The 71877-nt window shown below is 48.5% G+C and overlaps 1 protein-coding gene across 2 annotated transcripts; it reads left to right on the top strand.

Moving 5' to 3' along the window:
* Positions 1 to 28076: 28076 nt before the first annotated feature.
* Positions 28077 to 33736, top strand: LOC120679203 (elongation factor Ts, mitochondrial). 2 transcript variants are annotated; one of them, XM_039960738.1, is made up of 9 exons: positions 28077 to 28239; positions 28572 to 28848; positions 28941 to 29113; positions 29903 to 29983; positions 31071 to 31245; positions 31874 to 32058; positions 32695 to 32820; positions 32910 to 32998; positions 33357 to 33736. In XM_039960738.1, the coding sequence occupies exons 2-9, from the start codon at positions 28584 to 28586 to the stop codon at positions 33400 to 33402; spliced, it is 1140 nt and encodes a 379-aa protein (XP_039816672.1). In that variant the 5' UTR covers positions 28077 to 28239; positions 28572 to 28583; the 3' UTR covers positions 33403 to 33736. The 2 variants fall into 2 exon arrangements, with proteins under 2 accessions (XP_039816672.1, XP_039816673.1); XM_039960739.1 differs by lacking the exon at positions 28077 to 28239 and adding an exon at positions 28278 to 28437.
* The last annotated feature ends 38141 nt before the right edge of the window (positions 33737 to 71877 follow it).

Here is a 71877-nt window from a genome sequence, read left to right on the forward strand (position 1 = left end):
TCTTCCCAACCTTCTTGTTCTTGTTCTTCTTCTCATCCTCTTCATCATTGCTTGAATCATGGCGATGTTTGCCTTTGTTGTCCTTCTTTCTCTTGTCCAGCTTGGGGCAATCGGGAGAGATGTGGCCTTTTTCTCCACAATTGTAGCATGTTTTGTACTTGACATCTTCCCTAGGCCGGAACATCCTTCTTTTGGGGTCAAAGTTGTAACCCTTCTTGTTTATCTTGTCGCTCAAGCGTGTGAACTTTCTCATCATGAGAGCAAGTTCCCCATCTTCTTCATCATCGGATGAGCTGTCATGATGATCTTCTTCCTCATTGCTTGAGCTAGATTCTTGCTTGACCATCTTGAGCTTGCGGTGCTTGTTGGCCTTGGTTTTGAGAGCAATTGACTTGCTTGTTGTTGGCTCTTCGGACATACCAAGGATACCCATTTCATGAGCGCGAATTTCGCCCACAAGCTCTCCCACTTCCATTGCATCAAGATTCTCCTTTTGAAGCATAGCATTGATAATGTTATACTTGGGCTTCGGAAGGAGCATGAGAATTTTGCGGTTGATGGAGCCACTGTCAATTTTAGAAACTTCAAGAGCATTAATGTCCTTGACAATGACATTCAAGCGAGAATACATATCATTGCAATTTTCATGAGCAAGCATCTTAAAAGAATCATACTTTGCTCTAAACAAGTGATATTTTTGTTCACGGGCTTTTGTGGAGCCTTCATGAATTTCAATTAGCTCTTTCCATATATCACTTGCTAAGTCCATGCCATTTACTCTAGCAAAGACTTGCTCACTAATAGCTTCGAAAATTGCATTTCTAGCCTTAGCATTCCACTTTAGTTGTTCGGTGGTGGGAGTTCCGGTGAACCCGGTCTTAGTTGCCAACCACACTTCGGGGGCAATCGCATCAAGGTATGCGGCCATGCGAACTTTCCAATAAGCAAAGTTCTTGCCCTCGAAGTGAGGAGGCGAACCACCCATCTTGGCCATAGCTCTAGGCGGTGAAGCCTAATGATCCAAATGAGCAACGAGGCTCTGATACCAATTGTAAGGATCGATGGACCAAGTGGGGGGGTGAATTGGGCCTTTTTCAAATTTCTAAGATAGATAAAACAACCTTAACCTATGCAATACTAGTAAGGCTCAATTCACCAACCGGCTAAACAAAGCAAGCTACACAAGCTAACAAAGATATGAAACTAAGCAAGGTAGAGCTAAGCTATGATCTCTAAGGTCAAGCACATGAAAGATTGCATGAAAGTAAGTGCTTGAAAAGAGAGAGAGTCCAAGAGACAACCGGATTTTTTCCCGTGGTGTCGATGTGTTGGCACACATCCCTAATCCACGTTGTGACACTCACTAAGAGTCTTGTCACCTCCCATGTCACCGAGACTTGGGCGCTCACTAAGAGTCTCCATTCACCATCCCGGTGTGGTGGAGCTCAAGCCACGTACAATCTTCTTCTCCGGGCTCCCACAATCCTTGGCAAGCTCCGCGAGAAACACCTCGATCACCAAGATCGCCTAGGTGATGCCAATCACCAAGACTAACAAGCTAAGGCCTTCACTTGAGCAAGAACCGATCACCAAGAATGGATGCACACAAGCTTCTCTCTACTCAAGTCCTTAATCTTGCTTCTTGATTGATTGAATGAACAAATATGTGAAGGATGAAGCTCAATATGGCTCTTGACTATAGTATGAGTGTATGGATGTTGCCTGGTGTCAAGAGTAGCAAAATGACCCATTGGAGGGGTATATATAGGCAGCCCACACGAATAGAGCCGTTGGAGAAAAGCTGCCAGAAAACTGCGTAGCGCTGGTTAATCCGACGTACCTCCAATAGTCATCGTCGGTTTAACCGATGAATGTAAACTGCCCCTTCTGAAAACTAGCCGTTACAACTTGGGCAGATTAACCGACGTATCATCGGTTTAACCGATGAGTGTAGTTGTCCACTGATCAACTGAAAAACCAAGTCTCTGGACAACTGCACCGACGTTGACTCAAACCTATCGTCGGTTTAACCGGTGAGTACAACTTCTGAAGTCCTTGGAAAAACCATCTCACTGGTCAATTGCACCGACGTCCCATTTCAAACATCGTCGGTTTAACCGGTGTATAGAACTTGAAATACCCTGGAAAAACCAACTCTGGACTAATGCACCGACGTTAAATTCAAACACGTCGGTTTAACCGGTGTATTGACTTGTCCAGACTCTGCTGACTTCGTTTAACCGACGTATAGAAAATTGAGGTCGTCGGTTAAACCGGTGCTAAAGACTTTTTCTGATTTTGCCTTTTCTGATTTGAGTCTTGAATGAAATCCAAATATTCTTGAGATATAAGTTGAGAACCACTTATTTGAACTTCTAGAAACCTGAGTGACCATAGTGTGCATCCATTTTCAAATGACCATGTCCATGCTCAAGTTACTTAGCCTTAACCCCTCTTAATAGTGCGATCACTATAAAACTAAAAAAACTTATACTAACCTAAGTGTCCTTCTCAACCTTATGACACTTAGGACTAGAAAGATCCTTAGTCTTGACATAATCTTGAGTTGAATACCGAGATCGCCTTTTTGAATAACCGAAATTGAGGGGCCTCTTTTGACATATGACCAAATGAGCGATAATGATCTATTAAGCTGCACAAACTCATTAGTCACAATAATGGTTGTCATTAATCACCGAAACATACCTTGAGGGCCTAGATGCTTACAGCGGTGCCTAAGAAGAAGGTCACATCTCAGATGCTGTTGAACAAGTTCCAACGTGATCAAGAAAGAAGACAGTACTGGGAAGAATCTACACGGCGACGTGAAGGGCATTGGAAGTGTCCTTTCTTTGTGTACTGTTGGGAAGAAAGGTTGACTCTGCCGACGGTGGATAATTGTCCAGAGTGCAACGGTTTCTATCGTGAAGATCGGTCGTAGAAGAAGCCACGTTTCGACCAGAGGCCTCGAGGGCTAATCATTAGAGAGAGAGTCGATAATAGACACATCTCTGTACATGATCGGCTGGAGGGCAGGTTTTCTGTGCATGATCGGCTGGGGCGCAGGACCATACTACGTGATCCTGCAGGAGGAAGGATTTCTGCTGATGAGCGGGTTGAACAAGCTGCTGCTGCTCAAGTTCCAGATGAGTACCCACACCGCAGAGATCTGGAAAGAGTGTCTGTTCATGATAACATTGATCGGCCTCGATGGTGCCCAGGAAATCTGACCAGATCACAGAAGAGGCGAGTTCAAAGGCTACGTCAGACAGAGGCACTGGAGGAAGAGGAAAGAAGAGAGGCTCCTAGGAGGGGAGTCAGATCTGAAGTCTGGCGTGTCAAACCAAAAGCTGATGAAGGACAACAATCAAAATCATCGGCTACATCCGTTAATGTAACTTCCATGCTTCTACCGATCCAAGCAGTCGGTTCTCCCAACCGTTCCTAATGGATGAGTTCCTAGAAGATGAAGGGAAGTTAGGGCATAGGTTCACGTCAGCCGATGCATTAGAGGAGGTAGATATTGGAGATGGAGATAGACTAAGACCGACGTTTATTAGTGCTAAGTTAGATCCCGAGTACAAGCAGGAGCTAGTGAAGCTGTTGAAAGAGTACAAAGATTGTTTTGTTTGGGAATATTATGAGATGCCAGGTTTGGATCGATCTATTGTTGAACATTGTTTACCTATCAAGCCTGGGTATTGGCCACATCAGCAAAGTTCAAGGCGGTGTAATCCTAAATCTTACCAGATATAAAGGCCGAGATCACAAAGTTAATAGAAGCAAAGTTCATCAGGCAATGCAGATATGCTGAATGGATATCTAATGTGGTTCCTGTATATAAGAAGAATGGGAAGCTACGTGTGTGCATTGACTTCAGAAATCTCAATAAAGCTATGCCGATGGATGGTTACCCAATGCCAGTTGCCGATATGTTGGTAGATGCTGTTGCAGGACATAAAGTGATCAGTTTTATGGATGGGAGTGCTGGGTATAATCAAATATTCATGGCTGAGGAAGATATTCATAAAACCGCATTCAGATGTCCAGGGCATGTCGGTTTGTTTGAATGGATTGTCATGACTTTTGGTTTGAAGAACGCTGGAGCAACATACCAGAGGGCCATGAATTACATTTTCCATGAAATCATCGGCAAGATTGTTGAGATTTATATGGATGATGTTGTGGTGAAGTCCAAGGGGTACCAAGAGCATTTAGCCGACTTGCGCAAAGCTTTGGAATGTATCAGAAGACATGGATTGAAAATGAATCCTAACAAGTGTGCATTTGGCGTGTCAGCTGGACAGTTCCTTGGATTCATGGTGCATGAGAGAGGTATTGAGATCAGTCAGAAGACTATTGCAGCCATTAACAAAGTAGTGGCTCCGGAGACAAAAGTTGAACTTCAATCGTTGATCGGCAAAATTAATTTTATTCGGAGATTTATTGCTAATCTATCCTGTAAAATACAGCCGTTCAGTCCTTTATTGAAGTTGAAGGACGATTAGAAGTTTGTATGGGGTGAGGCACAGCAAAAGATGTTGGATGAAATCAAACAGTATTTAACATTGCCTCCTGGGTTGGTTCCACCACAAAAGCACAAGCCGTTTAAGTTATATTTATCGGCTGATGAACGTGCTATAGGATCGGCCCTTATTCATGAGTTTGAGGGAAAAGAGCGCGTGATATATTTCGTCAGTAGAAGACTCTTGGATGCTGAAACCAGGTATTCTCCTATTGAAGGATTATGTCTTTGCCTATACTTTTCTTGCACCAAGCTTTGACATTATCTATTATCGGCTGAGTGTGTTGTGGTGAGCAAAGATGATGTTATTAAATACATGCTCTCATTGCCAATTCTGAGTGGGAGAATTGGAAAGTGGATTCTGGCCTTGTCTGAGTTTGATTTGAGATATGAATCGGCTAAAGCAGTTAAGGGACAAGTTATGGCCGATTTTGTTGTTCAACATTGTGGGCCAGAATTGGGAGTTGTTGATCTAGTTCCATGGACATTATTCTTTGATGGTTCATCATGTGGAGTTGGATCTGGTATTGGTATTGTTTTGGTGTCGCCTCGGGGGGGGGCATTTGAGTTGTCTTTTCCAATAGAAGCTACTGCTACCAACAATCAGGCTGAGTACCAGGCTTTACTTAAAGGGATTCGGCTGTTGCAAGAAATCGGAGCTGATGCAGTTGAAATATTTGGGGATTCCATGCTGGTGGTTAATCAGTTGATCGGCATATATATGAGTGTAAAGACGATGTCTTACGAGTTTATCATGAAGAGTGCTGCCGATTGCTGAAGGAATTCAAAAAAGTGACCATCAAACATGTACCCAAACTTTACAATGGAGATGCTAATCGGTTGGCACAACATGCTTCTGGTTATCGGCCGATAGAAGGTGTAATGACTTTGGAGTTGCCTACTAATGATTGGAGGAAAGATATTGTAGAATACTTAGAAGATCCCTCCAAGAAAGTAAGCCGAAGAATCAGGTTTCAGGTGACTAAATATGTGTTGCTTGAAGGGGAGTTATATTATCGGACGATTGATGGAATCTTACTCAGATGCCTTGACAAAGAGGAAGCTAAGGTCTTGGTGGGAGAGATACATGAGGGTGTCTGCGGTTCACATCAATCGGCATACAAAATGAAGTGGGTGATTAGAAGGAATGGATACTTTTGGCCAACCAGGTTAGAAGATTGCTTCACTTATTACAAAGATTGTCAAGGGTGTCAGAAATTTGGAAATGTGCAGAGAACACCGGCATCAGCTATGAATCCCATCATTAAGCCGTGGCCGTTTAGAGGATGGGGAATTGATTTGATTGGGCAAATTTATCCACCATCCAGCAAGAATCACAAGTTCATATTGGTAGCGACAGATTACTTCACCAAATGGGTTGAAGCAATTCCTCTGAAAACTGTGACGTCCAAACAAATAATTGAATTTGTGAAGGAACATATTGTTTATCGATTTGGTACTCCGCAGACTATTACGACCGATCAAGGCAGTATGTTCATTTTAGAGGAATTTGGAGAGTTTGCTGCAAGTATGGGAATTAAGTTATTGAATTCTTCTCCATATTATGCTCAAACCAATGGTTAGGTAGAAGCTTCCAATAAAGGGATCATCAAGTTGATTAAGAGGAAAATTGAAGACCAGCCAAAGAGGTGGCATATGACTCTTAATGAAGCTTTGTGGGCCTATAGAATGTCTTGCCACGGGGCTACTAAAGTGTCTGCGTATCAACTAGTCTATGGACACGAAGCTGTACTTCCTTGGGAAACTAGACTTGGTTCTAGACGGGTTACATTTCAAGATCAGCTGACGGCTGATGATTATGCTGCGCTGATGAAAGACGAGTTGGAAGATTTGGCTGGACATCGACTGAATGCTCTCATCAGCTTTGAGGCTAATAAAGCTAGAGTGGGCCGATGGTATGACAAGAATGTCAAAGCCAAATCTTTTAACCAATGAGACTTGGTTTGGAAGCTGGTCTTGCCGATAGGAACAAAAGATCCTAAATTCGGCAAGTGGTCTCCAACTTGGGAAGGACCGTACAAAGTTAGCAGAAGTGTTCATACATTCTGGAGACTTTCAAAGGAGAAGAATTTTTCAGCGCACTTAATGGCAAATATTTGAAGAAATATTACCCAAGTGTTTGGGTGGATGCATAGCCCATTACATGAAAAAGATCGGTTGAGTTTAGAGTAGCCGATACAGAAAGTGTGTCATCTTTAGCACAAAAATAAAGAAAGATTTGATCGTATCGTAATGCGTTCAAGTGTTTTCATGGCTAATATGACATATATTGCCCTTAGATCAAAAAATCTAATCCAAAAACATTTGGTTTGGATTTGACTTGGCTTTCTGATCGATTTTTTACCGCGAAAGAGTGTTAGTGTCATATTTGACTTACACAATTGCAAGACAGAAGTCAACACAAGACACAGTAAAGACAAGAGACAAGAGCCAATGAGGGAAGCCAGTTCATTGATTATATTTACAAAAGAGCCAGATAGGCTGTTACATACTACAACCTAGTCTGACTCTCCTCCGAAGAGGTTGCTGATGACCACCTCTAGACTCACGTCGGCGACGATGGTGTCAGCAGGAAGGTTGACGTCATCAACCAACTCATCGAAGGCATTCCGCGCCTCTCCCCACTCAGGGAAGACCGGCTCCCATTGCCGGTAGTCCGCCCCAGACATGTGGGAGACGACGGCAATGGCCTTGGCAGCACCCGTATGGACCCCATGCTCGGCGAGCTCCGTGATGTGCGCCGAGATGTTCCGGAGGTGTGCGGCGACGGTGCTTCCCCTTGCATTCACCGAGACGATGGCGAGTCGGGCGGCGTCCAGAAGATTCTGGACCTACGACTCCAAGTCTGGGAAAGAAAGGATTAGAGCGGAGGATGTGAAGAAATTGCTGAAGAAAGACATGGCCGGAAAATCTTACTGGCAGCCTTGGTGTCGACGTTGGTGAGCTGGTCGCGGATAACGACCTGATTTGTCTGCGCTCGGTCGAGATCGCGGCGGGCCTCGTTGAGCTGGCGGAGGAGGTCGCGGATGTAGTCCTGGGTACCCTCGTCCAAGACTCAGAAGTTGGGGGGAGCTCCATGGCGGCGTACCTACAGATAAGGGCAGATGGTCGAAAGCGGATCTAAGTTGCAACGTTGGTGGAAAGAAGAAGCGATGTTTTACCCTAGACGGGGACGGAGCGGCGGAGGAGCGTCAAAGGAATCCTCGCCGATGCGCTTGTTGTTGGCCATCTGTCTTGAAAGAGGAGAGGAGGCTAGGGTTTTTGGAGTTTGAAGAGGAAGAAGGCAAAGAGAGCTCTAGCCGATGAGGAGACTACAGTGCTGATGGGGCGATTTATAGCCCAAGGTGGGGAAGATGAATCGGTTGCGTGCACCGGCACAGCCTTTACTCTTGGGTTTAATCGAGGGACGCGTGGGTAAAAAGACGGGAGATGAATCGGCAGATTCCCGTTGTGCGGATGGAAAGGTGAAGGGTTTAGGGCAAAGAAGAGATCTTCACTTGCCACCCGCACGGGAAGCGAGATGGCAGTAAGTGAAAGGACCGTTCGGCAGCATAATCATGACAAGGTTTAATTTCAACGTATAAAGGACATTTTTACTCCGAAATTGGGGGGCACGTGTTGACACCAAATTTTGTCATGTAGAGTGTTGCAAAGGAGAAAAGGTTCTGCGCTGTACGATCGGTGGATTCGGATGGACGATCGTGTGCCACGGTCAAAGATCTTGCTGACCGAAGAGGGAGGAGTTGACCAGATATTTTGACTTCGATTTGGCAAGAGTTATCTTATTTTTAGAAGTTGTTTTTATTCTCTAGAATAGAATCGTGCTTTGCCGTAATCGGCTAGGATTGTGTTAGCATGGGGTATAAATATGGACCCCCGGCCATTGTAAAGGATTGATACACACCCAAACAAACAAACTTTGCTACTTGCAATTTACTTCCTCGTCGGCGACTTCGCCATCTTTTTTCTTTCTGCGAGCTCTTTCAAGCCGATCAAGGACGTCTCACATTCGAGCGACTTGGTTTGCTAGTAAGTTTTCGTTTACCAAGTAAATCTGAGCTTTAGCTTCCGGGCGCATCGCTGTCGCTTTGTTTAGATCTATTCAAAATTTACTGAATTTATCTAAGCTTTGATCTCTGGGCGCATCGCAGTTTTCGCATTTAGATTAATTCACAAACTACCCGGCTTAGTGATCTGTTTAATCGGCTGTAAGCTCCTTGTTTATCACGATAAACCTTGTAAAGCCGATTATATTGAATCACAAGCTTAGCTTTGTCCAGATCCATACATTCGTGGGTTTGTACATTGTTACCCGGCACATGTCGGCTATAGATATAGCCGTCTAGTTGCTCATCGCCGTCGGCAGCCTATTGCCGATCCGTAGTAGATCGCTTTCATTATACGTTCATCTTATATGATCTTTTGTCGCCTTCTGTATCGGCAGAGCTTTGCCGATATTCCGCATAAGAGTGGTTCGGAAATCTAGCCGATACACTCTTGAATTTGACGGTTTGCTGTTTCCTTGTCAATTTACAGGTCAAATTTACTGGCACACTTGGTCTGCATTCTGAATCTTGGTGAGCAGTGCCTTCAGATTCCAGTGTGTTGATTTTGCTTCAACACAGTCAGACCGGTTTCTCTGACCGCTTAGACCGGACCTGGCGGCCGGTCGGACCGCCCTGGTGATCAGTCCCGAATGTTTAAGCCTAAAGGTCCGGAAGTGGGTACGTGGAAGACTAATCAGCCAAAGGTGCAGGGCAAGCTCGCAAATCAGAAGCCTACCTTTGGCCAACAGTTGAACAAGTACTCAAAGGCCGTTCGAAATGATCGGCCCCTAAAAAAGAGACTGAGGTCACCTCCGCGTCTAGGCACACCTTCATCTCCTAGGGGAGAATCAAGCAAGTGCAAGGGTGATATAGTTACCTTGTTCCTTCCTCAGCAGATGCAGCCGATGTATGCTACTATGCCATGGGCTCCACCGGCATCGGATTCTCAGTTTCCCGCATGGGAGAACGGGGAATTTTGGATGCAATGTTATCCGATGCCGTATCCACCACACTTCCAAGGGGAGGGAAGCTCTAGAGGACCTGTATTTGACAGGTTGAAGCAGCCGGGTTACGACCGATTGGGACAGCACCAATCTGGTCGGGGCAGAACCCCGGACCGGTCATACCGGTCTCAGCAGAGGCCGGCCCAAGTTCGTCCAGTGCGCCAAGAGTATCGCATTAAAGAGAAGAAGGATGAACCCGTGCCGATGCAAGTTGATTCTAAGAAGGCTCCAGCTGCTAATGTTGTGCAAGCTAAGGGTGGCAAAGACAAGATCCAAGATGCACAAAAGGGACCGATGACCATCGAGAAATCGGTTGATTCTTACTAGAAGCTTGTGTTGGCTAATGATCATGAGGCCAGCAGCAGCAATCTCAAGGACCAAGACAAGGAAAAGTACTTTCAACCTAGGTGGTGCCCACCAGGGTTGATGCATACTCAGAAGAGGAGGTTGCAGCGCCTTCGCCACCAAGAACAGAAGGAAAAAGAGGCGGAGAAGATGAGGGATGAGCAGTTCGACAAGTACAGACTGAGGATCCCTCAAGGCAAGGTGTGGCAGGTCAAGGCAGTTGACCAGCCTGCAGAACCGGTCGGACCGCAAAAGCCAACCGATCTGACCGGTGTCCCGGACTGGTCTGACCGCTCAGAGCAACCGGTCGACCCTAAGCCGGAGCAGAAGGCCGAAGAAGTGGTTCTTACTTCGGCTCCTGGTGTATCAGAGGTTCTAGCAGCTCCTTCTACAACAGAGGACGAGGAGTTGGTGGATTATGAGGCTTCTCCGGAATGCACAAACATGGAGATCAACGTTGTGCGCTTTTCTGATGACTATTGGGCGATTCCGGAGCAGGAGACTGCACATTTGGATTTTGGGCGCCGTGAAGCTATATTTTAGAAGCCTAAGGATTCAGATAATCACTTGAAGGCTCTCTACGTGAGGGTGCGCATCAACGGGAAGCCAGTTTCTCGTATGCTTGTGGATAGTGGGGCAATTGTGAACTTGATGCCCTATTCACTCTACAAGAAGCTCGGTTGGATGGACGAAGAATTGATCAAGATGAACATGACGGTCAGTGGCATTGGAGGAGGTGATCCTATTGGTGCCAAGGGAGTTGCTTCGATGGAGTTGACAATTGGAAGCAAGACAGTTGCAACGGCGCTCTTCATCTCCGAGGTGCAAGGTAACTTCAACCTCATACTTAGACGTGATTGGATTCATGCCAATCAATGTGTACCATCTTCGTTGCACCAGTTTCTTATTCAGTGGATCGGCGATGAAGTTGAGGTTGTGCATCGTGATACCTCTTCCTTCATTGGTGCTGCCGATTCCAAGCTCATTGGTGCGCACGATCACATCAAGTGCTTATCGGGCCTAGACTTGACCGATTATGATTTGATCAGCTGCACCAAAGAGGGTTTTGTATCTGCTGTTTCAAAACCGATGGAGAATCGGCTACATTTACTTCTATGATGCAGCAAGGTGACAATACAGAGCCGACCAGTCAGACCATTACCTCTGACCGGTCAGACCGGTGCGTCAGACCGGTCAGACCGGTCCAACGCAAACTGGCTGCAGCAGCGCATTGAGCACTATCGGGACAAGGCGAACGATATGTGCGAGGCTATTGAGGACTTGGGTGACTTAGATAAGTTAGGCCAAAGTTTTATGTTGGCTGATCCTTTAGAAAAGGTAGATATTGGAGATGGTTCTATTCCTAGGCCGACTTTTGTAAATGCAAACTTATCAGATGATTGTAAACCCGATTTAATAAAGTTGTTGAAAGAATATGTCGATTGTTTTGCATGGGAATACTCTGAGATGCCTGGTTTGAGTCGTGATTTGGTTAAGCATTGGCTGCCGATTATGGCCGGTTTTAGAACTTATAAACATTATGTATGACCGAATAAAAGAAGAAATTAATCGTCTATCAGATGCTGGATTTATTCGGTCTTGTCGTTATGTGGAGTGGATCTCTAATAATGTGCCCATTGAAAAGAAGGATTCGTGCAAGATTAGAGTGTGCATTGATTTTAGAGATCTTAATAAAGCTACTCCTAAAGATGAATATCCTATGCCTATAGCCGATATGTTGATCAATGAGCCTTCTGGACATCGTGTTATCAGTTTTTTTTATGATAGTGCAGGTTACAATCAAATATTCATGGCCGAAGAAGATACGTCTAAAACGGCCTTTAGATGTCCTGGTTTCATTGGTTTATTTGAGTGGGTTGTTATGACTTTTGGATTGAAGAATACTGGGGCTACTTATCAGAGAGCTATGAATTTGATCTTCCATGATTTACTTGGTATTATATTAGAGGTCTATATTGATGATTTTGTAATTAAATCGGCCGGCTTGAGTCATCATTTGGCTGATTTAAGACTTGCTCTTGAGAGGATGTGTCAGTATGGATTGAAGATGAACCCGCTCAAGTGTGCTTTTGGTGTATCGGCTGGGAAGTTCTTAGCCTTTATTATTCATGAGAAAGGCATAGAGATTGATCCAAAAAGAATTGAATCCATGAAAAAAGTGGAGGCTCCTGCTTGCAGGAAAGACTTGCAAAAGTTTCTGGGCAAAGTGAATTTCTTGAGGAGATCTATATCCAATTTTTCCAGAAAGATAGATGCTTTTACTCCTATTCTTCGGTTGAAATATGAAGCTGGATTTACTTGGGGGGCAAATCAGCAAGAGGCTTTTGAGAAGATCAAGAAGTATTTGTCTTCACCACCGGTTCTCAAGGCGCCTAGAAGAGGTATTCCTTTTAGGCTTTATGAGGCTGCAGAAGACAAAGTTATTGGTGCTATTTTGACTCAAGAAATCGAAGGAAAGGAGTATATCATTACATATGTTGGACGATGACTTATTGATGCGGAAACGAGGTATACATTTATTGAGAAATTGTGCTTATCATTATATTATGCTTGTACAAAGTTGAGGCATTATCTTTTATCAAGTACATGCATAGTTACTTGTCAAGCCAATGTTATTAAAGCATATGCTACAAAAGCCGATTTTGAGTGGTAGAATCGGAAAGTGGGCTTATGCACTTGTTGAATATGATTTGGCCTATGAATCTTTGAGAGCTGTTAGAGGCCAAATTGTAGCGGATTTCATTGTTGAACATCGGATTAATGATGAGCATGATTTGGAAGTCGGCTATGTTACTTGCATACCATGGAAGTTGTTCTTTGATGGATCGGCTTGTGATGATGGTCAAGGAATTGGTGTCGTTCTGATCTCTCTGAGTGGTACTATTTTTGAGTTCTCAAATCGGTTGGAGGAAGAGCGTACGAATAACCAAATTGAGTATGAAGAACTTCTATTTGCTTGGAATTCTTGGAATCAATGGGCGTTAAACATGTGGAAGCTTATGGGGATTCACTTCTCATGGTGCAGCAAGTATCCAACTTATGCCAATGCTATAATGGATCTTTAAATGCATATCTTGATAGATGCCTTGATATTATCTCTTGTTTTGATGAGTTTATAATCCGACATATTCCAAGAGATAGTAATAAGAAGGCAAATGCTCTGGCTCAACAAGCATCTGGCTACAATGTTACTAAAAAATATTTTAACATGAGAAAGCCGATGCAAGCAACAGCCGAGTTACTGGTTCTGGACGAACCAGTCAGACCGGATGCTCCGACCGATCCGACCGCCCAGACCGGTCTGACCGGTTCAGAGACCGGTCTGACCGGTCAGAACGCTGAAAATAGCGAGTCGGCCGATTTTTCCAATTTCGAAGGAAAGGCCAAGGTTGCTGATTGGAGGGTGCCTATTGTGATATATTTAAAGGACCATGGTCATGGTGCGCAAAGAAATATTCGGCGTTTGGCATTTAAATATATTTTGATCGACGATGAGCTTTATCGTCGGACCGCCGAAGATGTACTTCTCAAATGCTTAGATTCTGATCAGGCCCGTGTTGCCATGGGAGAAGTTCATGAAGGCATCTGTGGTACACATCAATCGGCTCCTAAAATGGAGTGGTTGCTTATTAGAGCCGGTTTATATTGGCCAACTATGATGGCGGATTGTTTCAAATATTATAAAGGGTGTGAAGAATGTTAGCGATTTGGTAATGTTCAGTTGGTGCCTGCTGCGTTGTTACATCCTATTATCAAGCCATGGCCGTTCAGAGGTTGGGGGTTAGATTTCATTGGTAAAATTAATCCCCCTTCTTCAAAGGGACATTGTTTCATGTTGGTTGCAACGGATTACTCCACTAAGTGGACCGAAGCGGTTCCTTTGAAGAATATGACACACCGAGAGGTAGTTGAGTTTGTTACAGAGCATATTATTCATAGATTCGGTATTCCTCAAACTTTGACAACGGATCAAGGTTCATCTTTTATTTCAAAGGAGGTACATGATTTTGCCGAATCTTATAAGATTAAGATACTCAATTCATCTCCATACTATGCTCAGGCCAATGGTCAAGCCGAGTCTAGTAATAAGATCTTGATAAAACTTATCAAGAAGAAGATAGAGGAAAATCCCAGAAGGTGGCATGAGGTTCTATCTGAAGCATTATGGGCTCATCATATATCTAGACGTAGTGCTACTAAGGTTACTCCTTTTGAGCTTGTATATGGTCAAGAGGCCGTTTTGCCTGTTGAGGTGAATCTGGACGCATATAGATTGGCTAAACAAAATAATCTTACTGCTGTTGATTACTATGACTTGATGATGGACAATATTGATGAAGTAAGCGACAAGCGGTTGCAAGCTTTGAAGAAAATTGAGAAGGACAAGCTTCGGGTGGCTAGAGCTTAGAACAAGAAGGTAAGAGCAAAATCTTTTCAGATTAGTGAGCTGGTTTGGAAGACAGTATTACCTCTTGGGACAAAGAGTAACAAGTTCGGCAAGTGGTCGCCAAGTTGGGAAGGGCCATACAAGATTGTCAAGGTTATCTTCGGGAATTCTTATATGGTGGAGACGATGCAAGGAGAACGTCTTCCAAGGGCTCTTAATGGAAGATACTTGAAGAAATACTGCCCCAGCGTGTGGCAAGATGATGAGTTTTATGGATGGTAATGCCGGCTACAACCAGATCTTCATGGCCCCAGAAGACGTAAACAAGACCGCATTCAGAGTACCAGGCGCGGTCGGCTTGTTCGAGTACTTGGTTATGACCTTTGGACTGAAAAATGCCGGTGCAACGTACCAACGTGCCATGAATTACATTTTTCATGATCTCATCGGCAAACTGGTAGAAATCTATATTGATGATGTTGTGGTCAAGTCCAAATCAGCTAGGGGGCATCTAGAAGATCTACGTCAAGTTTTGGAGCGGACTCGAAAGTTTGGGCTCAAAATGAACCCAAAGAAATGTGCCTTTGGAGTATCGGCCGGTCAATTTTTGGGATTCCTGGTGCACGAATGGGGAATCGAGATCGGCTTGAAGAGTCAAGAAGCTGTGAAGACGATGAAGCCGCCAACCACGAAGAAAGAGTTGCAGAAGCTCATCGGTAAAATTAACTTTGTCAGACGATTTATTCCTAATCTGTCTGGGCGCATGGAACCATTCATGGGTTTAGTGAAGATCAAATCCGATGATGAGTTTCGCTGCGGGGCAGAACAGCAGCAAGCTTTCGATGAAATCAAAGAATATTTGTCAAAGCCTCCAGTGTTGGTTCCTCCTCAGCAAGATAGGTCGTTCTACGTGTACCTATCCGTGGGTGACACTTCCATTACTTCGGTGTTAGTCCAGAAGCACGACGGCCAGGAGAGGGTGGTTTTCTACCTCAGCAGGCACATGTTAGACGCCGAGACCAGGTATCCTGAGATCGAGAAGCTTTGCCTTTGTTTATTCTTTACATGTACAAAGCTTCGTCATATTTTTCTCTCGGCGGAAACAATTGTCATATGCAAATCGGATGTCATAAAGCATATGTTGTCGGCTCCTGTCCTGAAAGGCCGGCTTGGAAAATGGATGTTTGCATTGTCATAGTTCGATATTCGGTATCAGCCTGCAAAAGCAGTCAAAGGACAGGCACTGGCGGATCTTGTTGCAGATAGGATCAGTACTGATATTGCTGCACTTTTTATTCGTGCTTGGGCTATGTTTTTTGACAGATCGGTTTGTGATGATGGGTGCGGTGTGGGAATTCTGTTGGTGTCACCTCGAGGGGCGACTTACTCCTTCTCCATCAGGATGACTGCCTCATGCACCAATAATTTGGTGGAATATGAAGCCGTTCGCAAAGGGATGGAACTGCTCCTCGAAGCTGGTGCAGAAGCGGTGGAAATTTTTGGAGATTCGAAGCTGGTGATTTCTCAGCTCACGGAAGAATATAGATGTGAGAGCGAGGGTCTTTTTCCGATATGGATGCAGTGCCGTGAGTTGATGTCACAATTCAGGTACATCAATTTCCACTAGATACGCAGGACTCTGAACAATGAAGCCAATGATTTGGCACAGATGGCTTCTGGGTACAAGGAAACAGCCGATGGAGTCGATGTAGAAGTTCAGTTTCTAGAACCCGGAGACTGGAGAGCCGATATCTTCAATTACTTGAAGGATTCGGCTCGGGGGGCACCCAGAAGGATAAGACTCAAGGCCATGAAGTATGTTCTGATAGGGGATGACATGTTCTACATGACCTTGGAAGGACTACTGCTTAAATGTTTGGGACCTTCAGAGTCAAATCGGCTCTTGCATGAGGTTCATGAAGGAGCCTGCGGTGCTCATCAATCGGCTCATAAGATGAAGTGGCTGATTAGGTGATCGGGTTATTACTGGCCCACTATGCTTGAAGATTGCTTCAAATATTACAAAGGATGTCAGGCATGTCAGAGGTTTGGCAAAATTCAGATAGTGCCAGCATCGGTAATGAATCCTATCATCAAACTGTGGCCATTCAGAGGTTGGGCCATGGACATGATTGGTCAGATCAACCCATCGTCTAGCAAGGGTCACCAATGGGTCTTAGCTGCTACAGATTATTTCACAAAGTGGGTAGAGGCAGTGCCCATGAGGTCAGTAGCGTCAAAAGATGTTATCAGCTTTGTCAAAGAGCACATCATTCATAGATTTGGGATCCCTCAGACCATTACGACTGATGAAGGATCGGTCTTTATATCAGAGGAATTCAGGAAGTTTGCCGATGACATGGGGATTAAGCTGATCAGATCATCTCCATCTTATGCCCCGGCTAATGGACAAGCTGAAGCATCCAACCAGAGTCTCATCAAGCTCATAAAGAGAAAGATCGATGAATATCCTAGGCGCTGGCATGAGGTGTTGTCAGAAGCTTTGTGGGCGTATCATATTTCATGTCACGGGTCCACCAAGACATCGCCGTACCATTTGGTCTATGGCCAAGACGCTATGTTGCCATGGGAAATCACGGCTGGATCAAGGCGTGTCGAGTTCTAGAACGATCTGACAACTGAACAATATGCAGCCTTGATGAATGACAATGTGGAGGACCTGACGGAGCTAAGACTTTGTTCATTGGAGAGGATAAAGGAAAACAAGGCTAAAGTTGCTCGTGCGTACAACAAGAAAGTCAAGCCAAAGAATTTCTAGGTTGGAGACTTGGTTTGGGAGGCAGTATTGCCATTGGGAACCAAAGATAGAAAGTATGGCAAGTGGTCTCCAACTTGGCACGGGCCGTACAAGGTTGATCAGGCTTTGCCTGGGAATGCATACATGCTTGAGGAGCTGGATGGTGTCAAGTTTCCTGTTGCTGTGAATGGTCAACACCTCAAGAAGTATTTCCCGAGCATGTGGGAAAGCGAGTAACAAGAGCTGATGAGACCCATCTGGCTGTAGCGTAAAAGGCCAACACGTTGAGTTGGCCGGTAAAAAAAAGGAAAGAGATAGGCCAACACATTGAGTTGGCCGGTAAAAAAAAAGAGAAAGGCCAACACGTTGAGTTGGCCGGTAAAAAAAAGAAAGAGAGGCTAACACGTTGAGTTGGCTAGTAAAATACATGTGAGAAGCAAGATAGCCGATGTGTAACCATCGACTTAAGGTGTTTTAAATAAGTACAAGTTTCAGGTTTTACAGGCAACATCGAATGTTTTCTGAATAGTTCTGCTAGTTCAGAAATCCTTCTATGGCATGGATGGCTTCTGCACGTACAGCATCTGCTCGCGCTATGATTGCTTCATCGTCCTTGTCATTGCCTGATACTATCTGCCGACTCAAGGTGCTTATCTCTGCAAACTCTGCCTATATTTGTTCAGTCATTTCTTGGGCTTCCTGCTTGGAGTTTGCGATCGAAGCTTTCTCCTCTTGGATTAGTCTTTGGGTATTGTAGACCTTTTCTTCAAGTTCCATCAGTTCCTTTTCCAAGAGGTTGAGTCGTCTTGTGTTCTCGGAGATATCAGCTTTAGCATCCAGAGTTGCTTTCTTTTGGTTGAGGGCTTTGCACTTTTGAGCTATGTCAGTTTTCAGAGAGACTTGAGAACGACGTGCTTCTATTCTTTGTTGAGCTGCCTTCACCTCTGCCCGAAAGAAAGGAAGATGGCCGGCTGGCCAAAGTTTGACTCGAAGTAATTCTGGAAGTTGGGATTCTATATGCTCAAGAATTTCTTTTATCTTGATGGAATCATCAACCAGAGCAGTGATCGGAGCAGATAGTAGATCATTGATGAGCTGAAGCTGATGTGCCAAATTAGCCGATTGCTGCAAAGATGGTGTTTCTGCTCCAGGGACAGTCAGACTCATTGATGCTAGGTCAAAGGAAAGCAAACCTGAAATATCAAAGCCCTATGGACATATCTGGAGTTAGAGCAAAATGCATTCATGAAGCTATCGGCTGGTTCAGAAACGGTTCTCATAAAAGTTACATGTTCTGAACAAGAAGTGATGATCCGTTCAGGTGTAGCCGATCCGGTTGGATTGGAGGTGACAACAGGGGCTTCGACTGTGTTAGCCTATTCGTCATGCACATCTGTCAGAGTATTTGAAGTTTCAGTTGCTCCAGTGTCAGCTTCATGAACGATGACTTCGTGTTGTGCTGGGCTACTGGTTTCAAGGATGTCTTCAGTTGCGTCCTGAAAATAGAATTACAGTCAACCAGAGTACATGTATGTGCAATAAAAAAGAAGAAGTGTTAGAAAGACGAGTTACCTGGTTGGTGTTGGACTCTGATGGACTCGGGGAAGCTGGTGCTGGTTTCTTGATGACACGCCTCATGATCATCTTCCTTTTCTTGGTCAAGACTTGGGGGGCAACGCCTGCAGAAGCTTGTCTTCGTTTGGAAGCCGACTGAAGTAAGTCTGGCTGAATAGTCATTATCACTTTCTTCATTGATGATGATCCTTTGCAGAAGAGTACATTAGGAGCAGTTGGAAGAAAGTGGAATGGCTCCCCGTTGCTGGTCATAGGTTCTGGACCGTCCTGTTGCTGCTAACAGGGTGAGCAGGATTAGTCAAGTAAAGGAATGGATGATTTGGAAAGGGTAAAGTGCATAAATTCAGTACCTCTTCCTCGGGGATTACATATTCAGGATCAATTTGCTGCAGTCGAGGACCTACAGCTTTTCTGAAAACATGAGTTTTCCACATTTCCCACCATGTGCTAAAATCGATCGATGAAGGATTAAAGGACAGATCGGCTGGTATTGGAATGTGGAGATCATCAAACATGATGTAGCATCTTGAGCTGGTAAGACCATCAGGCAAATCTGCTCTACTCTCCACCAAGTGGTGAATATGGAAGTGGGGAGGGACCTGTCCTAGGCCAAGTTGCCGAGCTGCTATGACTGGTTGGTAAGATTCATAACCTGGCTTAATAATTCTATTAGAGGTATTGATGCCAACAGGAAGGAAGCCAGGTCGGATCATTAAAGAGTATAAATGCCGAGTGCTGTTGTCATTGGCAAAGTTATCTAATCTGAAGGCAGTTGGGTTTTCAAAGGATTCAGATTCAGTAAATGGGAAATAGAGTGGATTATCTAGTCCCTTGTAGAAGATTCTGAACCAGTTTGCTGTATCTGCTAAATTCAGTTTACTGCCGGGTAGACTAAATAAAGCTTGGCCATAGCTAGTACATCTAATTGGTTTGCCACTCTCATCAGGAAAAGAGTTCTTGGTTAGGCCTTGGAAGTTCGGAATCTGGTGCTGAAAGTACAGTTGTGCCCACAACTGAATAAACCACCAAGGGCCTCCAGTTCTCAGTTTCTTTTGGTTGAGCAAGTTAGATGTCATCAAATGGAGATATCTGTAGGTTTCTCCAAGAAAAAGTTTGCCTAGGCCGGTGTGATCGCCATGGGCCAGGTGATAGGCTAAGGGAAGATAGTTCTTAGTTGGAGCTAAAGAAGGGCCACAGAAGATGAAGTGCTCTAGCCAAAGGTTTAAGAACGCTGTGTGTTCCTTCTCAGTCACTAGACCTTTTGTTTTCATGTGCTGATTCATGTAAGTACCCCAGTTTGTGCAGTTAACCTTGGAAGAAAGTTTGAAGGGGACTTTTGCCATTTTGTGGGCAGCTGGATTAGGAGATCCAATGTCTAGGCCAGTGATCATGGTGACATCTAGTAGAGTGGGAGTCATGGGTCCATGACCAAAGAGGAAACAGTTCAGAGCATCGGACCAAAAATAGCCGATGGTTTTTAGAAGGTTTTCATTTTTGTCAAGGGGTGATAATGATAAGCTAAGTGCATCGGCTATGTTCAAATCCTGCCACAAGGGCATATAAGCTTTTGCTACTCTGCTGTACCATGTAATCCAGCTCTCAGGAGGGTTAGGCCAGGCTCTTAAGCAGTCGGCCCAGAGGTTCAAATCGATGTTTTGACTCACGAAAGGGATTCTATTTGCTTCACAAGAGATCAAATCTATAGGATTTTCATAGGTTCGTAGGCCAAGACATAAAGATTTTGGATTGGAGGGATGCGACAGAAGGATGTCTGATACCTGAAGTTCAGAAATTCAGAAGTATGTGTATGGTGTCAGGTTTCAGAGTTTAATGTTTCAGAGGCTTAATAAGCTGAGGAATACTAAAAGAATTAGGCTGAATATTACCTTCAGGCCGCAGTTGCCGCATCATCAACAGTAGGATTTGTTGTCTGAGCTGCAGAGTCTGCCATAGTTCAGATCCGTTGACTTGGGGTTTGGTTGCTGTGGGCTCTGATCCGAATTCTGGATGCTTGAGGAGTTCTTGCTTGAATTTGTAGAGCTGGGTTTTCAAATTACGTTCGGATTTGAGAGCTTGTTTCGAGTTCGGTTCAAGGTGGAAGTGATACTCTACTCTTGTGCGGGTTGCTTCTAGTTTGAATTTCATCGGCTCTTGGATATTTATAGAAGCCTGATGCGTTGCCATCGGCTTTTTGGAAAGTAAACATCAGACACACAGAATTTAAGGAAATCGATTTCATTAATAGAAAGGTCATTACAAGGAAAAGCCGATTTTTACAAAGGAATTGATCCTTCGGCTTTGTGATCCTACCCCTACGATGCTACCTACTTCTACTGCTCGTAGGTACCTAATACCTATGGCGTTTGGGGCTTCAGGCCAGCGCATCCCCGCTGCCGTCGTCGTCGCTGTCGTCGTCGTCGTCGTCACTGCCGAAGGTGCTGCTGCCGCCTTCGGATTCGAAGTCGCTCCAGCCATCGCCGCCGCCGCTGTTATCTTCCTCGCTGTCCTCCTCGGAGGACCCGAGGAACCGAAAGGGCTTTCCGCCCATCGGCTCGTCGTCGTCATCGGAGGAGTCGATCTCCCCTTCCGAGGAGGAGTCGACTCCATCCGAAGATGGGTTTTCCTCGTTGCTGTTCTCCGACTCCTCCTGGAATAGCAGCCGGAGGTCTTCTCCATCGGTCTTGGGCTCGTCTTCCTCGGAGACGGTCCCGAAGTCGAACTCCTCTGCATCCCAGTGCAGAGGAGCCAGCGCTTCATACGCTGCAGTTGGGTCCCACTCCGGCATCGGCTCCCGACTCTCCGGGATGGAGTTGATGGAAGAAGCAAGGAGAGGGGAAGAAGAAGGAGAAGAGGAGGAGGAAGAGTTTCCAAAGGAGTTGGAGTCAGAGGAGGAAGAGATCGCCATAGCTATTGGTGTTGGAGGACTGGGGTTTTCTGCGCTATTTGGCTTTGGGAGGAAGAAGGAGTTTGCCGTGAAGAAAAGCCGATTCGGGGTAAGATTAAATAGTGAAAAGATGGAAGACGGATCGGCAGTTTCACGTTCTACGAGGAGCCAGTTGCAGAGACGTTACGTCTTCCTTGGTGGTTGCAGTGTGTTTAATGAGCATTAACGAGAAGATGAAGCGACGGAGTGGTTTTGGAACTATCATTGCCAAAACTAGGGGGCATGTGTTATCGCCATAAATTAACAGGATTAATTTATGGGCCGAAAGCAAGATGGGCTTAAGGCAGAAAGTTGAAGAAGGCTTGTAAATCGGCTCCTGCGTGAGCATTTGGGCTACATGGGCCATGTATCTTTAGATTTAGTTTAAGATTAGAGATAGAGTCCGATCGGGACAAGATTAGTTTAGATTGTTTCCCAAGTCTCCGGACTATAAATATGTATCCTATGTTATTTATGAAGAGAGAACATCATCACGTCTCGCAAACAACAATCTCGGCGCATCGCCACCCCTAATCCTAGGGTTTCATCCAAGTAAGCGCCATGCTGCCCTGATCGCTTCTTGCGATCAGGGCAGCGTTGTTCTTGCTTTTACCTTGGTATTACTCGTACTGAAGCATTTTTGATGGCGAGTAGTACTAGTTATCTCGATGTTCGTAGCATGGCTTTTAGTAGATCTGTTGTGCTTTGTTGTTTATCATCTACGAATATCATGTTATCTTTACGCAATCATGTCATCATATTATACTAGCTCTTGTTGCGTAGAGTTAGCTACGTAAAGGCAACACACTGCTTCTTTTATGTCTCGTAGATCTAATCGGTTATGGTTTGGTCTTATCTCTAAGAGTTGGCGTAATATCTGTTAGATTAGGCCTTGCAAATGGGTTGGATGATCCGGTGGTGTACTAGATGCTTTATCTTAGCCTTAATAGGGATTGTTCCGGGAATCGGCTCTTGCTAGTTCTTAGGCCTTTGTTCTGGGTTATGGTTTAGTTATCTGTTGCGTTCATTAGGCCCAATCACGTGTAGGATGTTCCGATCAAACAGTGAAGCCTTTACTGTCATGGATTAGATTAGTTAGATTTAATTGAAGCAGCTTTACAGTTATTCGCTTTATTTATCAATATCCGGATGTAAACAGATCCAATCTGACACCAGGACTCGATCGGCTCCTTAAAGCCGATGCAAGAGTCGTCCCGGGGAGCCGACCACGGCTCGGACTTACGTTTCCACGTGTTTTTGTATGCAGGCTAATCGTTGCAAGCACGTTCGCACCTTCCTGATCGAGTATAGGTCAGGTGGCATGCCCTGCGTCTTCACAAGCCGCAGCGTGTGCTGGAATTGCGGGCCGTCGATGAGGGAGCAGTGCCTGCCAGCGCCCCAGCGACCTCCCGGCTTTTCGTGTTGCCTGTCGCTGCTCGCCGGTGGGTTTCGACCGACAACAAGGTCCTGGATTCGACTCCCCATGGGAACAAAGATTTCAGAATTTAATAGCGTTGTGCTTTCAATGGTAGTCGTTGTTCCGTTGACAGCGAGACGTCTGTGGTAACTTCGTCCAACAGATGAGCCACCATCTACTTTCGGCAAGGTGCATCTCGACAAATTTGAAGCACACAGTTCCTACAACTACAACCTCTACCATTGTAGTATGGATACCTTCTAAGCATCTATACACCAGTGCAACATAGTAAACAACAAGCTTAAACCCTAGGTCACAAAACCTACTTAAAAGAGGGATCCAAGACCAAATCAAACTCACCAATTCTATATTCCTTGGACACTTGGAGAACACCATCCATAGTTAACACCTCCATTTTCTACTTGCAGCTCAAACACCCAATCCAGCTTGCACAAGCAAGGCAAGCTAGTCACCTCACCAACAAGGACCGCCCTCCAATAGGGTCGCCACATCCTATGACTACTAGTGAAGGACTCTCTAAATTGAGCAGCTCGGAGGAGGAAGAAGAAGGTAGGGTGAGAGGAGGGGAATGGGGTTAGCTTCGAGCTCGTCTATGTCCTATGGGGGAGGGTAGCATTTTTGTGTGCCACTTCCACGTTGTCTGCCGAGATGGCACAAAATGTTAGCAAGTTTGGATAAAATGAGCGTGAAATTCTATCTTCCTTTGCAATATTGTAGGAGCTGTTGTAAAGCTAGCGTTTCAGAATATGCATTCGAAATGACTGTAAAAGGTTAAATATTTTGAAATAGAGTAAAAGGAACTGGTAATTCTTGAACTTGTGAGGGTGCGTCACTTAGGTCCGTCAACTTCGAAAGTGTATTTTTAGGTCCACAAACTTATTAAATTGTTTAGGTCCATACGTATCCATGTGTGCACGTACATCTCCAATCTCGTTCATTTCTGAAAGGACCTTGGTGATGCCTAAAAGGGGGGTGATTAGGTGAACCTGAAAACTTGAAAAAATTCTTCGCAACAATTAAATACATCGGAACTTCCCACCCTGCGTAGGAAGTTCCTATGTATCGGAACTTCCGACAGTATCGAAACTTTCGACAAAACAAGAAACTATAACAAAATTCAAAAACAAAGATGAAGCTGCATCTATTTGAATCAAAAGTTCACCCCTTGTCCTGGAGTAACCTGCACACGAGAGAGAAGATCAGGACAAAACAAGTTCTAGGTCATCAAGAACTAAATATATAATAACAATAAGAACAAGTGACACAAGATTTGTTCCTGAAGTTCATTCTCACTAAGGAAGCTACGTCTCCGTTGAGGAGCTCACAAAGAGCAGGTTTGTCCACTAACTCTTTACCTCCCTCAATCAACCATTAAGGAGGATTGAGTCACTTACTATTAACGTCCACCAAGGACAAGGCAAATACAAACTTTCCGGTGGAGCGCCCACACGAGAGGATGCTCACCGGGCGACACCTAACCGTTTAGAAGCAAGCTTCAAGAGTAACCAACGTGAATCGACCGAAAGAGATGCTTCTAGTGTCCTTGAGATAAACTTGGTTGCCTTCTCACTCAAAGAGTTAAGCTTCGCACCCCAATCTTGCTCTCACCCAAGTGCTAGCTCAAAACAACTCAAGGTTTAGCTGTTGGAGGAATTGGGGAGAAGTATTGAATGCTCTTGAAGGTGTTTGTCTCAGGTTAGGTCAGCAGCAAATGAAGAAGTGGTTGAGGGGGTATATATACTCGAGCCCCAAAATCTAGCCGTTGGTGTGCTGGTGATGTGCTTGTCGGAACTTCCGACGCCTGGTCAGAACTTCCGGCCTATGTTAAAATAGCTGGCCGAGTACCCCTCATCGAAAGAAGTGGAAAACTTCTGACCCCTGCAGAAAATGTAGGAACAAGTGCTCAAGTGAGTGCTTTGTATCTCTCATGGGTTGTTAGCATCTCAGGTATGTTCTTTGGCATTTCCAAACATTTTTTTGGCATCCCTCTTTATAGTACGGTGTTTGCTGTACTGAAATTCAAAATCAAAATATATAAAAGATCTTCAATGAAGCTCAAACACCGTCTCTTTCGCAAATATGGCATCTTTTCTTGCTCTTCTTCATTTCAATGATTTTTAACATGCTCGATAAACTGATTAGCTTCTTAATATGCGTGCCATCAACACCAAAACCATCTTGGGGGCCAAATGTACTTTCAATTCTCTCTTCACTCAATCTCTCCCATCAAACTCTGCTCGGGTATGAGGCGCCCCAAGCAGTGGGGATCGACAAACAACCTACCAGCTAAGATGAGATTAGAGGAGGGAGATGTTTTTTTAGAAAGTAAGGCCACATGTCCCCAAGCCCATTTCAAGAAATAAAGCAGAATGTAGCATGTTCAGTACAAGTTTTGAGCAACTAAGGTCAAAAGTAATGAGAGGGGAAACTTGCTTGCCACCAGCAAGCTCAGCACCTGAACACGATAACACCCAGAATGATAACCGAACAAAACTAAAGTTCTACATATGAAAAACAAAAGCACTGCCATTCGTTTTGGTAGTTTTAGAAGTCCCAGCTGGAAGTCCCCCTCTTGATCTTCTTTACGAAGGCATTATCGCCAATGGGTGTTGACAGCCAAATTTGGCATCTGCTGAGGTCGACCGGTCTGACCGGTCGGGCCGACTGGTCAGACCGGTCTGGTCTGTACAGTCCGAGTTGAATTAGGGTTTTTGTAAAGAGTCCTCATGTAATCCTACTCGTGAAGGGGTACGTCTTCCCCGGCCTATAAATATAAAGGCTAAGGCCGATTGAGGTTATTCCCAATCGAATCAATACAAAAATCGCATTACTTTTATCTCTCAAACCCTAGCCTTTTCCAACCCTAGATTGCTTTCTTCCTTCGTCCCGGCGGCGTTTGAAGACGTTCTGAGTGGCCTGCCAACCTCAGAGCAACCCTACGATCACAAGCTCCGACGGGTCCCTCCCGAGCTTGCTGTTCTAGGTTTCCAGCGAGTCCCTGCCTGCACCGGTCAGATCGGTCGGCGGTACCGGTCAGACCGGTCCGCCCAGGGTTTCGCAGGTGTTGATCGTTTTGACGATCGCTCGTGCATTCTAGCGCATTCGAGTGTGTTGGCGCGATTCTGCGTCAACAATGGGGTCTTGAGCAGAACCTAGAGGAGGGAGATGTCATGGTGGAGAAGAAAGCTAAGAGCAAACACATCAATTCTCATCATAAAGCACGTTGGCAGCCTCGATGTCTTGTATATATGTGGATCTATATCGTAAAAATGCATTTTCATAGTTGATGGACCTAAGTGACACACTCTCACAAATTTTAAAACTATTGCTATATTTTGCTTTCTAAAATATTTCCTCTCAATTATTCTTTTTAGGCGTAGAGATAAGTCAGCAGATGACTATGGGGCCGTTTGGCACTACTGCACTCAAAGCCAGTGAAGCTAAAAAAAACTAGTTTCACCCGGTTTCTAGGTCATTTTAGCATGAGTTTATAAAATAGTTCACGCTATAATATCTCGATTTGAATGGACAGAACGAGCTGAAGCCAAAATACAAAATAAGACCCCATTTGGCAGGGCCACACTACGTGGTGGTTGCCTGGTGCACACGCACCATGGTAAGAAAAGAAATTACCTACTAGATAGCTAAATTTTTTCATGTAAATTATTTTAGCTTTCTTCCATCCAATGGAGAGTGCACAAGGGTTAGTTCTAACCGAGCTTCGCCCATGCCGTTTGGCATAGCTTATATCAAACAGCTTCATTGGTGCTGGTGAAGTACAAAAAAAAACTGATTTTATTTGACTTTCAGTTTATTTTGGCATGACCTTATAAAACGATTTCACGCCACAGTATTTCGATTTACGTGAAATAAATTAAGTTGAAGCTAAAATAAAGTCTTGTTTGTGAGAGCTCCGGCTTCTTGCAAAAAAGTGGAGCCGGAGCTAGAGCAGGTGGAGCTGGGTTTTGTGGCTTCACCGGCTCCACCTCCTTGCAAGCAAAACCGCTACTCTATCTTCTCACATGTTACAGTATGGAGCCATTCCATTTTTAAGTGTTTGATAGGACTCCAACAGAGCCATTCCATTTTTAAGTGTTTGATAGGACTCCAACAGAAATCGCCGAAAAAGCCAGAGCTGAGCCATGCCAAAAAGGCCATAAGGCTGGCTCGGCGGGGCCTGGGCTCCGGATGCTATCGAATTCCTAACTTGCGGAGCCGCTCGGCAGGTCCGCTCGCTCGAGCTCGGCTCATTCCAGCCCTCCCCTTGGGGCTCAGAGCCTCAGGTAAGGCTGGACCAAAAACTCGTGGCTCGCTAGCTCGCTCGGCTTTGACTCATTAGTGGCTTGGCTCATTGAAAAATATTAACGAGGGAGCTAAAGGTTTAGCTCGGTGTTTTTATCAAGCCAGCTCTTGAGCCGAAACGAGCCAAGCCAAAAGCCCAACACATTAGTTAGCGTAGCCCAAAATACTATATCGGCCCAGCAGCCCAACATGAAACCCTAGCTCCCTCGCTAGCAGCCCACTCTCCCTCCCATCCCGAAGTCACAGTTCCTTGACTCCCCAGAACCCCGTCCTCTGGGACCCATCGCCCATCCCTGGACGCCATAGCACCACCGCCGCCTCCATCCTCCACACATCCGGCATTCCGGCCCCTCTTCCCAGCTGCCTAGGCAGGCAAGCTCACTCCTGCCCGCTTGCCTTGCGCAGGTGCACTTTCATCGGCTGTCGCCTGTCCCTAGCCGCCACAGCCCCCCCACCTCGATCCTCCACGTCCGCACCTCCGGCCCCTCTTCCTGGCTGCCCAGGCAGGCAAGCTCGCTCCTGGATGCCGCCCCCGCGCCGGCACGCCGTGCGCCGTCGCGCCGCAGCCCTCGCCCCGCCGTGCGGTGTTCGCTCCTACGGGCCGCGCGCAAGCACGCATCATAGTCATTGCTGTCAATTTTTTTCGAGCTGGCTCACGAGCTAAACAAGTCAGCTCCAGCTGGCAAACGAGCCGAGCCGAGCCTGATTTCTAGCTCGCTCTAGTATTGAGCCGAGCCGAGCCTCAGGCATCTCTGCTTCTTAAACCCTTTCCCTTCTCTCGGACTCTCTCCTCCCTCCCTTGCTCGTCTTTCCCTGGCGGCGACGACTGGGCAAGCGGCGGCGCCATTCGTCACGTCTTCGCCCAACCCTTTGCCGGCGACCAGCATCGACCAGGTATGCCCGCCTCTTCTTTTTTTACTTCTGCGCGAGGTGGAGCACCCCAAACCCTAACAAAACTATTTGTATTTGGATCTCTGATCCAGTTGCAATATATTACCTACTAACTTCGATTTCATTTGCAATGTCCTTTGCTGAGTCCGCCCCTGGCTGTGGACAATCAAATCCAAACTTTCTGTGCTGCTGTGTTCCAGTGTAAATGCCTCCATTTCTGGAACAGTACCGTTCTGGGAATTATGATACAATATTTTCTGAAAGGAAATTGCACTGTTGCAATACTCACTTATTGTTTAGTTCACTGAAAAAGCATCGTATATGCCATGATGTAGTATATTCTGAGGATGGCTTGGGGTCAAGGTGCTAGAAAGCCCATATTGGGGCTTGTGTTTCGTGCTCAACAGCAAGCTGCGAGGGGATACTCTTCTTCAGCATTCAAAACTCGTCTATTGGGCACTCTTGTTCCCCAAAATGATATGTTTCCTAGGAGATTCAGCTCTCAAGTGTCTTCTTCAGAGCAAATGAACCTTATTAAACAACTCCGAGAAAGAACGAGTGCTCCAATCAAAGATGTGAAGGCTTCCTTGGTTAGCTGCGACTGGGATATTGGTTAGCTCTTCTTTCTAACTGTGTTGGAGTACTTTAATTGATATCTTTAATTATTTTCATTTATTCTGTTTGAATTTGTTTATTTCTTTCAGAGGCTGCACAGAAAGACCTGCGGAAGAGAGGAGTGGTTCTTGCTGCCAAAAAGTCTTCACGGACTGCTGCTGAAGGTTTGCTAGCTATTGCACAAGATGAGAAAAGGGCGGCTGTGATTGAGCTTAACTGTGAAACTGATTTCGTAGCAAGAAATGATGTTTTCCAGTACCTGGTTGGTTTCATTCCCTGTAATATTTTATCTTATTAATGGGAACTAAGCTGCTTTGTTGGTTTATGTTTAATAAGTTTGCACCTGAAAAGTACAATCCACATGAAATTGTGTTAGCAATTAGGAGATAAGGTTATTTTTTATTTATTTAGTTAAGATAAGTATATGGTGGTTGAAAAATAAATTTGCTGTTATTTAGCATAATCAAATCATTTGAAAGTAAATGCTGGCCTCTCTTGGTGGTGGTTAACTGGTTATTGACTACTAGTACGGCATGGTATTTCCCTTCTTTGCTGTCACACTTTATCTCGGAAAGAAGATTCTATTTACCTCATTTTTGTTCGTGTTCGCTCCTTGAATTGTGTATTGTTAACACATATTGTCTGCTACTCCCTGGATCCTTTTGCTTCTATTTTTTCTTCTGTTAGGGTCTTTTGGGTTTTATAATGCCATTCCATTTTTTTTTCTGGATATGCGAAGAACAATATCTATAAACTTTTGTAGGTGTGGATATATCTGTTAAATTTTGTGTTAATATCAAGTAAGAAAGGAAAATTTTCTACCTGTATGTTAAGCAGTTTGCAGTGGTGTCAGTTTTGAATTCTCTAGCAACTGTATGCTTTAGGTTCTTCTGTCGTATCTATGCTATCTCTTAGATTGTTAATACTTTGTCTATTTACATCTTGGGTGCAACACCATATTTTGGTTCATTTGTTGCTTCTAATAACCATCCATCATTGCGCATATTCAACCTTGATTTATTTTTGTTTTCTAATTTCATTCACCATGCAGGCTTCATCAGTGGCAAAGATGGTTTTGTCTGCTCAGGGTCCTGGTCAATTATTTTTGCCTTTTGATCCTGAATATTTGGAGGTATGTCGTATTATGTTAATTTATGACTGTCTTTGTTGGTGGGCTTATGGCATCTTTGTGTGTTGGTCTGTGTTATGGCCTTGGTACAAAAGAACGAAAGGGGCTTGTTATTGCTTGATTTGACGAGTCTGGTGGTCAACTAATTAATGAATTTTGCCTGAAACAGAAGACCACATAGTTTGGATAGCCCCAACCACTAAATAGACCTAACCAACTGTGGATATCACAAGTGGTCTTTTCCTGTGGCAGCCAAGTCACCCACACTCGTGTGCATAGCTTCTTTGGTATCGCAGCGCAGCCCCACCATGACAGTCTCTGTTCTAACCCTTCTAGTGCTTGATCTTCAATATGATAATATTTTGCAGTTGACTAAATGTTCCTGCACTACCAGTTATGGATTTGGATTCATCATCTGAACTCTGACCTATTATATTTAGGTTCGATCAAGAATTCAAGAACCATGTCATGGGCAGTCAGCTGGACCCTTTGGGCCAGCTCAGCATTATAGTAGGCCTGCTACATTAACGCCTGGTAATGTAGCAGGAGTTTCCTCAGGGTTATGGTCAATTAGAGTTAAGATTAGAGGCCTCTTGCCTAGGGTTCAAGAAAGCCTTTCTGTGTAAAGAGAGATGTGTCGATCGAAGCAGGAATTATCAGGAAAAATTCTCATCTACTCCTGAGTCTTAAGTTTGGTCGCCACCGTGACAATCCATATTGAGTTATATTTCCATTTGATCAGGGTTTTCAATGAAACTTTTGTCCTGAAATTTATATCATTAAGGATTGATGTCCTATAGTCCTTAGAATTTTGTTTCCTATGGAGTCAGTTTGATGGGTTATATCGGCACTTGATCATAATTTGTGTTGACTAAATAAAATGAAAAGAAAATGAATGCTTTAACCAGCTGTATGTTTCTTCTAGCACATATTGGATGAGGATATGTTGAGGTTGATATACAATTTTAACATAATTTTAGAATGGTAATCAACAACAGTTGCCATGATGAATTCAACATTGCAATTGATTGCATCTAACTATGCAACAAAGGTGATTAGATCATGACAGGTCATTTCTCCAACCTTGCAGAACATGTCTATCAATCTAGATCATCCTAAGCTCAGTGGGGAAACAACTGTCCAAAGTGCTGTAACAGAAGTTGCTGCCATGGTTGGAGAGAATGTAAAACTCAGAAGAGGTTTCATATTATCAACAACTGCACATGGTGTAGTTTCATCTTATTTGCATACCTGTCCTCAGCCAGGTGTGTGGACAATGAAATCTTAGCTCCTTCAATTTTATGAATAATATGCATTCTTTATTCTTCAGACCTGTTTACTCACCCTCGCCCCCCCCCCCCTCCAGCTATGTTAGATCAAACATAACCAGTACCCAGGATTAGTTTTCTACTGAGAGCATGCTTATATGCCCCTTTATTTTCTAATTGTTTTCACCAATCTAACATTTTGAAGAGTAACTAAATATTATAGTATATTTTTCATAATTGTAGTAATTAATCAATTTTTGGGCTTCTAACTAGCAACCATGAATTCACACTCCCGTCAGACTACAATTTCAACACAACTTCTCTCTTGAATGCTTCACGACACTACACTTTTTTTAACCCAAAATAAAATAAGAAGAGAAAAATGGCATTACATCCAAGAGGGGTAACACTTATTTGTAGACTCATGGTAATATAATAATTTAGCATGTTATATTAGTCCTAGTTGCTGTTTGCTCTGTTGACCCCAATTCTGTTATTAATTGAGTTGCTGTTAGCCGTCCTTTCTGGTTCCCTCATTAACATAAGAATGTTTGTTACTTCTGTTTTTTAACTAGGATGATGTATTCAGTCATACTTAACTGAGCATTTGTTTTTTTCTTTTCAGGTTTGGGTCGTATTGCTGGATTGGTCACACTAGAAGCAGAAGATAGCAGTGCTTCCCTTGATGCTCTCAAGACAGTTGGGTCGTCAATTGCAATGCATATTGTTGCAACAAAACCATTATTCTTGTCAAAAGAATTGGTTTCTCCTGCGGCTATAGAAAATGAACGTGAAATACTGCGAACTCAGGTGCTTTATTTTGATAAATATTACCTTTTCTCCAGCATATTTGGTTAGCCAAATTTGGCTTCTTCTGCAGTATTTAGTTCCCTGCCACAGCTGTTGTGTTCTGCACTTCCCTACCACCATGTCCTGCATGTTATTTGCCCAATTTTGCCATGGTTGTGATGGCTGTTCACCACAACAATGTGATTAGCAACCAAATGACTACTAGGACCATAAATTTATAATTGTATCTTTCTAGCTCAACAAGAATAAGAAAATGGTTAAGAGAGAATGGGGTGACAGTGGTATGAAAAAGATCCAAATTAACCAAATTCATGCATTTCCATAGTTCATTATGATTAAAAGAAAATTGAGGCATTTCTATGTGCCTGATCCTACTCTATGAACAGTTCAATGGTTAAGAAACATCACATGATGAATTATAATTAGAAGAGAACGCATGCATTGGCTTAAGTTTTCTGGATTGTAAGATAATTGGTACCTGGATCTGCTATAGGGCTTGTACTGTTGTACATACTGCATTTTTTTTTCCTGTAACCAAGAGTCAGCACATGGACTGCATATATCCTTCATATGAAGGTCAACTTCAGTTTTGGTTGCACTAGAAATGAAATGACTTGATGTCTTGTAACATGTTAGGCTGAAAGTTCTGGGAAATCCCAAATGGCTATGGATAAAATGGTGGAAGGTCGATTAAGGAAGTACTTTGAAGAGGTTGTTCTCATGGAGCAAAAATATGTTCTCAATGATAGCACAAACATTAAGGTAAATTGATAAAAAAATTCTATTTGATGATGTACTTCTCCAAACTGCTAGTTACTAATAGCTTTTGTTTCTGGTGCCATTCTTTTCAGACCGTGCTGAATAATTTGTCAAAGGAGGTTGGTTCTAAAGTAACAATTGGTAACTTTTTTAGAATGCAAGTTGGTGAAGGAATCGAGAGGTACAATATATTTGTCCCGTGCCATCTCCATCGATATGTTGTCTTTTTTTTTGTTGCATTGATGTGTATAGTTTGGTGGGTAGGATTCTTATTTTGAGTGTTAACCTTTTGGTGTGGTGCGTACCGCATCAATGCCAGCAGCAGCGCATGCACCATATGAAATGATGTTTACCGTTTGCATGCAAATTATGCTCTATTCCAGGCACCAATTGTTTTTACTCAAACAGGGATTTTTAGTTTGTTTTGGATTCTACCACTGTTCCCTTTCGAGTTTTATTAACTCGTTCATGAACCTTCGCACTTCTTTATGATCATTTCTCCATATAATCATCTTTCTACCAATATTTTGTGCCTGCAGACCTGAAGATGCTGCTGGGTCAGAACCCGTCGCTCACTCTGCATAGGTTTAAAGCAGATATGAATCAAATGAGACTGTTAGGGTGTACGTGAAGATCCCTGTTTTTACTTTTTAGATATTTTGCTTTCCCAAGAATTTTTGGGCTATAATATCTGTCCAGGGCTGTATCCTTCTATAGATGCTGACCGATCATTTAGGTGTTTGCAGTGAAATTTTCCCAAAAGCTTAACTGAATTAAGCTGAATAATAATGCTTTTACCATAGCCATGTATCCATACATTTTGAGACCTGCAAAACTGCACAATTCAGTTGCAACCATGTATGATTGAATCACATTCAGATGGTAAGAAATCAGAACAGAATGGTAGTTGGTACTATTACTTGTGCATCACTTGTTTTAGTACTTGGCGGGTGCAAACCGAAAGGGATTTTGAGCCTTGGCGTGCGGGGACAGTCTGTTTGCATAGTTCAATGTGTGGCCATTTGTTTGTCCCATTTTTTTTTTTGAGGAATTTTACAGTGCTTGGAAATTATAATAACTGTTCATTAGCCGAGTTCTAATGGTTAAAAATTTAAAAGAACATATTGTAAGGAACTTAACTAAGTGGGCCAGTGCTTCAAAATTGTGGACTAGGAACTCTAAAATTAAATCTAGGGGTATACTCGTATTTTCCTCTCAAATCACAATACCTCATGGTATTTTCTTTCGTAAATGATCGACATCTCTCGCTGTCAGGTCCCTACGGCCGCTACATAAGATTTGATTGTTGTTTCTTAAATTTTGGTTGGAGTTCCTTAAATTTTGATTAGGAATTAAATTTTTGTGTCAATTGAGGAATATGTCTATTTTTTCTATGTCTAGGATTAGTAATTATTGAAATTGACTAGGCTTGAAATTGCTTCTTGTTCTCGTAGTTACGCAATGGTAAGAAAAAAAATGAGCCTATTTTATACTAAGAGTAATTGATCGTTGTTGTTTCAAGGTTAATCTATTTATTCATTTGAATAATATTTTTCCTTGTTCACTAATAAATTGATTAATTAAACTCATGTTTCTATAATCAACTAGTAAGTATGCATGTGCTAACGCCACGGGTGCAGTAGTGAATGGTAAGAAAACAATACATGATCCATAATTCAAATTGAGAAATATATATTTCACACAAAGTAGATGTAACATAGAGTTATTATGTTTATATTACACAAGGACATCAATAGAGCAAAATCACAACTTTATTAGAGAGCAGTTTCCACTTAGCATTCCCTTCAAACACCATGTTTCAATTGCTGAGGCCATCCTTGCCTGCCTTAGCAAAAAAAAAAAGATGGTAACTGCAACAAAAGTCAGTTGACAAAATCATTCCAACATTATCCCCATCCAAAGGACAATGCAAGTTAGCTGCCTGTGTGTTATCACAGATTTGTAAAAAAAAATACAAACTACGTTCATCTTCATTTAAAAATACAATCAAAATCTAAGACGAAAATATCTATTAAAATTCACATATGCGTTTAATAGGATTTTTATAAAAAAAGAGGCACATGCTGATACATAAAAAAGATTGCCTATCATTGCTGGATGCATGGAACGACAACAGTCAGCTGAGAAATTGCAGGCACTTCAAAGCACTTGTCGATAAATGTTTTAGAAAATGTTATTTACTAAGCTGGAAGCAAAGTAGTTCCTGAAACACATTACTCTGAACAATATGCTACATAAAGGTTTCGAGTCTCTCTTGCATAAAATCCATGGCCGATGAATGCAAGTATGTGTTCACATTGTTTTTTGACAGTGTCAATCTGATGACAAGCGGCCGATGAGAATGAGCTGGTGCTCGAGTGAAGAAAGAAACAGAAGCAAATTAGACCTTTGGGCTAGAGATAAGCGTCGCAGCCAATGGAGCCAAGGAGCCAGCGCAAATCATGTTAACGAGTTATCTTTTAGATTTCGTGTCTTTAAATTAGGAAGTTTGTTTTCTTGTTTATCAAGTTGTAATCTCACAGTATCGGTAATGGGGTCTAGATTTAGACTATAAATAACAGACCTTCAGTATCTGTAAACTTTGATCAACCACATCTAACCAAAACTCCTACATTAAGTACCTCTACTTTTCCGCATGGCGGCTTCGCCCTAGTTGCAGTAGGTTTTTTCTTTTTCCGAGTTCTTCTCAGCAGTTCACTTGTTGAAAAGTTCTGTGTCAAGTTGCGTAATTAGATCCGGTTGATGGCGCATCGTTTCTTCCTCTGTTTATAGCGCTCAAATCTATCGAACATGTTAAATCCGTCTGGCGGGGTTTAGCTGTTCACAATTCACCGAGTAGGTTAGATCCGTTCGGCGGAGCCTACCTTATTCACTAGTTATCGAGCACTCTAGATCCGTCCGACGGGGTTCGGTTTGCTCACCAGTTATCGATAAAAGCTGTCAATCTGTTAGATTAATTGATCCGTTAATCTGACTTTTTGTTGCTTTTATCACCAAGTTACCGGTAGATCTTGCTAGATTAACATGTTTTAATATGATTTATTTTAAGATTTTACCACAAGTTATCGACATCTGCTTAGACCTTTACTAGGTTAGTCTATTTAATCTAGTTTGTTTTAAGGGTTTATCACAAGTTATCCAGCTTAGATCTATTTTATCGGCTACCTCTCGTGATCCGACCACGCATGCTGATTTAGATCCGATCTATGTGTTGCTCGCAGGTCGCGCTGTTTTAGCATGACTTGTCTCCCCATATTCGGCTATGCGATAGCCGATTGCTGGCGTCATCCTCATCGGTTGGCTAGCCGATGGCCCCCTTTTATTTAATGTTTTATCTTTCTTATCAATTACAGATTAAATTGACTGGCAAGCCTAGCGCACCACATGCTCACCTTTGGGTTCGGTACATCGGAGCAAAGCAAATATCCCATCTTAGCGTACGTGAAGCATGGGAGTCTCCCCGTCTTGGTGGCGGGAGGTTCTCGCGTCAACAGTATGCAGGCTCCTGATCTTTTATTTAAAATAAAATAACTCCAAGCTAGCTAAGCTTACCAAGGGCTTCATCTGTTCGGCAACATGGACACTGCTACCTTGTCAGTAAACCAAGTGAATTTCCCGTCTTGAAGTACAGCCATCTTATGAAGCCTGCTCATTGCGCAACAGATAGTGCTTTCTGCAACACACCTGCCTTCCCTGCTCCAGTGGACCACCATAGCAACATATGTAGGTGATTTGATCACGGGAAATGTAAATGCAAATGCAAATGGAATGACTGCACATAAAAACACATCTTTCAAATAGCCTCCAAACACCCAATGGTATCATGAATCCATTTAGGCCTCCACCACATCAAATGGTCGCAAGAATCATAATGAGCTTGAGATTTGAACAAATTTGAGCAGATTGAAAAGCCTATCACCGGAGAAAATTTAAACCAGCAACCTTATTCCTTTGTTGTTGATAACACATCCAAACTGTCCTGATCTCATAAATAAAGATGGGCGTGGACAATCTTTGGAGCGAACCGGAATTCGCTGACCCCTGGTGCTCCAATGGATACCGCGGGTTGACCCATGCGTCTATTACTCGTTTGTGCTTCCTGCTGCTTGTGTAAATGAGAACGGAGTTTGCTTCTTGATGTTTGAGGGGTTAAATACACGCTTTAGTAATCCGTTCAGTTACTGCTTAGGCGCATTCAGACCTCTAGCTCCGGTAACTACTGAATATCCCTACGCCGGCGCTCGAAGAACAGGCGATGTTGCATTACTACGTTGACGCCCATGATGTGCAGCCCGTAGCTGCGTCACGCTTGATCACTTCAACTTCTCAAGCAACACACTGCACGGCGCGCTTCCAGAGTCTATCGCGGCGATGCCGCCATGCCGCACTGCCGTTTCTGCAGGTGTTTGACGTCTCCCTCTCCTGGCGTCAGATGAGGAGTTTGGTGGCAAGGAAAGGCAACAGAAGTTGATCCACTTGACCCTACGGTTATCCATGGGTCGAACTGCTGCTCCTCTTTAGTTCCATTTAGCAAACCGGTGCTCCATTAATCTCGTTTTCTTGGAGCGGGTCGATGACCCAATGGTTCGAACCGAACCATCCCCATCATTACTCATACATGAGATTCTTGATTTAATGTCGATAGGCCTGAAATTTTATTTTTTCTAATAGAATATCAAAGGCTACCTAAAAACTCCAAAGTTCATGAACCAGCAATGTGATTTTTATTCAAGCTGAAAAACAACATTGCCAGAGCACCACACATTTTTATCATGAAAATAACAAGGGAAAATTTGATTCATGCCACCACAACTCCGTGAAATTGGGTTTCATGTTCAAAATCATGCCACTCAATGGCATGGATTTCAACATGAAATCCAATTTCAAGAAGTTGTAGTGGCATGGATCCAACTGACCCAAATAACAAAGTTCAGTGTGTGTTTCAGCACATCTGTGAGAAATCTTTAGGTGATTCCAAAACTGTAGTTTCACACAAAAATTGAGCTCAGCTACGCATGCATATGATTGATTATCACTGTAATTTACATGCTAAGTTACCTAGATGAATTGAAATAATGGTGTGACACCTCTTCTTGACAGCCTCAGCATGAATGTCCTGCAATCACATACTACTACTTAGGTACAGCCTTGCAAATAATAAAAACATCATGATAAAAATAAATGAATAGAATAGAAGCTTCATTCCACTGCATATCAGCCCAATATATATATAATTAATTTTGCAACCAGCACACCCCCCCCCCCCACAAAAAAAACAATGCAAAAGAGTTGTGTCGGTACCCTGTAGCAGGGATACCCACTCCTACTGCAGCAAGACAGGACTCGCGTAGTCATCTATAACTACGCCCTAAGGGGCGGAGCAGCCGGCCCCCAGGGGGTCAGGCTCTTACCTCATGTGTCCCTGAGGAGGGGAAGCTCCGCGCCAACAGCTGTAACATCCCAAAATTCACCAAATCAAATCGTACGCTTAATATTTTCAAAAAACCGTTTTCATCGTTGAGCTCCAATTTTTCCCTAAAGCCCTAACCCTAATATTTCGGGAGCCTTCCCTGTTCCGAACATCCCGATGTCCAATCCCTGTTACGGCCCTCTCTTTTTCCTGTGCCGCGCGTCACCGACCGCCGCGCCACGCCCGACCAACGCGCGTGCGCGTGCAGTCGCGGTCGGCGCCGCGATCGGCGCGAATCCCGCCCCCCTTTCTCTCTCTCTCTCTTTCCCATTATCTTTTCTTTTCTCTTTTCGATTTTCCATTTCCTTTTTCTTTTTCCTCCTCCTCCTCCCTTCCCTCTCTCTTCTTTCTCCCTGCTCTCTGCCGCGCACCTCCCCCCCTCGCCGCCTGCCCGCATAGCGCACAGCCCCTCTCTCCTCCCCGCGAGCGCTGCTGGGCGGCTTGGCACCGCGCACGCCGGCTACGCTCCCGGCCAGCCCCTGCTCCGCACGCCCCCTGTCCGCTCACTCCACCGCGCCAAGCACCCCTCGGCCCCCTCTGTTCACGCCCGTGTCGCGACGCGCGCGCGCACCAGCACCCGCACGCACGCGCGCACGCCCGAGCTCACCGAGCCGCGACACCGGCCGCCCGCCCGCGCGCACGCGCTCGCCGGCAGCACCGCGCCTCGCCGCTTGCGCCCGGCCCGCCACGTGAAGCGAGCTCTGCTGCGCAGACATGCCACCGCCGTTGACGCCCGCACAGCGCCGCCTGCCCGAGGCGTCGCGTCACCTGTGCTCGCCTCGGCACACTCACCGCGTCAACGCTACACCACCCTGGCGACGTAATCACTCCGGCAGCACCCGCCCCATACCATTAACGCTGCCCTCCGAGCTTGCCCCGCCGGCCACCGCCCCGCTCCCATCTCCACCGCCTTGGCCGCCTATAAAAGGGGCCGAAGGGCACCCCCGAGCTCCACAACCACCACCACGAGCCACACCGCCCCTGTGCCCCTTCTCTCCGAGCTCCCAGCACCGCCGCCACCACCATTGTCGTCGAGCTCTGCCCGCCGCCGTGGAGGGCCACTCACAGGCCGCCATCACCCAAGGTGAGCGGAGGAATCAACTCCCCGAGGCTCCCTCGTGCTCCTCCCCCTAACCCCGGCCGTCACCAGGCTCTGCAGCGCCGCCGCCGCGCCGGCCAGAACCGCCCGCCGCCCGCCGCCATGGCTGCCCTCATCGCAGGCCCCTTCCCTGAAATCAAGGGGGGAATCAACCCCACAAGCTCCCCTCTCCCTTTTCCCCCTGATTCCGGTCGCCGCAGTGCCCTAGGCCGCCGGCGAGAGCCGCCGCCGACGCCCCAAGCGCCCCTCCCCTGCTCTGCGTCGAGAGGAAGGGGAAAGAGTGGCCATTTTGCCCTTAAGCCCCTCCCCTTCTCTCTATTTCTTAAAGAGTCCCTCCCCTTTTAGCCATTTTGCAAAAGAAACCCTTTCCCTTTAGTTTTTTTTCAAAATAAACCCTCCCCTCATATAAACTTAATTCTAAATAGACCCCTGACCTTTCCAGAATGATCCAGATGTTTCCAAAAATTATAAACAGGCCCCTGCCTTCTCGAGAATAATTACAACTAGGTCCCTGATTCCTAATCTAGCCCCTGAACCTTTATAAAACCTATCATTTTATGCACCAAATGAACTCTGATCAACCCGAAACTTTACCACGAATTTCATAACTTAGGTTTGACCATGCCATTAGGAAACCGCTCAAAATATTACTCCGTACTCCATATCTTATGTGTTTCCGATTCGAGCTCAACGATAAATTTTTATTTTTCTGTGTCTTGATTGTGTGTTTGTTTGTACGTGTCGTAGACCATGGTGTGAACGAAGGAGAGCCCGTTGACGAGCAGTACTGCGAGCCAGCAAACGAGAACTAGTTCCGCGATCCCGAGCCCGAAGGACAGTGCTTCGACCAGGACCTTCCCGAAGGCTTCGAAGACGGCAAGTTCAATCCCATCCTTTGATGCATGCTTTTGTCCTAGTTTTTATAAACACAACCTATTAGCATGTTTTACAAAATTTGCATATGTTTTTCTTGCATGAAAACACAGTTGGATAGCCACCCCTTTGATTTGTTATGATCATTCTTTGACCACCTTGATTAATGTCTGATTTTTGCTTGGACGTTAATCGATACTAGAACGCTTAGGACCTGCTACTTTATACAACGTGTTTTATAAAGAAAAAGTGCGTGTGTGGGAAGGGATAAAAGTGGATTTTTGAAAGATGAGTCTAGACGGGATGGATGACATTTCATTGTGATTTGCCATTTGGTGTGCTCGTGCCGGTAGGTGTGGTAGGGCAAGGAAGCGAGATATCCATCTTGTCACCCCTAAGGACCGAGTTGGTGTTACATCTCACCTAACTCCACTATCGTGCAAACCACTCGACCGTTGTATGGGCAACGGCTTAGCATAAATCCCACTAGTTAGTCTGATAGCCATCAGGAGAGCTGAGAGCAACGGGTGACTAAGGAGAAGGGATAAGCCCCGAGTGACTTATGCCCCGGTGAAACCTAGGTGAACGGTCAATGACCCCTTGGTGCATCCCGTGATGGCTAGTCAGGTCTAGCTAAGGTGGGTAATGGTGTAACACCCGGTTTATAAAAGAACATAAACCGAGCAATCATATACGTGCCAGGATCAAGTCACACGTATATACAACAGAATGAACAGTATATCATAGCACATATCACATAAAAAGATATAATAAAGCGAATACGAATGTTATTTATTACATTAATGACAAAATGTCTGATACAGCGGAAGCGAAGTACAAAATACGACAAAGACTCTCCGAAGCTGAAGCAGGGCGCCACAGGGACATCGACTGGGAGACGAACACCTAGAAGTCCTCGTAGTCCTGGTAGCGCTGGACGAACTCCCTCGTGTCGGCAGGAACTGAGCAGCAGTAGCGTAGCCAGGAGGAAAAAGTAGAGAAGAGGCAAGAGTGAGTACACAACTTGTACTCAACAAGTATAACACAAACTTATGAGGCTCTAGGTTGGCTGACTGAACTGCATTAGCTTTTAATCTTGGCAAGTTTTATTAAAGCTACTTACTACGAGTTGATGAATTACCATTAACCCAGTTACATAGTATTTAATCAGAATTAATTAAGAAACTACTGAGAACCAAACCAAAACCAAGCCACCAAGGTAACCCCGAGAGGCACCTCCCTCGTCGGAAGGAGACAACCCCACTAATCAAAAGGAGGATCTGGGCCGCTCATAACCGTGAGCACGGCTAGTATACCAGTTTTACACTCTGCAGAGGTTGCACATCTTTACCCACAAGTCGTGAGCTACGCTAGAGGTTCATCACACTTCCTTAGGTGAGATGGCTAGCGACTCACTACGAGGCCTTTACAAAGAATCTCGTTGGTAGGGAGTAACCGCGAGGGTGGATCGGCGACTATGGAGCAGGTCTAGTGGGCGTCAAGACACGAAGCACAGACGAGGCCACTCAGCACGAGGGCCATAGAAGCTTACCGCCCCTGCCCCGCAGGTGAGTTACTCCAAACCAAAAAGATCTAATTATTACGCCAAGTCTATGTTGTCGCTCTATGAACCGGTCCTTATGGAGAGTGGCCAACCAAGTACTAAACACCGTGCTGGCCCCCCTAAACCATGTTTCTACAAAAACCATGTTTTAACGAGACGTGAGCCACTCAAGCACGAAGCACAGAGGGCCACTCTCAGAATTAAGTTCAAGTAAACCATTAATCAAAATTACTTAAAAAGGACCAGAATGTGTTATAGCGCAGCAACCTAGCACAACTAACCAAAATGCAACCCAAGGTAATATATAAAGGATATAAAGTGGCTAGGAAATCCTTATAGGCATAAGGTATTAAAATGCAGTATGAAAATGTAATTAAAAGTGATAGGTTGTTCATGTTACACTTGCCTTCCTCGTACTGCTCCTGCTGCTGCTCAAAGTGCTCGGAAGACGGCTGCTCCGGGTACTGGTACTGGGGCTCCTCAGATGGATCAACGTCTACTCACGAACACATGGCCAAAACTAATGCACAATAATAAGCATACAAGCAAACACTAGCAAAAACTAAGAAATAGTACATCAATACATAAAAACAGCAAGAAAAACTAAGATAAAACTATCCTACGCATTACAACGATTGTGTGGACATAAAGAATGCCTAAAACGGAGCTAAAACGCATTTTCTAGGCTAAAAACAAAGGTTCAGGGGCTTATTTGTAATAAAAACAGGGTTCCAGGGACTTTTCTGCTAAAACCGAGGACTAAAACGCAATTAAACCTTAGTTCCAGGGTCTAACGTGCAAAAAACTACAGATCTGGACGGCGGGTTGGATTTTTAAAAAGGTCAGGGGCCTAAACATAAAAACCAGGACCCACGTGCAATTACTTTTGCACGCGACTGGACGGCGGGTTGATTCGGGAAGAATCTGAGGGCTCTTATGCAAAAATGACAGGCGAAGCGGTACGTGCCGATCTGGATCGTTGGATCCAGATCTGATGGCCTGGGTTTTAAGGGCGCTGGATCTAATCGTGGCCGTTGCAAACAGATCTGGCGGTCCAGGGCAAAGGGGTGCACGGGCGGCGGCGCTGCTCAGCCGGAGCTCTGCTCCGCGGCGGCAAGCTCGTCGGGGAAGGCCAAAACGGCGCTCCAGTGGTCACTTCGAGCGGGGTTTTGGTCGTGGGGCACCACCGTGGCGTGCGTAATTCACTGGAGGCCACAGGGAGGTGGTTCGGGGCTCGGACGGGGTTCCTCGACGGCGAGGGCGGCTCGGCGGCCACGGAGTTTGCCGGAACTCGGTGCCTGGGCGCCTAGAGTGCGCCAGGGCCTACGGGATCTAGCGCAAAGGGATAAGGGGGCCCAGGTGGTGCTCACCGAGCTTTGGATCGAAGAAGATGGCCGGCGTAGGGCGTTCGGCGGCGACGTCCGGCGGTGGCGCACCGGTGGAGCTCGCGGAGGGAGGTCGAACCGGGGTCGGTGTGGATCGCAGCAGGCCCGGGGAAGCTCCAGCGTCGAGGCGGAGCCGATGCGCAGCTCGGCCGGGCTCCGGTGCGGCGGAGCGACGGAAACACGGCGGCGCAGAGGAGCGGCGTGGGGCGGAGCCGGTGGAGGCGGTTGCTAGGGTTTACGGCGGCGCGGGGGATGGATGGAATACGGGGGTCCGCTGGGTGGTTTAAAGGAGCTAGCGCGGGGATCTCGGCATCCGCGCCCGAGTTTGGTAAGCCAATTAAATTTATTAATAAATGCTGGAATTTAAATTAGGGTGTTACAAATGGCTTTGTTGGGATCTGCACCGACACTAAGGTGATCGAGTTGCGGTACCCCGCTTGTGGGTAAAGTTGCACACCTCTGCAGAGTTAAGAATCTATTCGAATAGCCGTGCCCATGGTACTGGGCGAGTTACGATGTGGTCTCACAACTAGTGCTTACTATGGGATGGGTTGGCATGAGTTGTTTTGGAAATGTGTCCGGCAGTTGTGCCGTGTGCTACGGCGGACGAGGAGTCCGGTAGCAGTCTTAAAATTTGGATCATGTGAGGATCAACCCTTGGTGTTACTCGGTATAAGAGAACTGATTTTAAAAATGCTTTCTTTCGAACGAACCCCTGCATAAAATATTGCTTTCCGCAAATCGAACCCTAGCCTTATCCTTGATTTACCCTGTGCATTATACTCTATTTATACCCCCGTCCGTGGGTGTGGTTGGACTTGCTGAGTACGTTTGTACTCACCCCATTCTTTATTATTACAGAAGAAGATCCAGACTTTGTACCTGACGACGTTGAGTAGGGGTACCGTACTGCACCCAGCCTTGCCTGTGGATTAGGGTCACCCGCAGGAGATACCGCATGGCGCAAGACTCTGATGATTTTCTTTTTATATTTAATATCGTTGCGCGTGTATGGATTGTAATCCTCGCGATAGTAGCGCTTCTCTGCTCACTACCGCGTAGAGTTGTACGGTAATGAACCATCTGATGTAATAAATGTGTCATCAGCCTCCTGGGACTGATGTTTGTAACACATTTAAGTCTTCTCTTATGAGGGGACGCTTCAGGTGGTATCAGAGCCGTAGGTTGGCCGTAGGACGTGGCCCTAGGAGCGAAACCCTGTCTTAGGCCCTTTCACACTAGGATTATTCCTTCCTTAACCCTTTCTTCACACAAACACTCACCACTGGTTCTTGCCCTGTTCCAGATGGCTGACAATGGATGGATCGGCGGAATCTGTCACGCAGAGTCCGGCCTTCCTAAGTTGTTGATACTCAGCCTGGAACGCATCGGAGTTGTGGACCCACCAGAGTTTCTCTACCGGGAGTACGACTCCAAGGGCACTCTTCGGTGCGACCTGATGATCTTCGTGGCAAGGAGCACCCGCTACCCAGATGTGGACCCTTGGTTCATCTCCACCACTGGTTTTCGCTTCCCGAACACCTATCGAAAAGCCGCCCGTAAAGCCCTGCGACGTCTACACACGATCTACAGGCATCACCTCCAACTGACTCCTATGGGGTTTTTCCCGCCGACTGAAGGAAGAGGACGCACATGGATTGCCCGGATGAGAGGACTTGGAAGAAAAGAAGAAGACCTAGAAGACACGGTCTCTCACCTATCCATCTATCTCACCGGCCTGGATGAGCTCTACCGCGAACAAGCGGCACAACTGAAGCAACAAGTCCACAAAGTAGAGAAGGCAACCCAAGAGCTGGATGAACAACGGACAAGAGCCGTACACGCCAAGTATTCCCTAGCCTCTCTCCAAGTCCAAATGCAAGAATGTGAAGCAGAACTGGAAGAACAACGGACAAGGACCGCACGTGCCGAGAATTCCCTAGCCGCTCTCCAAGCTTGAATGCAAGAATACGAGGCTCGCAGAGGAATAGGTGGGTGGATAGAGGAAGAAGAAGAAGAACCCGAAGGAGCTCAATGGGATGTAGGCATCCAGACCGAAGAAGAATAACCCGAAGAAACCCATTGGGACATAGGCACTCAGACTGAGGAGGAAGAACCCGAAGAAACCCACTGGGATAAAGGTACTCAGACCGAAGATGACATGATGGATCAGTATCTCCCACTGAAGAAGCGCCCCCTTAGGATCGAGGAAGAATCCCCATGATAGGAGTAGTACCCCAAGCTAGAACCTTTGCCCTAATAATCGTGTATCCATGAAGTCTTTATCCCACCATGTTGCAATAATAAATATCATCTACTTCCTTGTGTACCCCAAATAATTGTGCAAGTTTATTCACCCTATCTTTGTTTTCAGATGGCTGAGGAAGGATGGACCCAGGGCAATTGCCAAGCTGCACCTGGCTTCCCCAGCCTCTTGATCAATGCCCTGGAAAGCCTTGGCATCACGGAACGCCCAAGGTACTACAGCAGAGAGTACGAGCATCATGGCACTCTCCGCTGTAGGGTGATCCTAGTCATTGCCAGAAGTGACCGCTACCATGACATCCAGCCATGGCGAGTGACCGCTACAGGGTTTAGGCACCAGGACACCTATCCCTTAGTCGTCAGGAAAGCACTCTGTTACCTGTGCCGGATTTTTGAAAGACACCTCGCCCCCACACCAATGAGGTTCTTTCCGCCGGCCATCAGAACCCCAGTTTGGGAAGCTCGAATGAGAAGCCTGGAACGGCGCCGCCATGAAGAAGGCCTCTTGTACCAAGTGGCTACCTACCTAGCCTTCTTGGATCAGCTCTTTGACGAGCAAGCCAACTTGTTGAGGGAATAGACCCATCGAGCTGAGCAAGCAGAGCTCGCGGTAAGACTGCAATAGATCCGAGCAGTCCAAGCCGAGGCAAGAGCCGCAGCCGCGGTCAGCAGTGAAGCAGTTGCTCAGGAGAGCCTCAGGCAAGCCCGGGACCGGCGTATGCAGGAATGGGCTAGAAGTGGAACCCCAGTCCCGGCAATAGGAGAAGACCATGTTCTGCTTGGAACGCCCGTCATAGGATGGGGACCACTCTTTGGAAACCCACAAGCCCCACCCGAGAACCCTGGAAGGTCTACGGCCGCCGCCGCAAGAGAAGCCACTACGCAACCCCGGGAAAACGGAGATGTAGAGGACGGTGAGCAAGGACCGCTCATTCCCCTGGAAGACGTGAGTTCTCTTCCAAGGGAAGAACCCACTCAAGCCAATGAGTTTTGCTTAAAGTGCTAGCGACCATCAAGGGATGAAGCCGTGTGGTCTGAAGAATATTTGTGCCCCCCCTTTCTTTTGAAGTTGTGTACCTGGACGTGTAGTACGCGTTTGGCCTTGCCCCGTGTGGTACCCTCCCTTGCAGTAATAAAGTTGTTTGTGCTTGTTGTTTGGTATGTTGTGTGCTTATCGGCAGAAGGTAGATACTGCCTTTTCAAAAATACGAATTAAACAACTTAAACATCACCTAATCTTAATCCCAATCCACTCGATCTACAGATGGTTTCCCGGAGCGTCACGAGGGCCTCCCGCAACCGGATCGCCCTAGCTGCTGATGTAGGAGCACCATCTCTTGAGCAAAACTCTCCGCCCGTAGAACAAGAAGTGAGCCAGGGCAGAGGAGAAAATGATGATGCGCCACTACCGCCACCACCACCACCCTTCACGGACCTGGCATAGATAATCCACAACCAGACTCTCATACTGGAGACACTGGCCAATGCTCTCGTAAACAAACGGCCACGAGAGCAAATCTTTAATGACAAGCTTACGGCTTTTCTGAGGACCAAGCCGCCCACCTTTGCTGGATCCAGCAACCCCCTGGATGCAGACAACTGGCTTCGTGTGATTCAGAGAAAGCTCGAGCCATTCGAGTGCCAGGATCGGGACAAGGTTCTTCTAGCAGTCCACCAACTCACCGGGTCTGCCTTAGCCTGGTGGGAGAATTACTGCGCTGCTGCCAAGGATGCCTCCACCATCACTTGGAATGAATTCGTGGAGTTCTGCCGCTACCATATCCCCTCGGCCACCATGAAGTGCAAGGCGGATGAATTCCGCGCACTTCAGTAAGGGAGTATGTCGGTGGAAGAGTATACTCACCAGTTTATGGAGCTGGCTCGCTATGCACCAGAAGAAGTGAACGACGACGAGAAGAGGCAGGATATGTTCAAGAAGGGACTAAACCCAGAACTCAGGACCCTGCTCACCCCTCAGATCTATCCTGATTTCAACACTCTGATGAACAAAGCAATCCTCATAGAGAAGGCCAAGATTGATGAAAGAAAGGATAACAAGCGCAAGTTCCTGGAGAGCAAGTGAAGCAGGATCGTTTCCAGAAGCCCAGAAGCTTCAGCTACAACGCACCAAGGTCCCAAGCCCCAATGCAGCACAGAACTCAGTCTCAAGTGACAGGACCATAGGCCCCTAACACCCAGCCCAGAAGCCAGAACACCATGAGGGCCCCGCAAAGTAATGCAAGCCAGGTCACCACCAACAACAGCAATGTGAGGGCCTGCTTCAACTGCCGAGAGACGGGACATTTCATCGCCGACTGCCCCTATGCCAAGAACAAGCCCGCTACGTCAGCCTTCTCCAACACGGTGAACGGACCAAAGCCAGTCCTGACCGGTGCCAACCGAGTGCCCATCCACAACAACAGCAACGCCAACAACAATAGTCAGCAGATGAGGCAGCCCCAGCAGTCATTTGGACGAGCCCGAGTCAACCACATCAACGCACAGGAGGCTCAAGGAGTTCAGGGCGTAGTACTCGGTGAGTACCTAGTCAGCTCAGCCCTTGCAACAATATTATTTGATTCTGGAGCATCACACTCATTCATATCCTCGAGTTTCGTGGAAAAGCACAAAATACCTACAGTACTACTAAAAACACCCCTAATAACCCGGACGCCTAGAGGTGACATCAAGTGTCAACTAGGTTGTCAACGGGTAAGGATCAATTTAAGTGGGGTAGAATTTTTAGCAGATTTAGAAGTACTAAAGTCCAAGGGAATAGACATGATCCTTGGAATGGACTGGTTAAGTCGACACAATGGCCTCATAGGATGTACTGACAAGGTGGTACGCCTCACGAACCCGGAAGGAGTCCGAGTGACCTGTCATACCCGGGAGAGTGGATCGAACCCAATGGTGTTTAGCATGGAAGCCAAGTCCTTGGATGAAGTCCCAGTAGTGAATGAATACCCAGATGTCTTCCCTGAAGAACTTCCCGGTATGCCACCGGATAGGGATGTAGAGTTTGTTATTGACCTTGTTCCTGGAACCACCCCTATAGCCAAGAGACCCTATAGGATGGCAGCCTCGGAGTTAGCAGAATTAAAGAAATAGCTGGAAGAACTACAACAAATTGGCTTCATCAGGCCAAGTTCATCTCCTTGGGGAGCCCCGGTTCTATTTGTCAAGAAGAAGGACGAAAGTATGAGGTTGTGTGTAGATTACCGGGCACTAAACGAAGTCACTATCAAGAACAAGTACCCCCTTCCCAGGATCGATGACCTTTTTGATCAGTTAAAAGGGGCCAAGTACTTCTCCAAGATCGATCTGAGGTCTGGATATTTTCAGCTCAAGATTAGGGAGAGCGATATCCCGAAGACAGCCTTTGTCACCCGATACGGGCAATTTGAGTTCACAGTAATGTCTTTTGGACTGACAAATGCACCTGCTTATTTCATGAACCTTATGAACAAGGTGTTTATGGACGAGTTAGATAAGTTTGTCGTAGTCTTCATCGACGACATACTTATTTACTCGAAGAGTATTCATGAGCACGAGCAGCACCTGAGGGTAGTTTTGGAAAAACTGAGAGTGCATAGGCCATACGCCAAATTCAGCAAGTGTGAGTTCTGGCTAGAGAAAGTAGCTTTCCTTGGTCATATTCTGACCGAGGAAGGAGTAGCAGTGGATCCCGAGAAGGTTGAAGCAGTCTCCAACTGGCAACAACCGACCAATGTCAGTGAGATCAGAAGTTTTCTCGGATTAGCTGGGTATTATCGGAGATTCATTGAAGGATTTTCCAAGATAGCTCGGCCCATGACAGAGCTACTTAAGAATGAGAAGAAATTCACCTGGACGGAGTCATGTGAAAGGAGTTTCCAGGAATTGAAGCAAAGACTAACGACCGCTCCAGTACTAACCCTACCGGATATTCATCGGGATTTTGTCATCTATTGTGATGCGTCCCGACAAGGATTGGGTTGTGTGCTGATGCAAGACGGGAAAGTTGTTGCATATGCTTCCCGCCAGCTTAGGTCTCATGAGCAAAACTATCCGACCCATGATTTGGAACTTGCAGCCGTAGTGCATGTTCTTAAAATTTGGAGGCATTATTTGATCGGGAATAAGTGCGAAATCTATACTGACCATAAGAGCCTGAAGTACATCTTCACTCAGCCGGATCTGAACCTAAGGCAGAGAAGATGGCTGGAATTGGTTAAGGATTATAACTTGGAAATCCATTACCACCCGGGGAAAGCAAACGTAGTAGCCGATGCCCTAAGTCGGAAATCCTATGGACCCAAGGATGATCATCTGCGAGAGCAAATGGCACGATTAAATGTGCACGTTATCCCTCGAGGTTCCAGCCAAGTGTTGAACGTTCAATCCACGCTAGAAGACAGAATCCGAAAGGCACAAAGTTCGGATAAGGGGCTAATGGAAATCCGAAGGCAGACTGGAGAAAATAAGGCGCCAGATTTTAGAGTGGACAATGAGGGAACCTTATGGTATAAAGATAGGATTTGTGTGCCCCAGAAAGGAGACTTCAGGCAAATAATCATGGGTGAAGCTCACAACTCGGCATATTCCATTCACCCAGAATCCACCAAAATGTATATGGACTTAAGACAAAAATATTGGTGGAATGGGATGAAGGCAGATATTGCACGATTTGTCGCCCGGTGCAATACTTGTCAAAGGATCAAGGCCGAACATCAGAAACCAGTAGGGTAGTTGCAACCCTTACCCATCCCGGTTTGGAAATGGGGCGAGGTAGGAATGGATTTTGTAGTAGGTTTGCCCAGGACTCAGAAAGGGCACGACTCCATATGGGTAATAGTGGATCGACTTACTAAATCAGCTCATTTCATACCCGTACGAACAAATTACGGCGGAGAGAAGCTAGCCAAGCTTTATGTGGAAAACATAGTGAAGTTGCATGGTGTGCCCAGCCGAATTGTTTCAGATAGAGGGACCCAGTTCACCTCTAGATTTTGGAAAAGTTTGCATAAAGCCATGGGCACCAAGTTAGATTTTAGCTCCGCTTATCACCTGCAGACAGATGGCCAGACAGAAAGGGTAAACCAGATTATGGAAGATATGCTGATAGCGTGTGTCCTCACTTATGGCAAAGATTGGGAGCAGAGTTTACCCTATGCCGAGTTCTCATACAACAACGGGTACCAAGCAAGTTTAGGCATGTCACCGTTCGAAGCCCTCAATGGAAGGAAGTGCAGAACACCGTTGATGTGGTCAGAAGTTGGAGAACGTGCCCTAGTCGGGCCCGCACTCATAAAAGAAGCAGAAGAAAGAGTTGCTGAGATTAGAGAAAAGCTAAAAGCAGCCCAGTCCCGACAGAAGAGCTACGCCGACAAGAAAAGACGGAAAATAAGTTTCAACCCAGTAGATTTCGTGTATCTCAAGGTGTCACCCATTCGAGGAACCCGAAGATTCCAGGTACAAGGGAAATTGGCCCCCCGGTACATTGGACCATACCGAGTTCTAAAGAAAGTTGGAGCAGTAGCATACCGCCTAGAGCTACCAGAAGAAATGTCGGATATACACCCGGTGTTCCACATCTCACAATTAAGAAGGTGTTTGAGGGTACCCGAAGCAGAACACGTGCCAGTTAAAACGATAGATCCGCAGCCAGACCTGCGATACCAGGAGGTATCGGTTAAGATTCTAGACACTGTCACCAGGAGGAACCAGAAACTCCGAAGTACGGACATGCAGAGTTCAGTGGAGCAGACACGGAATAGAAGAAGCGACGTGGGAACGCGAAGACGCTCTGAAGGAGTTTCCCCACTTGTTTAGGAGCCAGCCGAATCTCGAGGACGATATTCATTTTAAGTGGGGTAGGTTTGTAACATCCCAAAATTCACCAAATCAAATCGTACGCTTAATATTTTCAAAAAAACCGTTTTCATCGTTGAGCTCCAGTTTTTCCCTAAAGCCCTAACCCTAATATTTCGGGAGCCTTCCCTGTTCCGAACATCCTGATGTCCAATCCCTGTTACGGCCCTCTCTTTTTCCTGTGCCGCGCATCACCAACCGCCGCGCCACGCCCGACCAACGCACGTGCGCGTGTAGTCGCGGTCGGCGCCGCGATCGGCGCGAATCCTGCCCCCCTTTTCTCTCTCTCTCTCTCTTTCCCATTATCTTTTCTTTTCTCTTTTCGATTTTCCATTTTCTTTTTCTTTTTCCTCCTCCTCCTCCCTTCCCTCTCTCTTCTTTCTCCCTGCACAGCACGCCGGCCACGCTCCTGGCCAGCCCCTGCTCCGCACGCCCCCTGGCCGCGCACTCCACCGCGCCAGACACCCCTCGGCCCCCTCTGTTCACGCCCGTGCCGCGACGCGCGCGCGCACGCCCGACCTCACCGAGCCGCGACACCGGCCACCCGCCCGCGCGCACGCGCTCGCCGGCAGTGCCGCGCCTCGCCGCTTGCGCCCGGTCCGCCACGTGAAGCGAGCTCCGCTGCGCAGACACGCCACCGCCGTTGACGCCCGCACAGCGCCACCTGCCCGAGGCGTCGCGTCACCTGTGCTCGCCTCGGCACACTCACCGCGTCAACGCTACACCACCCCGGTGACGTAACCACTCCGGCAGCACCCGCCCCACACCATTAACGCCGCCCTCAGAGCTTGCCCCGCCGGCCACCGCCCCGCTCCCATCTCCACTGCCTTGGCCGCCAATAAAAGGGGCCGAAGGGCACCCCCGAGCTCCACAGCCACCACCACGAGCCACACCGCCCCTGTGCCCCTTCTCTCCGAGCTCCCAGCACCGCCGCCACCACCATTGTCGTCGAGCTCTGCCCGCCGCCGTGGAGGGCCACTCACAGGCCGCCATCACCCAAGGTGAGCGGAGGAATCAACTCCCCGAGGCTCCCTCGTGCTCCTCCCCCTAACCCCGGCCATCACCAGGCTCTGCAGCGCCGCCGCCGCGCCGGCCAGAACCGCCCGCCGCCATGGCTGCCCTCATCGCGGGCCCCTTCCCTGAAATCAAGGGGGGAATCAACCCCACAAGCTTCCCTCTCCCTTTTCCCCCTGATTCCGGTCGCCGCAGTGCCCTAGGCTGCCGTCGAGAGCCGCCGCCGACGCGCCAAGCGCCCCTCCCCTGCTCTGCGTTGAGAGGAAGGGGAAAGAGTGGCCATTTTGCCCTTAAGCCCCTCCCCTTCTCTCTATTTCTTAAAGAGTCCCCCGCTTTTAGCCATTTTGCAAAAGAAACCTTTTCCCTTTAGTTTTTTCAAAATAAACCCTCCCCTCGTATAAACTTAATTCTAAATAGACCCCTGATCTTTCCAGAATGATCCAGATGTTTCCAAAAATTATAAACAGGCCCCTGCCTTCTCGAGAATAATTACAACTAGGTCCCTGATTCCTAATCTAGCCCCTTAACCTTTATAAAACCTATCATTTTATGCACCAAATGAACTCTGATCAACCCGAAACTTTACCACGACTTTCACAACTTAGGTTTGACCATTCCATTAGGAAACCGCTTGAAAATATTACTCCGTACTCCATATCTTATGTGTTTCCGATTCGAGCTCAACGATAAATTTTTATTTTTCTGTGTCTTGATTGTATGTTTGTTTGTACGTGTCGTAGACCACGGTGTGAACGAAGGAGAGCCCGTTGACGAGCAGTACTGCGAGCTAGCAAATGAGAACCAGTTCCTCGATCCCAAGCCCGAAGGACAGTGCTTCGACCAGGACCTTCTCGAAGGCTTCGAAGACGGCAAGTTCAATCCCATCCTTTGATGCATGCTTTTGTCCTAGTTTTTATAAACACAACCTATTAGCCTGTTTTACAAATTTTGCATATGTTTTTCTTGCATGAAAATATGGTTGGATAGCCACCCCTTGATTTGTTATGATCATTCCTTGACCACCTAGATTAATGTCTTATTTTGCTTGGACGTTAATCGATACTAGAATGCTTAGGACCTGGTACTTTATACAACATGTTTTATAAAGAAAAAGTGCGTGTGTGGGAGGGGATAAAAGTGGATTTTTGAAAGATGAGTCTAGACGGGATGGATGGCATTTCATTGTGATTTGCCATTTGGTGTGCTCGTGCTGGTTTGGCAGGGCAAGGAAGGGAGATATCCATCTTGTCACCCCTAAGGACCGAGTTGGTGTTACATCTCACCTAACTCCACTATCGTGCAAACCACTCCACCGTTGTATGGGCAACGGCTTAGCATAAATCCCACTAGTTAGTCTGATAGCCATCAGGAGAGCTGAGAGCAACGGGTGACTAAGGAGAAGGGATAAGCCCCGAGTGACTTATGCCCCGGTTAAACCTAGGTGAACGGTCGATGACCCCTTGGTGCATCCCGTGATGGCTAGTTAGGTCTAGCTAAGGTGGGTAATGGCTTTGTTGGGATCTGCACCGACACTAAGGTGATCGAGTTGCGGTACCCCGCTTGTGGGTAAAGTTGCACACCTCTGCAGAGTTAAGAATCTATTCGAATAGCCGTACCCATGGTACTGGGCGAGTTACAGTGTGGTCTCACAACTAGTGCTTACTATGGGATGGGTTGGCGTGAGTTGTTTTGGAAATGTGTCCGGCAGTTGTGCCGTGTGCTACGGCGGACGAGGATTCCGGTAGCAGTCTTAAAATTTGGATCCTGTGAGGATCAACCCTTGGTGTTACTCGGTATAAGAGAACTGATTTTAAAAATGCTTTCTTTCAAACGAGCCCCTGCATAAAATATTGCTTTCCGCAAATCGAACCCTAGTCTTATCCTTGATTTACCCTATGCATTATACTCTGTTTATACCTCCCTCCGTGGGTGTGGTTGGACTTGCTGAGTACGTTTGTACTCACCCCATTCTTTATTTTTACAGAAGAAGATCCAGACTTTGTACCTGACGACGTTGAGTAGGGGTACCGTACTGCACCCAGCCTTGCCTGTGGATTAGGGTCACCCGCAGGAGATACTGCATGGTGCAAGACTCTGATGATTTTCTTTTTATATTTAATATTGTTGCGTGTGTATGGATTGTAATCCTCGCGATAGTGGCACTTCTCTGCTCACTACCGCGTTGAGTTGTACGGTAATGAACCATCTGATATAATAAATGTGTCATCAGCCTCCTGGGACTGATGTTTGTAACACATTTAAGTCTTCTCTTATGAGGGGACGCTTCAACAGCCGAGGGCTCGGACCCCCCATAGGGGTCCGAGACCTCCCCGCGTCCATCCGGACCTCCCATGCGCGTAGAACCAATATACCGCCGGGGCGGGGTCCGGGGGCGCCACGTGTCCCGCAAGCATAGGCGCGGGCGCGAGTCTTCTGCTGGAAGACTCGCCCACCCACCGCATTCAACGCGGGTGGTTGAGGCGTGCTCTGCCACTGCGGCACGCGGGGAAGCTTTTGTTAGGCCTCACTGTAGACCGCATGTTACCGAGGTACACAGTGCAGCCGCATGCGCCGCATCCGCGCAGAGCCCGTCTGCCGCATTAAATGGATACGACAGCACGGCACCCTTTCATCATACCGCTTATGCCGCAAGCTACACGGCCCATTCTGCTACGCGGCATGCTACGCCAAGCTGCGCCGCAAGCTACGCCCTGGCGCCGTTTCGACATGATAGGGTATGTCTATGCCGGACGGAAGATTCCCACGGGCAAAGCAAGGAAATCCCGGAATAAGATCTTTCCCAGGCGTAGGACCATAATAGTGCTAGGCCATTCGTATTAAATACATCATCGTTGGGCCCACCTATCAGGGACTCAACGGCCATGTACGCGCCTCCCTTGAGATATAAAAGGGAGGTGCTCGCTGCACACTCGAGATAGACTCGACACTCTCTAAGGCTAAGTAAAGCTAGACACAACACAAGCTCGGATTCACTCCGAACAATCCAGCTCTCAACTTCTAGAGAGCACAAGCAATACAACACATAGTGGACGTAGGGTATTACGCTCCGGCGGCCCGAACCACTCTAAACCTGCTGTGTTCATCATGTTCTTGCATCTAGATTGGGCTAATCCTAGCTACCCCCGAGTACTCACCCTCTGGGTTTAGGCGGGTGCACTACGCCACCCGGCTGTGGGTTTGCACACCACGACATTTGGCGCGCCAGGTAGGGGAGGGCTTTAGCTAGTTTTAGCTCATCCCTTGCTCATCTCCATGGTTTGGGTGGTTGAGCACTCCCACCACGACGACGACGTGGAGATGACGGAGGGTGTGGCGTCATCCGCGCCACACGCCTCTCGCCTTCCTGCGCCAGGGGAAACCATGCCCGTGGAGCAGCCACCGTCGGCAGCGGCGCGCACTGCACGTCGGCGAGAGTCAGGGCGCCCGTCAAGGGCCCCCTCACAAGCTGCAAGCGGCAGAGCACTGGCAGCAGCTAGGGAGTTGCTTCGAAACCCTCCGATTGCTGCAGCCTCGCCAGACGCCCTGAGGCAGTGGCGGGACGACGTTGACCGTCTCCTCCATCTGGCTCAGGCCTCCCCCAGTTTTGTAAGGACTGGCAACGACCTCCGTCTGGCAATGCGGTGGTACCCTACCTCCAGCGCCAGGGCAGTGCGTCGGCATCCGTGCGCTCCCCCACGGTGAGGGGTGCGCGAACAGAAGACCTGTGGGCGGAGCTCAACCGCAAGCGCACGGGTGAGGACGCCCGCATCTCCGTCAAAAGGGCGCGAGAACGCCGCCTCAACATCGAGGGCCGCAACCTCAACGCCGACTTGGATGCAGCGGCACCCAAGCCTCCGGGAAACGCCCGGATACAGGCGGGCACCCCGGTGGCTGGGGTGGGTTGCACTGCGCTAGCGGATCACCTCCGCGTGGTGGCATGGCCGTCCAAGTTCCGCCCGCACCTGACGGAGAAGTACGACGGTACCACTAATCCGTCGGAATTCCTGCAGGTGTACGTTACCGCCATCACAGCAGCTGGTGCTAACGACGCTGTCATGGTGAGCTACTTTCATGTAGCCTTGACTGGGCCAGCCCGGACTTGGCTCATGAACCTCACTCCTGGGACGATTCAGTCCTGGGATGAGCTCTGTGTGAGGTTCACTGCGAACTTCACCACTGTGTACTAGCAGCATGGTGTGGAAGGTCACCTCCATGCCGTGAGGCAGAAACCCGGAGAGACGCTCCAGGCATTCATCTCGCGCTTCACCAAGGTACGGGGTACCATTCCTTGTATTTTTGACACATCTATCATTACTACTTTCCGTCAGGGGGTACGTGGTGAGAAGATGCTCGATAAACTGGCGACACACGAGGTGGAAAGCGTTACCATGCTTTTCTCCCTGGCTGACAAGTGTGCCAGGGCCACTGAGGGCCGCGCATGGCACTCAGCCCCCCAAGACGGAGACGCCAGGGCTGGTGGCTCCAGAGCTACCATCCAGGGCGGTGGCAAGAAAAAGAAGAACAAGAACTGGGGTCGCGGGGAGCCACAAGCCGGCGGTCCAGTCGCTGCAGCAACGGCACCAGCTGCTGCGGCAACGGCTGGGGGCCAGAATGCGCATGGCAAGTGTCCATGCCAGCAAGGTGGCAACGGAGGTTCATGCCCAGTTCATCCCACCGCTCGCCACAGTGCTGCTGACTGCCACGAGATCCAGAAACTCGCGAAGCGGGTCAGTGGGCGGCGTGAGCAGGCCTCCAAGGAAGACTCGCCCCCTCCTCGCCAGCGGTCTGGCAAGGAGAAAGCCTCCGACAGTGAGGCCACTGCCGGGGAGAAGGAGTTGGGGTACCAATCCCCCGCTCGGGAGCTGAAGGGCATTTAAAGCCACGTCAACTTCGACTCTGACAATGAGGAGCGCCGCAAGAAGCTGTACGTAACGTACGGCGGAAGTTGGGTGCTTGTCTCCCGGCGGGACGTGAAGACCCTTCGCCGAGAGGTCCTTTCGGCGAAGCTGGGGGTCCCGAAGGCGGCGCCGCACCACAGGTGGAGGAACACCACCATCTCCTTCGGGCCATCTGACTGCCCGGAGAATATGGCCGGGGCTGGTGTACTACCTCTAGTCACCGCCCCTGTCATTGCCAACATCAGGCTCTATGACGTGCTGATTGATGGTGGGGCAGGCTTCAACGTCATCAGCTATGCAGCGTTCAAGCAGCTGCAGATCCCGGAGTCCAAGCTGACTCCCTCTCGCCCATTCTCTGGAGTGGGCCCACATCCGGTGTTCCCTCTGGGGAGCATCACTCTGATGGTCACATTCGGGACCGAGGAGAATTTTCGCACAGAGAGCGTCCAGTTCGATGTTGCGGAGGTGAACCTCCCGTTCAATGCCATCATTGGCAGGCCGGCTCTCTACCGCTTCATGGCCATTGCCCATTACGGGTATTTGGTCCTGAAGATGCCTTCCCCTGCCGGTGTCCTCACCGTGCGGGATGACCGCACCGCCGCCGTCGCTGCAGTTGAGAAACTGCATGCTCTAGCGGTAGAGGCTGCACGATCCGAGGAGGACCCATCCACCTCGCGAGCCAAGGTGCCTGCCAGGGCACATAAGGTTCAACCGTCCGACCCGGACAATGTTCCCGTGAAGACCGTGCAGATCGGAGCGGACTCCTCCAGGACCACCCGCATCGCAGGAAACCTGGAGGAGAAATAGGAACACGCGCTCATCACTTTCCTCCGGGCAAATGTGAACGTGTTCTCCTCGGAAGCGTCACAGATGCCCGGGATTCCCAAGGAAGTGATCGAGCACCATCTGAGGATCTACCCCGATGCCATGCCGGTACGCCAGAATCCTCGGAAGCAGTCCGTGGAGCGGCAGAACTTCATCCGCGAAGAAGTCCGCAAGCTGCTACACGCTGGCTTTATCGAGGAGGTCCACCACCCCGAGTGGTTGGCCAACCCGGTCGTCGTCCCAAAGGCCAACGGGAAGCTTCGGATGTGCATCGACTACACCAGCCTCAACAAGGCATGTCCCAGATACCCCTATCCACTTCCACGTATCGATCAGATTGTGGACTCCAACTCCGGGTGTGACCTTTTGTCTTTCCTAGATGCATACTCTGGTTTCCACCAGATTCAGATGTCTGGAGAGGATAGGAAACATACTGCTTTTGTAACAGTGGATGGACTTTATTGCTATATTGTCATACCATATGGTCTGCGGAATGCCTTACCCACGTTTGTGCGAGCTATGAATAAAACTTTCTGTAATTTAATTAGAGATATAGTTGAGGTATATGTCGATGACATTGTAGTCAAGACTAAGGTAGGGTCAACACTAGTTGAGGACCTGTCCCTCGTCTTCGACCGACTGCGCGCCACACGCACGAAGCTAAATCCCGAGAAGTGTGTTTTCGGCGTCTCGGCACGGAAGCTGCTTGGTTTCCTGGTCTCACATCGAGGCATCGAGGCAAACCCAGCCAAGATCAAGGCAATCGAGGCGATGAGGCCTCCTGGCCGCACTTAGCCTCTTCATTTCGAGGCTGGCTGAGAGGGCCCTCCCCTTCTTCAAGCTATTGAGGAGGTCCGGTCCATTCTCTTGCACTGAAGAGACTGAACAAACCTTCCAGGAACTAAAGCAGCACCTCACCTCACTGCCAGTGTTGGTGGCTCCAGAGCCAGGTGAGACGTTGTTTTTATATCTTGCTGCGTCTGCAGAGGCAGTTAGCATGGTGCTGGTGGCCGAGAGGACGGAGCTAGCTCGCCAGGGTGACACCAGGGTCTCCCCGGCCAAGGGTGGTGAGCCGGACCACGGACATGGGGGTCCGGCATCCACTCCTCTGTCTGAAGGTCCGGACCCTGGACAAGGGGGTCTGGAGGAGCCTCGACCCAGTGGGAACCTAGAACCGCTGGGGGCCTAAAGACCTGACGCGGTGGATAAGGGTGAGCCGGACACGGTGGCCAAGGTCCGGACCATCCAGAAGCCAGTCTACTATGTCAGCGAAGTCCTCCACGAGGCGAAGGCCAGGTATCTTGAGACGCATAAGCTTATCTATGCCATACTTATTGCATCCAGGAAACTGCGTCACTATTTTCAGGCTCACAGAGTTGTCGTAGTGACCTCTTATCCGCTGAGATCGATCCTGCACAACTCCAACACCACGGGCAACATCGCCAAGTGGGCAGCAGAGTTGGCTGAGTTCCAGCTGGACTTCCAGCCCCGCCATGCAGTCAAAAGCCAAATCCTGGCTGATTTCATAGCAGAACGGACTCCTTCCCCAAGCAATTCTGGGGGTCCGAACCTCAACGCTGGACCCTCGGAGCCAGAAGTCAGGACACCAGTCTTCACCGAGCCCCACTGGACACTCTTCTTCGACGGGTCCTTCCGCAAGCAGTGGACTAGAGCTGGTGTGGTCCTCATCGACACAAACGGAGATCAGCTGAAGTATATGGTGCACCTTGAATTCAAGGCCACCAACAACATGGCAGAGTACGAAGCTTTGATCTTTGGCCTGACACAAGCCCTGCCTCTCGGGGTCCGGCAGCTCCTGGTGAAGGGAGATTATCAGCTGATCATCAAGCAGGTCCGGGGGAATTGCAGCTGCAACAATCCCCAGCTCGTGGCATACCTCATTCACGTGAGAAAGCTCGAGAAGGACGTCGACGCCTTGGAACTGCAACATGTTCCCCGTGAATTCAACTCAGCAGCAGATGATCTCTCCGCGAGAGCATCTACCTGGGCACCCGTGCCCGAGGGCATCTTCGAAAGACGGTTGCTAAGACCTACCGCCCAGCCTACCGAGCTGGGTGAAGGGTACCAAGCTAGCACCTCGAAGCTAGCGGTCCCGGCGGCATTCCATCTGTGGTGCCCGCCCAGGGTTGTGTGCGCTATTGAGGATCCCGGAGACCTCATAGAGCCACTCCCACCTGCTCAGGGAGGTCCCGATGCATGGATCTCCGAGATCCGGGACTACCTGAAAGACAATATCCTTCCTGATGATGATGTGTCCGCTGAGCGTATAGTACGATTGACTAAACGCTACGCGGTGGTAGAAAGGGATCTCCACCGCCATGGCGCCAATGGTATCCTCATGCGGTGCTTTTCCCAGGAAGAGGGCCGCGAGTTGCTCACGGAGATCCATGGAGGCGAGTGTGAAAGTCATTCCTCATCTCGCACGCTTGTTGGTAAGGCCTTTTCGGCATGGCTTCTACTGGCTGACAGCACTCCAGGATGCAGCTGAGCTGGTAAGGTCCTGCAAAGCATGCGAGTTCCATGCAAAGCAAATACACACACCGGCTCAAGCTCTGTAAATGATCTTGCCCTCATGGCCATTTGCCGTATGGGGCATGGATATCCTAGGGCCGTTCCCCCGGGCCATCGGCGGGTACCGGTTCCTCTACGTTGCCATTGACAAATTCACAAAATGGCAGGAGGTTATCCCTGTGGTGAACATCACCAAAAAATCAGCAGTCGCATTCCTCAAGTCCATTGTGTGCAGGTTTGGCGTCCCAAGCCGCATCATCGCGGACAACGGGACCCAATTCAAAAGCAGACTCTTCCAAGAGTACTGCGAGGACATCGGCATCCAGCTATGCTTTGCGTCCGTGGCACATCCCCGTAGCAATGGACAGGTCGAGAGAGCGAATGCAGAGGTCCTTAGGGGACTCAAGACCCGCACCTATAACTGCTTGAAGAAACATGGTGCAAAATGGGTTGATGAGCTTCCGTGCGTGCTATGGGGCAACCGGACCACACCCAGCCGAGCCACCGGGGAGACCACATTCTTCTTGGTCTACGGGGCTGAAGCATGCCTTCCCCCGGAAATTCACCTGGGCTCACCCCGAGTCCAGGCTTTTGACGAATCCATGCAGGAACAACTGCGGCATGAGGATGTGGACTTCGTTGACGAACGAAGGTGGCGAGCAGCAATCCAAAATGCACGCTACAACCAGGCACTCAGGCGTTATCATCAACGGTTCGTGCACAGTAGGGAGCTCCGGGCTGAGGACCTCGTCCTAAGGCGGATCCTGAACCAAGCAGGGCTCCACAAACTCTCCCCCAGCTTGGAGGGTCCCTTCAAGGTTACAGAAGAATGCTGGCCCGGATGCGTTCGCAATGCCATAGAAGAAGGGGTGCCGCTACCCAACCCATGGAACATAGAGCATCTGCGTAAGTTTTACACTTATAAAGAGCAGGAAATAAATTTTTCCTTTGTAATAAGATAGAATTAGCGTGCGGTCCAGAGCGTTGGGGGTCCATCCTCGTAAAGCCGGCCTCTGGTATCCATCGCACCATCAGCTAGCATTAACGCACGGCCCAGAGCGGTAGAGGTCCGACCTCATAAACCCGGCCTCTGGCATCCATCGTGTAAGCCATGTATATCAAGTTGCAAAGGAAAGATTTGCTCCCAGTTCTGTCTTTGTGTCAAAATTTTATTTCGCATTTTGATTCTCGAGCTTTTCCCTTTCTAACCCCCGCGCGGACTTCCACTCTTGTCGCTACATCTAAGATCTGTATTGAGTTGCCGGACTGCCGTACAGGCCCGGACCCCCATGGTGCTGGAAGAGGGGTCTGGACCCCTAGGGACCTGCTCTGGAGAGGGGATGCTTGTTTCCTGGGGTGGTCCGGAGTCCTGTGTAGCCGCTTAGCCGATTCCGTACCCAAAGCCTACACGCTCCACCACGCTGTAACGAGTGCTCTAGTACCCGGAGCTGGGTAATTAGGGGCCCGGACCTCGTTCTAGCTCAAGGGTTGGCTTCCTAAGTCCTACACGGCAGGTCCAGCTCCATATCTCAAAGGATCGAGTACGACAGAATGGCCTCACCCACTACTAGGGAGGGGTCCGGAACGTCGGAGCCAGGTCCAGTAAAGTCATGATTGTTTCCTGGAGTGGTCCGGAGCCCTGTGTAGCGGCTTAGCCTGGTTTCGTACCCTAAGCCTACACACTCCACCACTCTGTAACAAGCATCGTGCTGCCTGGACCTGCGTATCCGGAGCTACGGACCTCATACTAGCTTGGGGGCCGGTTCAGAATAGGTCCCGCGAGCCTGCTACTAAGCTTTGACTTTGAGTGGTATGCAGGTTAAGCCTTGAATGGTGGTAGCTAACCTCAAACCATTGAGCCTACCTACCAGGGGGCCCTGGCATCTGCTTTAAGGATTCATGCAGATCGAGGTCCAGTCTCGGTGGTAGACAGACTCAAACAACTGAGCCTGTCTCCCAGGGGGCCCGGAGCGTACGCTTTGAGCCAAATACCAAGGATCGATTCTTCATGCGTCAAACAGCTAAGTTGCAGTATCATTACTACCATCCCAGCGAGTTTGATTTTCCTCTCTGTAGTTTTTTCTGCTATTCAGGGAATAAGTCGCTCGTTTGACTTACAATCTGTGCTACACCTCTGCCCAAGAATACTTGTTCAACCTCATAGGGGGGTCCGGAGCGTCTTCTCGGCTCGGATGGCAGATAGGTTCTAACAACTGAACCTATCTACCAGGGGGCCAGGGCGCCGGGGTACTGCATACCGCAAACCAGAGCAACTGAAAAATAGCTAAGTTGAAATTTCTTCTATTAAAATTTCAACAAGTACAATGTTTTTACATAACACAAAAAATAAAAGTTCTACTGCTGTGATGGTCCAGCTCAGGAATCTGCAGGCTCCCGCAACAAAGTCGATGACCTCCCGCACGCTTTCCCGAGCGGAGGCTTCCGTCTCCGCCACAGGACCATCGACGACGGGGGCTAGCGAGATGGCAGGGTCGTGGCTCCGGAGGCAAGTCAAAATGTACTCCGCCACCATCCGGCACAGCTCACGGCCCTCGGCTTCAAGGTGGCCAGCGAGGATCGGCTCCAGGCGCCGGAGTCTCTCTAAAGCAGAGTTCAGCACCGGGAGGACGTCAGCAATTGAAGCTGGCCGCTCCGCTACTTGGATTGGACTCATTCCAAGTGGCACCAGAGCTGAGCTTGCTTCGCCCGCTGAGTCGATGATTCGCTGGGCCCCCATGCGCTGCTCCTCCTGCATCTTCCGGGCTGCCTCTTGGACCGCCTCCTGCACCTGGGCCTCCAGTGCCGCCTGAGCCACCTCCAACTGGCGGGTCTTCTCCTGGAGCGAGGCTGACACCTTCAGGGTCTTAAGACACTCGCGCTGGCACGCAAGGGCCTGCTCCATGCTGGTGGTGAGGGATTCCCGCCGAGCAAGGGACTTCCTCTCCTCCTCGAGCTCCTTCTCGGCAACATCCTGCTGGATGGCGGTCTCCTGCAGCTCCTGGCGCCATTGATGCAGGGACTCAAAGAGTTTGTCGAGCTCCTGCTTGCAGACCTCGAGTCCCTGGCTATGAGACTCAAGCTCGGATCGCTGGGCTGCAAGGCTGGCCTCCTCCTTGGCAATAGCCTCCTCCCGCAGTGCCAGAGCTTTCTCCCGTCCCGCCGCCGCGAGCTCCCGGTCGAACACCTTCCGGAGCCCTTTCCTGTAGGACTCAAGGTCGGCCTCAAGCTCGGACCGGGTAGCGGCAGCATGGGAGGCCTCGGCCTTCGTGCGCTCCTCCAGGCAGATGTGCCAGTCACAGAGGCGTAGACGCTGACTCTTTAGAGCTTCCCACTCCCGCCGGAATGCTGCCTCGGCGGTAGAAGTCACCTCTTCTATCGTCCGCCGGACCCGGACCAGCACCCGGGGGAGGGGAACCGCATCCTCCTCTGGGGGAACCTGCAAGAGCCCCTACCAGAGACCACCTCCAGCTCTTCCTCTGCTGTAGGTTGGGAGCTGGGGGTGGGGACATCTGGCACAGACGACGGGCCCACGGGTGCCGAGGTGCTTGCCGCTGCTGCGTCCGCTGCCGCTATGCTTGCCGTCGCCAAGCCCAGTGTCGACGCGTCTGCCGCCATAGCCGGGGCCTCGGGGGCCACCACGTCGGGCGTTGCTGTGCCTGGCACTGGCGCATCTGCTGCCACCGCGTTGGGCGCCATCGGGTTAGCGGAGGTCACCGTACCCGAGGTTCCCACATCCACCGTCGCTTCCGCCGTTGCCACCGAAGCACCGGTCGCCTAGACCCCCGCTGACGAGCCAGCGGTGGCGGAAGATCTGCCTGGGCGAGAGGCCCAGGCAAGCGAAGAGAAGAAACCCTTCAGCAAAAAGCGAAGCTCCGGGAATAAGGGAAGTGAATGGAAGAACACTTACCCCGAAACGCCGGGTCTCCAGCGTCCACGGAGGCTGGGGGACCGCTGCTATCGTGGCGGCGGCGGAGGCGCACCTTGTGGCTGCTGCAGCTGCCCTGGTGGCGGCGGTGGTGGTGGAGGCTGCTGCTGCCGGGGAGAGGCACCTCCCGGCGGTGGTGGTGGCGGCGCGGCCACTCCAGGGGTCCCGCGTGAGCCGCGGGCCCGGGAGCTACCCTAGCCCGCGTCCTCAGTGGCCCTCTGACGCTTTGCAGTGGGTTCCATAACTGGGGTCCCGTCGCTACAGTGCAACCTGCGCCGGCTCACCTCCTCCGGCGATGCGCCGGAGCTGCTTCAGGCCTGGCTGGGACCGCTCACGGCGGAGCTACCAGCCATGGCCTGCTTGCCCTTGGCAGAAGGGCCAGACCCTGCAGCACTCGGGCATGGCCTGTTCCTCGGACGCACTGGGGATCCGGATCCCACGGTCCGGGTCGCCCCCAGTTTGGCGCGCCGCTAGCCCACCGTCGTCGAGGGTCGGCAGAGTGGCCAGCACCGCAGCCCTCAAGCTCGAGTCCTCGCAGAGGGGAACGACGCCCTGAGGGAGGATCAGGTGATCTGGGACGAAGATCTCCCCCGTCACCGCCCGCACCACGACCTCCAGGCCTTCCTGGGTCAGATTGCTGCCCTCCCCGCGGTGGGTCCTGCTGCAGTCTTGGAGTCTGGTGAAGCTCCAGGCAGGACGCGGCCGCTGCTTCAGAGGGGCGATCCGGCGCTTCAGGAAGTCCCCGAGCACGTGCAGCGAGGTGAGGCCTCTCTCCGCCAGCGTCCTGATGTTGCTCAGCACGGGGTCAAACTCCGACGGCAGTGACAGCTTGGCCCTCTAGGACTGGCAGTCGGAGGCGGATCCCTCGGTCGGCAGGACGAGGCTCTCGTTGGCTTCGGTGGTGGCGATCACCCACTCCTTGTGCCAATCCTACCACTTCCCACCAGTAAGCCCGGGGATGTAGGGCGTCTGCAGATCGCTCCTCGTCTGGAAGTAGTACGCCCCCACTTCATCCTTGCTCTTCCCGGACTTCACCAGGACGAAGAAGTGGCGGAAGAGAATGACGTAGGGCCGCACCCCCAAGAACATCTCACATAGGTGAACGAAGATCGATGTCAGAAGGATGGAGTGGGCCGTGAGATGCTGGAGCAGGAGGCCGAAATCTTCCTGCAGTAGCAGGAAGAACGAAGAAATCGGGAGCCCCACGCCGGTGGAAATGTGCGAAATAAACAGCACAAATTCCCCGGCGCACAGATCGCCGAGGGGAACCGAGCCTGCTCGAATTCCCCAGGCAGTCTCCTGTGGACTCCACCCGAGCAGGCGGCGCACCATGTTCAGTTCCGCCTCGGTTTGGAAACGAGGAGGCTCGAAGGCAAAAGGGCGCAAAGGTTTGGAAGGAAGAAGGCGAATGCGGAAAAGTAACTGCGGTATGCGGTTTGGCCCTTTATGAAGTCTGATCCATCCGGCGCACCCTGAAACCGTCGCTGGAAGTCAAGCAACGCTCACGCCTGGTGTTAGCCGCCCGGTCCATGACAAGGGGGCCCAGGCCCTCCTGTCAGGAGAGGCGGGTAACAAACGAATGTGTGAAAAGGGGGGATTCGAACCGTCGCGTGTGCGCGCAGAACGAGGTGGAAGCCGAACCAACACACCTGTATGAGCGCTGACAGGGTCAGACCTTTTGGGAACCACACTGGCGGAAAAGAATTCCTTTTACCCCGGCGGCAGTTGTGCCGAGCGACGTACGCGTGACTAGGCGCACCACTGTGCGTGGGGGCCTTGAGTCAGTGAGCCGTTGCATTGTGATGGGCTAGTAGGGAACCCGATGGATGGTCAAAGCCGGACAAGACTCCTGCAGCGCGCACTGTCTAACGCTAGAGGCTTCAAGTTATGCAGAGCCAGATCATAGTAGTGGCCCCACCTGCGGGTTTGTAGCCTTTCCCGAGGTGGGCTCGGGGGCCACTGTCGGTACCCTGTAGCAGGGATATCCACTCCTACTGCATCAAGACAGGACTCACGCAGTCATCCATAACTACGCCCTAAGGGGCGGAGCAGCCGGGCCCTAGGGGGTCAGGCTCTTACCTCACCGGGCCAACGGCCCCGGACCCGTTCCCCGCTCTGAGACGGGTCCGGTGACGCCACGTGTCCCTGAGGAGAGGAAGCTCCGCGCCAACAGCCGAGGGCGCGGACCCCCCATAGGGGTCCGGGACCTCCCCGCGTCCGTCCGGACCTCCCACGGGCGTTGAACCAATATACCGCCGGGGCGGGGTCCGGGGGCGCCACGTGTCCCGCAGGCATAGGCGCGGGCGCGAGTCTTCCGCTAGAAGACTCGCCCACCCACCGCATTCAATGCGAGTGGTTGAGGCGTGCTCTGCCGCCGCGGCACGCGGGACAGCTTTTGTTAGGCCTCACTGTAGACCGCATATTACCGAGGTACACAGTGCAGCCGCATGCGCCGCATCCGCGCAGAGCCCGTCTGCCGCATTAAATGGATACGACGGCACGACAACCTTTCATCATATCGCCTACGCCGCAAGCTACACGGCCCGTTCAGCTACGCGGCAGGCTACGGCAAGCTGCGCCGCAAGCTACACCCTGGCGCCGTTTCGACAAGACAGGGCATGGCTATGCCGGACGTAAGATTCCCACGGGCAAAGTAAGGAAATCCTGGAATAAGATCTTTCCTAGGTGTAGCACCATAATAGCGCTAGGCCATTCGTATTAAATACAACATCGTTGGGCCCACCTGTCGGGGACTCAACGGCCATGTACGCGCCTCCCTTGAGATATAAAAGGGAGGCGCTCGCTGCACACTCGAGACAGACTCGACACTCTCTAAGGCCAAGTAAAGCCAGACACAACACAAGCTCGGATTTACTCCGAACAATCCCGCTCTCAACCTCATGAGAGCACAAGCAATACAGCACACAGTGGACGTAGGGTATTACGCTCCGGCGGCCCGAACCACTCTAAACCTGCTGTGTTCATCATGTTCTTGTATCTAGATTGGGCTAATCCTAGCTACCCCCGAGTACCCACCCTCTGGGTTTAGGCGGGTGCACTACGCACCCGGCTGTGGGTTTGCACACCACAACAAGTTGCATGTCAGTTCATTAAGACAATAATTTGCAACCATATTACCTAGTGGTCTCAACCTGTTCTGAGACATTATTGCATCTCTTTACCTTTAGAACTATGAGGATTCTAACCAACCGTGAAGATTCTTATCTCACGAGTATTTGGCCTCTTTCTTCTGCTCGCCATTGGGCTATTTCAACAGAAATTACTATATCACCCAAGTGCAGCTGTTGGAGCAAAAGAGAACACGTAAGGCCATTGCTCTGCAGAAGAAAGAGCATCAAAAACCCACCTTCTGAACATCTGTTTGGAGTGTCTGGGTGGTGCTCTGCAAAACCATCCACAATGAGAAGAAGGTACTTAGGGACACATACAATACGATTTAACATTTTATACAAATGCAAAGGGAAATATTAAACGATGGGCCAGTGCTAGTTATATAGGAAATTTCAGCTAGTACCATTGCTACAAGTACATAAACAGGCATAGACAGAAACACTTGAAACTGATACTAATAGTAATCCTCTCTTATATGTTTATGTATTCTATGACTTGTTCTTTGGGTATTCTAGGTTAGCGATAAACAATTCAAAACATGTGACCCCCATTTAGCTCTGCAAGTGCTGCTAATTCATTGCTATAAACATATTCATGTCGTTTGGGTCTAAATCATGAACTCAATCACAATGATTGAGCAAATTCAAAACAATTTCGAAAGGACATAATGGAGTCAGCAAGAGGACGCCTAAATCAATTAGATCCCAATGTGTAGCAGCCGAAGAGAGGCGGCGATGCTGGTCGTGCCCGCGCCAAGGCGGCGGCGCCGGGGCCAGACCTCGCCCGAGCCAAGGCCGCGCCCATGACCTCTAGGGTTTGGCGCGTGCGCGTCGGGGCCTGCTGCTGCGCGCCCCACCGGCGCCGTGGCAGCGGTGACGGCCGGATCTATGGCAAGGAGCGAGGGTTTGGATCGGTAATCAGTTAAGACGAAGCAGGGCGGGAGGCAATTTGCCCAATGTTGGTTTTGCGGGTGACCGCTCGCTCCGCTTCTGGCGGTCTACAGTCATTATCTCCTCCATTCCTACTTCTTTTTCTTTCACCTGGCTTCTTTTTCCTTCTTTTTTCTCTCTCCACCTTCTCAGAGCAGATCTGCAAGCCATGGAGCGCGAGGTCGGAGGGGCCGAGCGCTGGCGGGAGGGGCGGAGCGGCGGCGACGACGGGGAGGGGCGGTGCGGCGGGAGTGGTGGGCTCCGTGCCCACAGGGCAGCGGCGCGACAGGGAGGCGAGCCACCGGTGGGGATGCTCCGCGCGGTGGGGAGGCTCGGCGCGGCGGCTCGCCGTCCAGGTAGTTGGCTCGCCGGCACGGCGGTTTGCTATTTTTTTCAATTTTTTTAATCTGATTTTCTCTTTGTTCTGGATGCAAAAAAATTTTACCGGAGCTTTTTTTTCTTCTCTTATGCAAAAAGTTTTTATCCAAGCTTTTTTTGTTTTGAATGTAAAAGTTTTCTCGTCAATTTTTTTTAGTTTGTTTCTTGAAATTTTTTCTCGTTAATTTTTTTTGCTTCCTTAATTTTTTTTCTTGAAAAGTTTTTCAGAAAAATTTTTATAACAAAACGACAAAAAAGTTATTAAAAAAAGAAAAAAATGATCGGAAGATCGACCGTACGGACCAAACCTCACGGTCGCCCGTAAACTAGCGAGCCCCTGTGATTTGGCGAGAGAGGCGAGAGGCGCGAGAGCCTGGCGTTGAAGCCTTGCGTTGTGGATCGTTGAATTCGATAATGCTATAATCTCAACCGGTCATTTCGATATGTGAGATTTTCTGGGTAGATTTTTCTTGGTGGATATGACTTGGTTCTCTCAGCGGGGAACAGATCACAGAGTGACTATTGGAAAGTTTTCATCGACGCTTTAGGAGATTGGATTCGATCTCGGGGATATTGGAGAACGCCAATGAAAAGGTTGTTTGGATTTACGAAAATGTTATTTGAATTTATTTAGATTTATAAAAAGTTCATTTGGATTTATGGAAGGGCCGCTTAAACTACTGTCGCGGGTGTCCACCCCCGTCTCGGGTTGCCGTACAGTGCCCCCGTCCTCCTCGTTCACGGTGCCATTCCTCGCCGGTGAGCCGGCCAAAGCTTCTACGTTGGCAGGAGGGCAGGAGTCCAACTGAGGCTCGGCTCGGCTCAACGTGTCACTCGTGCAAGATGTTCGACGGAAGTCTCAACCAGACGGAACGTGGTGTCCTAGACGACGCCGGCGCGCCTGTGTCGGCGAACACGCGGCAGGGTGGGGTACGGTGCGCGAGCGCGCGACGCGCCCCGGAGAGTGGTCACCTGGACGAGGCTCCTCTCCTCCGGCCCCGTCCTCGTTGAGGAGGCTGCCATGCATCTAGTGAGGACCTAGCGCTCAAGTTTCTTTGTTCGAGATTATTGAGTGTTTGGGGGATTGAGTTTTGTACCGTACCTGGAAAAAAATCAAATCTTTTAACGGTACTCAGTGCTGACTGCAGCCAATAGGATTTTCACAGCTTCTTGGTTCACAATTTGCGGCCTAAGGGCATTGCTAGAGAATTATGTAAGAGTTTCGGGCATATTAATTAACATACAATGGATTATGTGATATGGTATAGAATTTAAGAAGAAAAAGTAGAAATCAGTTTCATCTAGATGAAACTCTCTTTACACGAAATACCAACATTCTATGAGTCTTGAAATTAAATGCAGCATAGATTCTAGAAAACCACAACATAAAATTATGCATTGGAGGAATAGTTTCAAACTTTATTTCATAGTCTTTTTACTTACATGGCTATCTTGGAAACATCAACATGAAACCATCCACTGGAATTAGCCTAAATACCATTGTCGGTGAAGTGTGAACTTCATTAGGATCGACATGATTTGTGACAAGATATTATTTAAAGGATCTCATGATTTAGAGCAACTCCAACAGACTAGCAATAATCCTAGATAAATTTAGTTAGTTAGAAGGTCTGTAAAAAATAAAAATGTTCTCAAACGATGAGGAAACCAACAAGCTCCCTGAATCTCTTGCCTATCCATATTGAAATAACCTCTACGTCATTGCCTCCTTGCCACGGCTGGGGCTTCTCCGTCTCCTTTGCGTGTCTCCGTCCGTGTCCCTGTACTGTACACGTGGATGCCATCCCTTCATCCCCATCTAGAAACCTGACCCCACCCATTTCCCCTCCAAATCTCACGCCACCAGGAAAACGGAGCCGTCCGTCCGTCCGTCCGTCAGCTGCTCGATTCCCCTTCCTCCCTGCTACTCCAGCTCGATTCCCCTTCCTCCGTCCTGGTATCTCCAATCATTCCCCCTCTCCAACTCCCCGTACTATTTATTATATTTTACTACCTCCTTCCAAAAGATTCCTCCCCCTATAACTCCTTCTCTCCAACCATTCCCCCCATATCTATTTCTTCTATATACTATCACTCATTAACTAACTATTTATTTATTGTTTTTGAATTTAAAAAAATCATACAGTATTTGTACTGTCATAATACGCATTATCATCATGTTACGGGGCTCAAACGAGATTAATATCGTGAAGAAACAGTGTGATTAGAATATAGGGAGAGTTAAAACTCACCCTATATACCTCCCGTATATAGGGGGAGCTTTGGGAGGAATCGTTGGAGGGAATTTCCCCCTAAAGCTCCCCCTACGTAGGGTGGGGGGGCGGTTCCAGAGAACCGTTGGAGCAAGCCTAATCCAGGAAAGCTCTTTTCAGCTCGCTGCTGCCCAAATCGAAAAGCTTATCCTATGCGGAACTCCACACTCGGTAGCAATAGGATTGATTTGAGCAGCAGCAATCGGATCTCGGCAGTGCGCGCCTGTCGCTTCTTGGCTGCCTCGACCTCGCGCTGCAGGCGGAGCTGCTCTTCCTCGCAGTGGCGCGCCAGCTCGGCCTCAGTGACCTTTGGCACTCGAGCCCGCCCACACGCGCGGCCTTGCGGTCGGGGCGCCGCGCTACGGCGGCGAGCTGCTACTGTTCGAGCCGGCGATTCTCGGCACGGCGGGCAGCCGCCTCGGTGCGCTTCTCGGCGTCCTCCTCGCGGCGGAACGCCGAGCACGACTTGGGGCCCTCCGCCGCCTGCTAGCAGGCCTCCTCGTGGACCCGACGCCTCCCCCGCTCCCTCCCCTCTGGACCCGGCAGCCGAGCGCGTTAGTTGGCCGCGGCCATGTCCTCTGGCTGGTGCTACTGCTGTTGCTGTTGCTGTTGCGTGGTGTCTGC

This window comes from Panicum virgatum, chromosome 6N, assembly GCF_016808335.1.
Source record: "Panicum virgatum strain AP13 chromosome 6N, P.virgatum_v5, whole genome shotgun sequence".
NCBI lineage: Eukaryota > Viridiplantae > Streptophyta > Magnoliopsida > Poales > Poaceae > Panicum > Panicum virgatum.

Excerpts from the sequence above, each read along its gene's own strand:
- LOC120679203 (XM_039960738.1), top strand. The coding sequence starts at position 28,584 with ATGGCTTGGGGTCAAGGTGCTAGAAAGCCCATATTGGGGCTTGTGTTT. Across the intron at positions 28,849-28,940 it reads TAGCTGCGACTGGGATATTG|AGGCTGCACAGAAAGACCTG; the intron begins GTTAGCTCTTCT and ends TATTTCTTTCAG. Across the intron at positions 32,999-33,356 it reads GTTGGTGAAGGAATCGAGAG|ACCTGAAGATGCTGCTGGGT; the intron begins GTACAATATATT and ends TTGTGCCTGCAG.